This window comes from Pinus tabuliformis, chromosome 5_1 (genome assembly GCF_031772625.1).
Source record: "Pinus tabuliformis cultivar Carrire ecotype Pingquan chromosome 5_1, CPIR1, whole genome shotgun sequence".
Taxonomy (NCBI): domain Eukaryota; kingdom Viridiplantae; phylum Streptophyta; class Pinopsida; order Pinales; family Pinaceae; genus Pinus; species Pinus tabuliformis.
This window is the reverse complement of record NC_142305.1, coordinates 296,869,561-296,930,508: the sequence shown is the minus strand read 5'-3', so window position 1 is coordinate 296,930,508 and position 60,948 is coordinate 296,869,561. Positions and strand designations below refer to the sequence as shown.

The 60,948-nt window shown below is 37.1% G+C and overlaps 1 pseudogene; it reads right to left on the bottom strand.

Annotated features, from left to right (window-relative positions):
• Positions 1 to 20,046: 20,046 nt before the first annotated feature.
• Positions 20,047 to 29,559, bottom strand: LOC149164521 (protein TOPLESS-RELATED PROTEIN 2-like; annotated as a pseudogene).
• Between the last annotated feature and the right edge of the window lie 31,389 nt (positions 29,560 to 60,948).

The following is a 60,948-nucleotide window of genomic DNA, read 5'->3' as shown; positions in this document are numbered from 1 at the left end:
TGATACGATCCCTGTCCGTCTGACGCCACCGCTCCACCACCTCGGTACCTGACCCTTATTCCTTCTTGGAATGATCATTTCGCTCAAAGCCTTAGTATACTTACTCCTGAAATTAATTCGGACGACATTGTTCTTCATACCCCCGGTGCTATCATTAATGAACCTGTCCTTTCCCCTCCAATTCATTATGAGGATGCAGCTAATCAGTCCTGTCAAGCGTGATCGCCTCATCATTATCTTGTCTTAAGATGGATGATAACTCAGTCCACCGTGGATCCTCCTGGAATACTAACCAACTACCATCCATCGCCCTATTCGGCTCTCCACATGCCCAATTGGCTAAGAAATCAGCAGCCCTATTACCTCGCCTCAAAACATGAGTGAATGTAATATAGTCAACCGTCCGCATCAGACCTTCTATGTCCTGTATGATCGCTGCTGTCCTCCAGCTTTTCGCCACATGGTCCCAGCTTTTGCCACCTCTCAATTTCTTTAACATTTCGATCACAAGTTGGGAATCACCTTCAATATCAAGGTTTCGATATCCATTTCTTGCTGCAATTCGCAATCCATGATAGACCCCCCATAACTCTGCTTCATTATTGGACATTTCTCCTCCCCATTCTGCATATGCCCACCTTGAAATCCCTCTACAATCACGGAAAATACCTCCCCATCCTGCTTGCCCAGGATTGCCCTTTGATGCGCCATCGAAGGACAACTTAATTCGGCTGTCTCCTGGGAAGCGAAAATGATTTGGGCTCTGCATGCGATACCTATTACTCCTGTCAGTGTTGGGATATAACATTGTATAGTCAATATTCAATTTGGATAGTATTCGCTGCTCGTCCAAGTTTAATTTCCAATCATCTTCACTCCAGGGTTCAGATAAGATCGTCTCTTTGATCGATCGACAGACTTCATCCCAAATTATTGATTCATGGCAGCATCTTTCTCTGAAAATTCTACGATTTATTATCCGAAGATAATTTTAGAAAGCAATATGGGTTTACATATATATCAATTATTATAGTTTTATACCATTGAAATGTTGAATGATTTATTTTTTATTACATATCAATTATATTATAGTTTTATATTACCTATTAGGTATATGTATTAAGTATATTTATAATCGGAAGATAATTTTATTAAGTATATTTATAATCGGAAGATAATTTTAGAATTAGAAAGCAATATGGGTTTACATATATATGTGCCATTGAATGAATTTTTTTTATATTACATATCGATCATATTATAGTTTTATGCCATTGAAATGTTGAATGATTTATTTTTATATTACATATCAATTATATTATAGATTTTATATTACCTATTAGGTATATCCATTAAGTATATTTATTATTGGAAGATAATTTTAGAAAACAATATGCATATCAATTATATTATAGTTTTTATATTACCTATTAGGTATATCTATTAAGTATATTTATTATTGGAAGATAATTTTAGAAAACAATATGCATGTAGTTATTAATTTAGTTGTTTAACTTATTTGTTGCCCTTATTTATTATTATAAGATTATTTTAGAAAGCAATATGGATGTAGTTATTAATTTAGTTGTCTACATTATTTGTTGCTCTTTAATGGTATAGAGAATCTTTGGAATGTAAAGCAATATGTATGTAGTTATACATTATTTGTTGCTCTTTAATGGTATAGAGAATCTTTGGAATGTAAAGCAATATGTATGTAGTTATTAATTTAGTTGTTTACCTTATTTGTTGCCCTTTCAATGGTATAGAAAATTTTTGGAATGTATAAATTATTGTAGTAAATTGTTTTTAAAAATATGATATTTTTTTAGATCTCAATTACTAATATATGTGTTAAATCATAGAAATCTTAATTTTAATAAACTTTTTTAATAGATCATATATATATATTTTGGGTATTGAGGTTGTAGATGTTGGAAAAGTTTAATGAGTGTTTTTGCATTGTGATCTTACAACTTTGCAATTTGATTTAACCGTTTTTTCTAATGTAAAATATAACATCAAAAATACATTCACATGGTAGAAGTTCCAAATCAATTTGGACAACAATTTCCAATGCTTATCATACCATATAAACTAATTACTTCATCAAGTAAAAATTTCTTAAGTTGCACTCACAAACCCCTAGGAACATAGTTCCAAACAAATTTGGGCAACATTTTCCAATGCTTGTCATACCATATAAACTAATTACTTCATCAAGCAAAACTTTCTTAAGTTGCACTAGATTCTCAAAGTAGAAGGATGCCCTCAAAGTTACTTTAAGTTCATTGCAGAGCTTCCAATTATGCCAACGCCTAGACAACACCCTTAAAATAGGGGAAACCCACTTCAAAATCCACTGAGAATTATGAATTCTAAACCAACTCCGCTTGCAGGTCGTGAATGAGGCTGAGCTCCCACCATTGGATTTATTCCCATCGCACCATGGGAGCTGCACTCGAGCTTTCAGTTTGACACAATTGCTTCTAGTACCCCGAGGCAAAGAAATCATCATGAAGCGATTCGAGGAGATGCAACTATAACTATCTAGGAGATCGAGACTGCAAGCAAGTCTATTCTACACAAAGGTATTAAGGAAGGCATACTTGCAAGGAGCATGTGGCCAGTTCTTGCCACGTCTATTTGACAAATAACAATCTTGCCTTGTCTATATGACAAATAACAATCATGAAGAGGTTGGGGGAATGAGAGCAATCCGTCAAATTGATATAGTTGGGATGAGAGGGGAGGGATGAGTGTGGGATGGGGCATGAAGGCTCAAGGGGGAGGGACATAGGAAAGGGGGGCACTAGGGAGAAAACTTGAATTCCCTCTTATACCATTGACCTTTGTTTTCCCTTCAGCTAGAAGGAAAGCCTTATTGGCTTGATGATCTACCTCAAAGGTAAGATTTCTGAGGATGTGGAAGAAGGAAGTGTTAGAGAAAGAGAGAAGGGTTTTTTTAATTCGATGACATAAAAGACTTAAGGTCTTACCTTTTGGAGGAGTGCCAGTTTTCAAGTAACGAATAACTATGAAAGAATCACCCAAAATGATAATGCCTTTGATGCCTCGATCTACGGCTGGAGATAACCCCCCCAAAAATCCATACATTTATGCCTGGTTGCTAGATTTTTTGCCAAGGCCCCATGAAAATTTATCCGCAATGTTTTTTTCGGGATTTAGTAATATCCTCTCCTTTTTCTGAATATGAAAAATTTATCCACAATGTTTTTTTGGGATTTAGTAATATCCACCCCCTTTTCCGATTTTTTTATTATATGAAGATATTTTAATTTTTGATTGTGTTTATGGTCACATATTTAAATTCAAAGGAGTAGAGTATGTACACCTCTATAAAGGATATCAAAAACGTTAGGAAAAAAGGGGTTACTTGTCTAGAAAAGAAAAATAGATTTCATAAACCAAATTGATGTATAATTTTGAATTGAAATTAAATAATTATTAATATTTATTATAAGTATTATTGTATTTATATTAACACATACAATAATGTTAATATTGTTTATATAGCACAACTTAAATTAACTTCAAATATATCATAACATAATAAATTAAAAACTTAAAATAATTTAAAATATAACTCAAAATAATTATTACCTTTTATTTTTTAAAACTTTATGTAAGGTATTTTTTCTAAAAATTTTCTATATTCTTACAAATTCCATTTTCATTAAAAAAATCGTTTACTCTTTATTTTAAATTTTACTACATTTTTATATATAATTTATATATATTAAATAGATAATTTTTAATTTTAATTTTTTTAATATTAATATTAAAATTATTTTTACAATTTAAATATAAAAATTTATATAAATGACTAATCTCAATTATATTATTAAATTATAAAAATAAAATATATTTCATAAATAATTTTTTTTTTTAATATAAATTTGGAATACATATTTTCGAAGAAATGATTAATATTTATAATTTGAAAATAAAATTTATTTCCAAATCGTGTTAATAATATAATTATGATGATGATGATAATGATGATGATGGTTAACGTCCACTGAGACCAAACTTTGGTTTATGGGACTTAAAGAAACAAATTATTTAGTTTGATTTAAGATTTTATTCCTATGCTCAAAAAGCTTGGAGAGAAGCCTCTCGAGCTCACTATATTTTTGACAAAGTAAAAGGCTAGAAAGATCAGTATTACAACAAAGATTTTGAAACAATTATTTTTGGCTTTTAATAATTTTTTTATTCATATATATATATTGAAAATAAAATTTATTTTATAAGTTAAAAATATTTATAATTTTTAAATTATATTAAAAATTTAATTATATATAAAAATATTTAACTAATTAATTTTCATTTTTAATAATTTCTTATTCTTATATATATATTCATAATGAAAATATGCAAATTATATATTCTTCTTCTAAATGTGTTATAAATTAAAATAATGATAATAATGTAAATGTCCATAAATTATCAACAGATAAGTTCGATATATAAGTCGTCAAAAATAAGTTATCAATATATAAGCTGTGATGTATAGATTATGAGAGATACGTTATCAATATATGAGTTATTGTGTATAAATTATCAGAGATGAGCTCTTGGAATATAAGTCATTAGATGATAAGCAATGGACATATGCCTTATCTGAGTAAATTATCGACAAAACTTATCTGCCAATCACTTATTCACCATAAGTTATCCATGATAACTTCATACTACATTTTTAAAAGTAGATTTACGTCTTATAGCCTATCGCCAGGCCGACACTTGCAGTAAAAAAACCAAACCAGGCACAGAATTCATATATGCGTACGCCGGCGTATGTTCATGTTATTCTTGCTAGGACCTGGCCGTACGACGTCGCGTCGGGCACGGTAGAACTGGTTCACGTATTTCCAACACGTCGCCCAAACACAGCCAAACGATCTCTTGCAGATGGCGAAAAGTGGTGCGTTCTCAGCTGTCCGATTCGGTGCACGCGTAGCCAACTCGTGGCATATCCATAGCCCTCCGATTTGGCACACGAATGGCCGGCAAGTGTCGCCTCCACAACAATGAGATCTGATGCATGGATGGCCGCCAAGTGATCCGTCCAAAACCGTCAGATCTGGAGCACGGATGTCTGCCACATGTCGCATCTACAACCGTCAGATTTGGTGCACGATGGCTGCCACGTGTCATTACTCAGCCGCCTGATAAGGTGCGCGGATGGCCGCCACGTGCCGCGATCTCAGCCTGCAGATCTGGTGCACCTCCCCAACCGTCAGATCCATTGCACGGACGGGCGCCACGACCGTCAGATCCAGTTCTCGGATGGATGCCACGTGGCGTCACCACGAGCATCAGATCTTGTGTACACCTCTTCAACCGTCACATCTAGTGCACGGATGGACGCCAAGTGGCGCCTCGTCAATTGTTAGATCCATTGCACGGATGGCCGCCAAGTGGCATTTCTCTAACCGTCAGATTTAGTGCACGGATGGCCGCCAAGTGGCATTTCGCTTATCTGGCCACCGGATGGGCGCCACTTGTCGCGCCTACAACGGCCCAGATCTAGCCACCGGATGGGCGCGACGTGTCGTACTTTGAATGGTCCAGATCTGGCCATCGGATGGACGCCACGTGTCACACCTTCAACGGCCCAGATCTGGCCATCAGATGGTCGCCAAGTGTCACGCCTTCAGCGGCCCAGATCTGGCCATCGGATGGGCGCCACGTGTCATACCTTCAACGGTCAAGATCTGGCCGTCCGATGGGGGCCACGTGTCACGCGTTGAACGGCCGAGATCTGGCCATCGGATGGCCGCCACGTTTAACACCTTCAACGGCCCAGATCTAGCCATCGGATGGGCGCCACGTGTCACAATTTCAACGGCCCAGATCTGGCCATCCGATGGGCGCCACGTGTCACGCCTTCAACGGCCCAGATCTGGCCATCGGATGGGCGCCACGTGTCACGCCTTCAACGGCCCAGATCTGGCCATCGGATGGGCGCCACTTGTCGCGCTTACAACGGTCCAGATTTGGGCAGCAGATGGGCGCCACTTGTCGTGCTTACAACGGCTCAGATCTAGCCATCGGATGTGCGCCACCTGTCGCGCCTACAACCGTCAGAACCAGTGATTGGATGGGCGCCAAGTGACATCTCCCCAACCGTTAGATCCAGCGCGCGGATGGGCGCCAAGTGGCAAATTTATAACCGTTAGATCCAGTGAACGGATGTCCGCCAAGCGGCACCTCCCGTAACCGTTAGATTTAGTGCTCGGATGAGCGCCAAGTGGCAGCTCTTCAACCGTCAGATCTAGTGCACGGATGGACGCCAAGTGGCGTGTCACCAATTGTCAGATCCAGTGCACTAGATCTGACGGTTGAAGAGCTGCCACTTGGCGTCCATCCGTGCACTGGATCCGTCAGATGTAGTGCACGGATGGTCGCCAAGTGGCATTTCTCTAACCGTCAGATCCAGTGCACGGATGACCGCCAAGCGGGTCCTTCTTAACCGTCAGATCTATTTCAAAAATGGCTGGTACGTGGCGTCTCAACAACCGTCAGATATTTTTGATAGATGGCCGCCACGTGCCACCTCCACAACCGTCAGATCTAATTCATAGTTGAGCGCCACGTGGCGTTACCACACCAGTCAGATTTAGTTAACGGATGTCCACCACATGGCGGCTCCACAACCGTCGGATTTTGTTAAAGGATGGCCGGCACATGGCGCCTTCGCAACCATCAGATTTTGTTGATGGATGGCCGCCAAATGGCGCCTCCACAGCCGCCAGATTTTGTTAACTGATGGCCGTCCGTTCTGGTGATGCGATGATTCCATACATGGTGCAGTTCCAAAGCCGCTTCGGTGCTGCAGTTGGCAGGATCGAGATGAGGTTATAGTAGAAAGGCAGATCACTCTGTATTAGTTTGTTGCTTCCACATCCACGGATCGAATCCCATTCCATCCGTGCCTACCCTCTGAATATACTTTCAAAGTTGATCGATGCTTCAACTCTTGAGCGTGACTGAAGTAATTAAATATCAGTGCGGGGAAGCGGAACTGTTCTTTGCGGAACATATACACATCAACTATATACCACCTGCTGCTGCTGCAGCAAGCAAAACTCCTGTCGCCATTGCTTGTGCAGCCCGTGATTTGAACTCCCGACCATATGGTAGTGACTTTTAGAGTATTCTATTTATTAGCTTTGATACATCGCGTTATAGGTTAAGTAAAATTTTCAATTTTTAATTTAATGTAATGATTTTAATTTTGGTACATGGTTATACATTAGGGAAACTTTTATCCTTTTTAATTAAACGTAACAATTAAATTTATATAATCATTATAATTAATACTTTTTATTCGGAAAAGATAATAAAAATATTCCGAATATCTTTAATTTTAATTAAATGAATTAACTTTGTTAATGTTTTCTTTCTGGAATTCAAATTAAAAAATAACAAATATATAATGCTAATTAATTAATAATTTGAATTTACAATTAAATTAAATTTAACTATTTTACAAAAATAACTAATTAATAATGCAAATATATCAGTGGTGGAAAATATATTTTAAACATATTTAAAGCCAAAAGTATGATTATGAAATGTTTTTAACGCATTTTATTGTATTTATAACCTATTCAAAACTCTTTGATATAAATGAGAAGTGAAATTAATTCACAACAATTTTATTAATTCATATTCATTAATATTTAATTTTAATATAATATTTTTATTTTTATTTTTTACGAACTTTAAAATAGTTGTAATCTATTGAAAAATTAATGAGATAAAATGTATATAATCTTTATCTATTAAAAAATACTATTGAATATAAATAAGAGGGAAATGAATACATGTAAATCATACTTGGTAGTATTTAATTTTATTACATATTTTAAAATTTAATTATATATGATTTCTTAAATATTTACGAAATAAATTATATTGGAAAATTTAGGTCCACGGTTTCGAACCTTATGAGGACAACCCACTTAGAATTTTAAATTTATGTTTTTCCCGTATTTTAACTAAATTATTAAAAGCTTATATATTTTAACATTGTTGTTTAATGAAAGTTACATTAAAATATGTTAGCATGTTGAATATTTTTATAGTTAAATGATTTCATGATTAATAGTTTATCTTTCAAATTTTAATTTTAGTGAGTTATTTTTAAGAGAGGTAAGATAAATGTATATAAAAATAATAATTTTAGTTATTTAAATTTAAATGAGTGTATTATTTAAATTGATTTTTTATTGGGTATTTGAGTTTAGTATGGTAGAGATGTTGTAATGTCTCGTAAATATTTTGATTTAGTCAAAATAAAATAAAAATAATTTTAAACTAAAATAATAAAAATAAAAATTCTACGTTGTTGTTATTATTATTACCAACGCTAACATTTATTTTAACTGTAGATCTACTAAGTGCCCAACATGAATCAAATCTTTGGGGTGAAAATCTTAAATTCAAATGGAACTAACTTAATTTATATATATATATATATATATATATATATATATATATATATATATATATATATATATATACTTTAATTAATAATAATAATAATTTTTTTATTTAATTTAATTTAAATTTTTAATTTTGTGTAAACATAACATAATAATAATAATAATAATAATAGGAAAGTGGATTTCTCGGACTCTCGCGTGGCAAAAAAAATTCACTTCTGGTAACAAGGATCTTCCACTGTGGCAAAAAATTTCGCTTCTGATAACAAGGATCTTCCACTGTGCAGGGGCGAGGAGGCTGAACCCTAGCCGCCTCTGCCCCAGGTTTTGCCTCTGCATTTGCCCCCGATTTCGCCTCTGCATCATGGTCGGGACCGAGATCCAATGGTTTTCATTGCTACAGAGAGTGCAAGTTGGCAGTGCGTTGGCCTCTCTTTTGCTGAGATTTGGAGCGTTGAGGGAACATGGGTGTGGAGGACCTGGCCAAAACTGTTATTGTTTCGTGCCACTACAACTTGGTTGGGTGTGCTGGGGCTTCTGAAGGTTGGTGTGGAAGATAGATAGTAGCTTGTTATTTTTCTGGTTAGCCTGATACAAGAGGAGAGTTTGAGGGGGCAGGAGAGGAGTGGCTACCCATGCAGCTTTTTCCCCATTTCGTGCCTCTATTATCTGGGCTGCTAGGATTTGAGCTTACCTGTCACGGATTTTTTCTCAGGAGTTTTTCGCCTATGGTGGTTCAGTGCCGAGTCCAAGCTGTTCGTGGTCCAGTTGGTTCTGCCATCTCTCTCTTGGGGTTGCACCACTACTATTTAATTGATGTGTTTTGTAATGGGTATGGGGTTTCTCTGTTACCTCTACAAGACTGCTCCGGAGCTCAGTGTTTTGCCCCTTTGGGGCCTGTTTCTGCAGGATTGCTAGGGTTTTCATATCCGTTTTTTTTGTCGTTTGCCTTGAAGACTGTACTTCAGGATTTTTCACAAATACTCCATGTGGAGTATTGATCTGTAAGTGGCTCTACCTACTATTCTACACATGCTTTTGCATCTACAACATGTAATTTTATGAAATCAATGAAAATTACGCTTTTTCTCCCAAAAAAAAATAAAAAATAAAATAAAAATAAATAATAATAATTTGTGATCCATAATGTATATATAGTTATATTTTTAATATAGTTTAAAAATTATAATAATTTTTTAGTTAGGAAATAAATTTTATTTCCAAATTATAGATATTAATTATTTTGATAGTCTTTTGGATTAATCACATCACAAGTTGTCGGTCAATATTTCGAACCATCTAATGTGGTTCATCCTCAGGACAAAGGTGAAAAAATGAGTCATTGAATCAAAATGTTTAAATAACAAAGATGCACCTGGTTTTGAGACTTAGCCATTATGAAATAGCTATTAGGAATAACTGTGAAAAATTAGTTGAATATATATATTATCCTTTTGCTTGGGGACTTTAATGCTCAGAATGCTACTAACCAAGCTATTATGTTAAGTAACAAATCTAACCCTGACCCCTTGTGGCTTGATGAGGATGATCACGAGAAAATCTAAAGACATAATCGAGAACCTATTCGGCACCGAGCTCCTCAAACTTTGTAGTTCCCAAGACCTAATCATTTGCGATAGCATTAATAAATGGCCTCTTTGCGGTCAGATGACCCGTTCACATGGGTTGGGTAGCAACATCGTGGATTACAAACTTTGAGCTTCTTAATGGGTACACGCCTGACTCTGACCACAAACCTTTATCTTTATCCCTCAATCTTGCTATGCATACCACCCACATGCAAGAGAACAGTGAAAGAAAACGTCACATTCACTTTGATAGAAGTAAGGTCGACCTTTTCTTAAGGGATTTGGAAAGGAATTTAGGCTCTTTGACTTATAATAACAACATTGATCAAATCTATTATCAATTTACTACTACCCTTTCCACAACCATTAGAAAAATATCTAATAAGACTTCGTATAAGAAAAATAATAGAACTTCCAACCCTTGGTCTGACAAAGACTATAAAATTTACAGGAAACAATCAGAGACACCCCTAATGAAAGCATTAAGCTCCAGAATATAAGCATATACAAAAATCTCATTAAGAGAAAGAAGAGGTCATATATTAATAAGAGACAAGAGCATCTTCTCCAACTTTTTAAAGTTGCGCCCATAAAGTTTTGGTGGAATGTGCTTGTTCATAAAACTAAAGATAATCATTCTATCCCCCTAGAAAATTGGGATAACTATCTTAAGAAGTTGTATGACTCTCTGGACACCACTGACACCATCTTAAAATCTCCTATTAAGGATGATATTTTTTCTCTGGAAGACGTTGAGCCCGGGATTAATAAGCTCGCTAATGGGAAAGCCAAAGATATTGAAGGTTACCAAGCTACGATCTTTAAAATGGGAAAATCTATCCTCATTCCTCATCTCCACAAGCTCCTCAATTTGGCTGTAAAGCATGGCAGTCCTAAGGTCTGGATGCAAAGCCTTAGTGTGCCTATCTTCAAAAATGGGGACAAAATCATTCCCTCTAACTATAGGACCATTATGATTAGCCACATCCTAGCCAAGCTTTATGGGCTCATTCTGGAAAAATATCTTAGCCTTTGGCTTGAGAACCAAGGTAAAAGAGCTAAAGGGAAATCTATTTTTAGGAGACATCACTCGACCATCGACCACCTTGTCACCCTTAGGATCATCACAAAGGAATATCACAATAGTAAAAGCAATCTTTTTTGTTGTTTTGTGGACTTTAGAAAAGATTTTGACATTGTTCCCTGTGATAAGATTTTGGAGAGGCTTGAAGAGATCATGGTTCCTCCTAAAATGGCTCATCAGAGCATAGTATTGCTCCAGCGGTTGTGTGTGGAACCTCTTCATAGAGTGCAGTTGTAGTATTGCTCCATGCGGTTTTGGAACCTTATCAACAGAGTAGTAGGTCCCAATGGATTGTTGTGATATGCCTCTACAAGACTGTCATTGCCAAGCTTAAGACCAACGAATGGTGGTCTGTATTATCGGGATTAAGCAAGGTTGTCCCCTTTCCCCTACCCTTTTTGGTATTTACATCGATAAACTAGATGAGTGTCAGGAATTGCACGCTGTAAAGACACCGAGCTCGCTGGTATTATCATTACTCTTCTCCTTTATGCCGATGATATCGTTCTTCTTGCAAGGAGCCACGATGACCTAGAAAAATAGCTTAAGACTCTTCATGCCAACTACTCCCAGTTGAGTATGATAGTTAATACTAACAAGACTAAAGCCATGATCATTAATCCAAAAAGATCACCCATGATAGTTTCGTCTACGATAACCATTGTCTTGATCAGGTTTCTTCTTATAAATATTTGGGTATTGACTTTCCTCATCAGCTCAACTGGAATTATAGCATTGAGAAAATAATTATTGGAGGTTGGAAAGCTGATTATGAGCTTGAAAACAATTGTAAGCCAGCTGATCTTTACATTTGGAGTAAAAAAAGTTTTTCTTTGGGACTCTTTTCACCCCTGTTATCTTATATGGATGTGAAGTTTGGGGTGAAATAATAACCTATAGCCTCAAGATCAAGAGAAATAATCCTTATCATATCCTCTTGATCGAAGCTGGCATGTCCCCCATTTAAAGTGTGGCCATGTTTAGATATCCGATGTATAAGAAGAAGCTTAACAATATCGAATCCAAGAGGCTCCAAAAAATTGATTCTAACTTTAGTCAAAACCCCCACCTACGCCTTAAGCGCGGGTGGCATCAGGATGCTCAATCTTGGCTCAACCTTTGGGGGATTAAGGAGGAGATCATAATGGGAAGCAAGGACAATATCAAAGATACTATTACGTCCCGTTTTAAGGATAAGATGTGGGATGCTAAGGAGATGGAGGGTAAAAGGAAGCTAAGGTACTATAAGGAGGTGATCAACCCCATAACCAAAATTATCTCTCTATGTTGACTAGCACTAAGACGAAAATGAACATCGCTAGGATTAGAACTAACTCTCATGAGCTTCAGAGTGAGACTGGGCATCGATCTACTTCCAAGACTCCCTGGGATGATAGAATTTGTTAGATTTGTGATACTAACAAGGTGGAAGATGAAAATAAATTCCTTTTAGATTGCCCGACTCTTGCCCACATCCGCTCTCAATTCCCTATCATCAGTCACACCTCCAATATTCTTGACTTATTAATCCAACCCAACTATATTGATCTTAGAACGCTTGCTCTTTGATCATAGAAACAAGATTTTGAAGAATGACAATTAGACACTATTTTCTTGAGGTCCGATAGACCACATTCGTCGTAGTGGACGTTAATCATCATCATCATCATCATCTTGTTATGTTTTATTTTATTTTATTTATATTTTTAATTATAATAATATATAAAAAAATAAAACACAACAAAATGATAATATATATATTCAACTAATCTTTAACAGCTACAATGATAATATATATATTCAACTAATTTTTAACAGCTATTCCTAATAGCTATTTCGTAATGGCTAACTCTGGAACTAGATGCATCTTTGCTATTTAAACATTCTGATTGAATCATTTTTTCAACTTCGTCCTGAGGATGAACCACATTAGATGGTTCCAGAGGTTGACCAACAACTTATAATGTGATTAATTCGAAAGACTTTATTAAACTTAGTATGGATCACAAAAGTCTAAAATCAAGATATTATTTATTATTTGATATATATATATAATTTTATTTTTTATTTTTATAATAATAATTGTTAATACTATCAATTACTTCCCACCATAATTTAAGCAAGTTTTCGCATAAAAAATGGATAGGAATAAGATGTAAAAATATAGTTACAAGAGTGACTTCCCACCATTATTTATGTTTTCTTCAACAATTATGTAGGAGGAAAATTGTAAATGTGTATACTTACTAGTGGTTACTACCCACCAAAATTTATGCAAGTTATTCTATTTGACCAAGCAATTTACATCCACTACTCCCAAAGCAAGACTGTAGGATGATTTGTCTATCAAGAATTATTAATGTAAATGATAAATATTTATACAATTTTTCATAATTTCTCACTTGAGTTGGAGGGACTAAGTTGCCCTGCAAAACAAATTACAATATAACAAATTAGATTTTATTGTTTTTATTACTTTTAACTTTTTATTATTAATTGAGCCACCATTTAAATGTTCATACTACAACATCTTCACCATACTCATACTGGACTCTATATTAATTTTAGTTTACTTTAGAGTATTTTTTGTCTCGTCATTCCGAACATTCCTTTACCTATTGGAGCTAGTCATTCATGAAATGTTATGAAACGTCATGATTGTGTTGCTTTATGAGTGGTAGTGGTAGTGGTAGTGGGCCACTTGATCAAAAAATGAATATAATAAATTGACAATTGCTAGCATTGTAATCTTCTTCACTTGCATTGAGATCTCAAACAACTACTACATTAGGTTAATCTATTGGTTATTTGGATCAATCTTAGTGGCTATTTGGATCAATCTTAGTGGCTAGTGCAAATCATTTTCAGTGTTGACTTGTTGATTTATCTAGCCTTCAACAACTTGTACTCGCAACACCTTTATCAATCATTTATCTAGGTGCAAGAATCAATAGTTACCCTTCTTATGTTGTATCCTCTTCAATTTATTAGTTGGATTGCTTGTCAATTTGCTTAGGTTGGCCAACCTTTTCATGTCAATATAGACAACCATTAATTTGTCATTTTCCTTATGTTGTATCCTCTTCAATTTATTAGTTGGATTGCTTTTCAATTTGCTTAGGTTGGCCAACCTTTTCATGTCAATATAGACAATCATTAATTTGTCATTTTCCTTTTGAATTAATATGTGACTTGTTCTAAATGGGTTTGGCTTCTTTCTCCAATTATTCTTGGCTTTAATAGTCATTACCTTACTATCGACATCTTTCAATGTCCATACCCTTTTTATGTTTGATCTTCTTAGCAATAATAATTACACTTTTGTTGTATCCTCTTCAATTTATTGGTTGGATTGCTTATCAATTTGCTTAGGTTGGCCAACCTTTTCATGTCAATATAGACAACCAGTGATTTGCCTTTTTCTTTTGAATTAATATGTGACTTGTTCTAAATGTGTTTGGCTTCTCTCTTTTTATTCTTGGCTTTAATAGACATTACCTTACTTTCAACATATTTCAATGTCCATACTTAAACAAGTTTAACTCTCATTGGAGAGACATTTGGAGTACATAATAGTCATCACCTCACTATCAAATATCTTTCAATGTCCATTCTTCAAACAAGTTGACGTCTCATTGGAAAAACATTTAGAGTACACCTAGGTATTCCCACAGGGCATACTTTTCGCATTCAAAAAAAATTTGTGATTTTTCGTCAAGATCACTAAAATTCATGGCAAGTAATTAGCATTGAGACTCAGATAGTTCTCCCTTACACACACCTCAATTTCTCTATATAGATGTTCAATGTCTTACCCCTTACACACACTTCAATTGCTCTATATAAATGTTCAATGTCACATTTAAATATAATGTAGAAAAACAAACATTCTATAAAAACCATTCGTTACACAATGACAAATTGTCTCTGCATAACACAAACAAACACGGATGATTCTATCTTTTTATTATGTGTTGTTCTATCCATTATGTGAACTCACTTAAATTTGAAATCTCTTCCTTGCATTGAAGCAATTATCATTAAATCAACTTTTCCAAATTCTATATGCATCTATCTTGTATATCTTCACAAAAATCTAAAACTTGCATGGAAATTTTGTTTTTATGAAAAAGGATGTCCTTCTGAGTGTTATGAATAATATTATAATAAATGAAAATCATATGAGTTGAAAGAGGGTTACGAATAATATTCTAATGAAATGAAAATCATATGAGTTGAAAGCATAATCTTATCAATAAGTAATCAATGTTTCATCAATTAAGATCATGTGTCTAAACCTCTTAAGAGCATCCAAAAGGGTCCCTGAGGGCAACTCAGCGCTCAACATTCTAAAACCGGCATCGATATTTTGTTTTAATGAAAAATGAAACCCGTCCCTCTTGGAGTTATGAATAATATCCAAGTGAAACGAAAATCAATGTCAATTAAATATGAGTTGAAAGCATAACCCTATCATTAAGTAATCAACATTTTATCAATTAAGATCACTTGTCTAAACCTCTAAGAGTATCCACTAAAGAGTGACTAAGGACAATCACACAACTCAACTCTCAGTATTCCAAAAACTTATGCACACTCAATGTTCTAAAAACTTATGAGTGCCAGTGAAATATGAAAATCAATGTCAATTAAATATGAGTTGAAAGCATAACCCTATCATTAAGTAATCAACATTTTATCAATTAAGATCATTTTTCTAAACCTCTAAGAGCATCCACTAAAGGGTGACCAAGGACAATGACACGACTCAACTCTCAGTATTCTAAAAACTTGTGAATATTTTGTTTTCATTAAAAAAAAGCCTCAGCCTCTCCGTTTGAGGGCTATGAATAATATCCCAATTAAATGAAAATCAATGTCAGTTAAATATGAGATGAAAGCATTGATTTATGATCATGCAGTTGAAAGTATTGATTCATGATCACGCAATTCAATTTTTCTTTTCCATATATTTAGAAGAATTTCATGAGCTTCAAATGGTCATTTTAATTTTCATTTTCCATATATTTAGAAGAATTTCATGAGCAATAAGAAATCTTGTTAAACTCTATCAATAAGTAATTGAGTGTTTCCTCAATTAAGAGTGTGTGTCTAAACCTCTAAGAGCATCCATTAAAAGGTGAACAATGTGCCTAAACCTCTAAGAGCATCCACTAAAGGGTGATAGAGGACAATGACATTATTTTGGCATTATTTCCATTTGGAGTGTGTCGAGAAGTAAAGTTGTGTATGCTATAAAGCAGGGCTTAACAAGTGGAGAAGAGAAGAAGAAATAAAGGTTAGTAAATCAAGCTTATTCCAACAATGAACAATGGTACAACGGGGCTTAACAAGTGGAGAAGAGAAGAAGAAACAATGGGTAGTAAATCAAGCTTATTCCAACAATGACCTTATCCGATTGCTTCCCAACTAAACAACACTTATAATCTGCCAATTTACAATAACCTATATTCTCTGCCAATTTACAATAACCTATATTCTCTCCATGTTATTAGGGTAGTAAATCAATGTTATTAGGGTAGTAAATCAAGCTTATTCCAACAATGACCTTATCCGATTGCTTCCCAACTAAACAACACTTATAATCCGCCAACTTATAATAACCTATATTCTCTCCATGTTATTAAAGCAGCTAGCATTCGTAGATAGTTACAAGCGCTAGAAACATGCAAAGCTAGCATTCGTATATAGTTACAAGCGCTATAAACATGCAAAGTCTTGTAAATAGCATAAATACCTCTCGCAATTACCAGTGGCATAAATGAAGCCTCCTATCAAGCTTATATCCAAAATGTAAATAGCATAAATACCTCTTCTCGCAATTACCAATGGCATAAATGAAGCCTCCTATCAAGCTTATATCCAAAATGTGTTATATCACAACTTTAGAAGGAAGGAACTCTCCATCACTGCAGCAATGAAAAGCTTGATATCCAAAATCTGTTATATTGCAACTTCCGAAGGAAGGAACTCTCCATAAAAAACAATGACAAACAATGCAGCAATGAAAAGCTCGATATCCAAAATGTGTTATATTACAACTTCCGAAGGAAGGAACTCTCCATCAAAAACAATGACAAAGGCTGCAGAAATGAAAAAATAGGCGCAGTATCCCATCAACTGTGTTATATTACAACTTCCGAAAGAAGGAACTCTCCATCAAAAACAATGACAAAGGCTGCAGCAATGAAAAAATAGGCACAGTATCCCATCAACTGAAAGACATCTTTATCAAGATGTTTAAAGAATAGTCATCAAACAAGAACAACAAGTCCATTAATAACAAAACACAAAGGCTGCAGCGGCGATGAAAACATATGAGCAACATCCTATCAACTGCTTTCAAAGATATCTTTATCAGATATCTGTATCAATATGTTTAAACAATAGTTATTAAACAAGAACATCAAGGCTATCAAAAACAAAACACATGTATCCCATCAACTGCTTTCAGTATATCAATGTTTAAACAATAGTCATCAAACAAGAAAGTTTGACAAGAATGTTGGTTGAGTCAATTGCAGAAACTCATGCATAATTAATGTTTTCTCAATTGGATGAATTAATGTTGGTTGAGTTAATAAAATATAATATGAAAAATACTCATAAACCAGGTTTGTATGAGTGCATATGAAAAATACTCGTGGTACAAAGAAAGGTTTCAAAAATAGAAACCGAGAAATTCTCGGAAAGAATATTCATGAATTATGCTCCAATGACAATGAGAGACTTTCAATTTTTACACAACCTAGAAAAAATAGTGACCAGGATTGCACCTAGATACTCATTTAGGTATGATTTCCAGTTGCTTAACCTCATCTATAGGGTTGAACAATATCTGATGAAAATTACAATCTTGATAGAATGCCTCAAAAACTGGAACACAAGTGAGACATTTCACTGACAATACGCTACCATTACTAATGGTATTCATGTAAATAAAATACAAAGAGTCAGTAGACACTTGTTCTTATGTTTTCATTGAACTACCTTGAGGGTGGTTTCGAACCTTTGTTAATTCATGTTGGATTTGATCTGACAATTCCATTATTTGGGGTAGCTCCAACACACCACTTCCCTTCTTACTCTGAAGCTTCAATAACATGAACTCCTCCATCTGTCATTCCAAGAACGAATTGATTCGGTTCGGATGGATGTGATGCAACGACTAGAGGATAGGCATTACTGCTTCATCTTTATAGAATGCCTCAAAAACTGAAACACAAGTGAAACATTTCACTAACAATACACTACCGTTATTCATGGTATTCTTGTAAATAAAATACAAAGAGTCGGTAGACACTTGTTCTTATGTTTCCATTGAACTACCTTGAGGGTGGTTCCAAACCTTTGTTAATTAATGTTGGATTTGATCCAACAATTCCATTATTTGGGATAGCTCCAAAACACCACTTCCCTTCTGACTCTGAAGCTTCAATAACATGAACTCTTCCATCTGTCATTCCAAGAACGAATTGATTCGGTCCGGATGGATGTGTTGCAACAACTAGAGGATAGGCATTACTGCTTCATCTTTATAGAATGCCTCAAAAACTGGAACACAAGTGAGACATTTCACTGACAATACGCTACCATTATTCATGGTATTCTTGTAAATAAAATACAAAGAGTCGGTAGACACTTGTTCTTATGTTTCCATTGAACTACCTTGAGGGTGGTTCCGAACCTTTGTTAATTAATGTTGGATTTGATCCGACAATTCCATTATTTGGGGTAGCTCCAACACACCACTTCCCTTCTGAGCTTCAATAACATGAATTCCTCCATTTGTCATTCCAAGAATGAATTGATTCGGTCCGTATGGATGTGATGCAACGACGAGAGGATAGGCATTACTGCTTCATCTTTATAGAATGCCTCAAAAACTGGAACACAAGTGAGACATTTCATTGACAATACGCTACCATTATTCAGGGTATTCTTGTAAATAAAATACAAAGAGTCAGTAGAAACTTGTTCTTATGTTTCCATTGAACTACCTTGAGGGTGGTTCCGAACCTTTGTTAATTATGTTGGATTTGATCCGACAATTCCATTATTTTGGGTAGGTCCAACACACCACTTCCATTCTTACTCTGAAGCTTCAATAACATGAACTCCTCCATCTGTCATTCCAAGAACGAATTGATTCGGTCCGGATGGATGTGATGCAACGACTAGAGGATAGGCATTATTGCTTCATAAATAAGCCAAACAATAATTAAATCATAAATTGCCTTGAACAATAAATTAAATCATAATATGCACTTGTCAAAAGCCAAATCTGAAAAATAGATGTATCAACCATGACAGAATGGAAGAGCACATTGACATGGTCATTCCCGATGGTAAATATGCAGAAGGTGCAATGTGACAGTGAGGCCTCAAACATTCTGCACCAAACACTCCAACTGCACCATCGCGGCCTCAAACATTCTGCACCAAACACTCCAACTGCACCATCGCATAAACTAGGACGCTGTCACATGAATAATATATGGCACTTGAAATAGGAGCAGATAAGGAATCATGAGGATACCACTGCAATGCAAGCATGTAACAAGGATATCCAATCAGATACAGAAGGTAAGTGACATTATACAACCGTCTATGTTTGAATTCAAGACTGCTTACAAGTACTTAATAGTGCAAGCGCTCCAACTTGGAAGCATTATATATAGTAAGCTGGCTCTCATGCACGACCGAAAAGTGAATTTAATCATTATGATACTGTGCTGTTGTATCAGTCCAACAAGTGAATTTAAACATTATGAAACTGTACTGTTGTATCCCCGACTGGTGGTGATGATCTTCCTGGCTTGTCCCACCCATCTATGCACCAGAGACATAACTGCCAAAAGACGTGGTTGTGAGTACATGAACATTTCTAGTTGGTAAATTTATGTAAACTTTAAAGCGAACATCATGGAGTCAGACTTATATAATAACAAAAGAAACGATATACTTGGAGCGTATAACTGGGCATCAACTCCAGAAGACACCAATACACTCAATACATGTGAAAAATCCAGGCCTTTGGTTTTCTTTTGGTGGCCCTTGAGCTTTGTTCTTACCTTTAAAAATTCCAATAAGTTCAAGTTCAGAGCATGCCACTTGTCATTTTTGGTAAAAGGGAACAATGAAGAAAAATGAAAAGAATTTTAAATTTAAAGATTTATTCACAGGCAACACCTCATCAACTAGAACATTGTATGTTTGAATTGATAAATCCTCTATGCTAATTGCAATGATGTTATTGTCCTGAGGGTGGAAAGCCAGAAAAGTGGCTCAGGAGAAGGTGTCATGAAAGTTGTCATGACCTGCAATGAATCACTAATTAGCATGTCATGAAACCAATGATTTAGATAAACTTAGCCTATAGTGAGGAACATTACACAAGAACCTTCTAGAATGATCCTGAACTGAACACCATTACCCACATAATATGTGAAAGCTGAAGGTCAGACATTAAAGCAGACCAATGTACCAAAACTGAAATTATATATATATATATATATATATATAATTGGAAACATTAAAGCAGACCAATGTACCAAAACTGAAATTATATATCTATATATATATATATATATATATATATATATATAATTGGAAACATTAAAATGAAACTGGTCTTTAGGTAAAAGTCTCTGTTACCTTAAATGTCATCATATTGAATAAGGAGACCTTGCCACCGGAAGCAGACATCACATAGGAATCATTCTTAGACAAAGATATACAAGCAACGGCTTCTTCTGGAATTGTATCACCAATGTCATTATTCATAACAATCCCGCTAGCTGGCTGCCACATCTGTGGTGGAATACTCATTGTAGACTGTGGAACAAAAAATTAACTCTTAGTTACGAGTAAATCATTACTGCATAAAATACAGCAGCAAATTATGTATCCAAAAGTATAAGAAACAAATAAATAAATAAAACAAGCTAAAACAAAAAGGAAGTAAACAACAACTACTAAAAAACCCCACCTTTCTATATGGATTCCAGTCACTCCGTGGCCATTTTCATAGCTTACGGAGAGCATTGGATGCCAGTGCTAAAACAACAACACCGGAATTGGTGTATATCAGTCTTACTACCTGCAAGAAATAGCACATTACTTGTTTGAATCAATATCGACCGAAATACTTGTCAGGCAACCTGAGAGACCTACACTGACCCGAATCAGTGATTCAGTCAATTTCCCATTCTTGTTCGTCTGTAACCTCATCTAGAAGCCTTGTAACCTCATCTAGAAGCCTTGGTTTAACATCTGGGATCTGATTCAGTCAATTTCCCATTCTTGTTCATCTGTAACCTCATCTAGAAGCCTATTCTGCACACATGTCTTGAATGTCAGATACCCGTTCTTGTTTGTTTGTAACCTCATCTAGAAGCCTTGGTTTAACATCTGGGGTCCGACTGCTGTATATACTATTCTGCACACGTCATGAGTGTCAGATAATTGTTAGAATCCATTGATCATATCATCCTATTCCTATAAAAGATATGCCAAGGTATGCCAAAATAATGGCTAATAGAGCATTTGAAAGGGGAAAAGAACAAATATGCTATATGGAAACTTGAAAGCAACAATATCGGGACTCTGGAGTGAAAGTTTAGAAAATGATAAGACAAAATAAACTGAATATGGCTGGACAAATATGCTAGATTCTAAAGAAATAAGTCTAGGGGAAAGTTCTTACAAAATTAGTCATTGATATTGCAGGTGGAATTCTCCCTGAACGTTCTACAGCGCTGGGAAGGGAACCAGGAGCAGTGACTGCAGGAGGCATAACATTCACAATTGAAGTCTCCATAGTAAAAATGATCTAGTTAGAGTCAAAACTTTACCATTAATTAGCAGTGCATGTACATAGCAAATGTGCATGGAAGAAGCAATTTACCTTTGTTTCCATTTTCTCTGGTGGCACCCTCGTTCCCTCAAAGGATCTACTCTACAGCATGCCAATTAAGCGAAATCCCTCATCATTGGCTAAGATCCTTATGCCATTGTCATTCGTTGTGACTGCCAACAGGGAACCATCTTTACTGAAACGAAGGGAACCATCTTACTGAAACGAAGGCCGGGACTAGCCTGCAGCTTTTTGGAAATAACACAAGGATTATACAGTGAGATGTGATCAAGAAAACTTAAAATAATGCGTCAAAACCTTTTTGGGTCAAAATCACTATCTCTCAAACTCTAAAAATAAACCATCCTCATCAACTTCTTACCAAACTACCCTCAACATCAATAGTTGTCAGGATACTGGTGTTATCCATGTCCCAAAACATTATTTGAAATTCATCACCAGCAGCCAAGGACCTATTCCTAGTTGTATCAAATTGCACAACACCTGAGAAACCCTTCCTAAAACCATAATATGTCCACTTGATTGTTCCCTCACTTTCATTCCACTCAACCAGGTATGAATCACCATTTTTAACTTGTTCCACAGGAGAAGATCCTAACAAAAATACAAATGATTATATACTTCAGAAAGGGCATAGTCTTGACAAAGCAAATATAGAAAATTGGAGAAAGTAAAACTCAGATCCACATGAAGACATTTTAAAAAACTAAACACCATTCCAAGTTGACATTTTACCTTGTTGCTTCAGCACTATAAGCCATTGTAGTGCACCATAGGCGCGGAGCATTATAGTCCACCCTAGATCCTGCAAGATCATACAACCAGGCTTTGATCTTTCCATCAATAGTTGTAGAAAAAATAAACTGTATATGAACAAAGAATCATAATCTATCTATCCTTAGTGCAATAAACTATATCTCATATGGCCAAAAATTCACAAGCCAAACATCAAACAAAAATAGGATATGCAATATGTAATGTAACTTCAAAACAACTAGAATTTGATATTACTCAACTGCAATGCACATAAATTGTTCAGGTCTTAAGAAACAAAGTACCTGAATATTTTCTTACTCGTGAGGACAAACAGAATATACAGGTCCTTCATGACATTCAAATGTGTACTGTTGTTGACCAATTATTGCATCCCACACCTACAAGCACAAACATTTTTTTTTCATATACAGATAAGTAAACGACAACTAGAATGAGTCTGGACACATATGATAAAGCAGATTACCTTGATGGTCTTATCAGCCCCACAAGTAATTATGCATATCTGGGAGGAAGGGTGTGAAAAAGCAATACCATTCACACCACCAACATGTGCATCAATCTGTATAAATTATATCAATGTTAATAAATTATACTATCAATACAAACTTACTTTTATAGACCTAGAAGAATGTACAAGTTTGCCTTTAAGCATGTACGCAAACCTCTAGATGTTGTCTCAAATCGCCTGCCACAGGTAAGAATATATGTGAACTATATGCTTGGAAAATGCAACTCCTATAACACATATGCAGGCACGTCAATATCTGAATAGAGGGAGTAGCACACCATTGTGTTGGTACGCAACCAACCAAAAGGAGATCAGAGGAATTTGTAGATGACATTATTGCAAATCACTGGCATTGATGTATAAAGAAGGAAATGATATCAAAACATCTTATTAATAAACACAGAGTATAGATTAAGTTACCATGGACTGCAGATTACCTTGATGGTCTTATCATCCCCACATGTAATTATGCATATCTGGGAGGAAGGGTGTGAAAAAGCAATATCATTCACACCACCAGCATGTGCATCAATCTGTATAAATTATATCAATGTTAATAAATTATACTATCAATACAAACTTACTTTTTATAGACCAACAAGAATGTACAGGTTGGCCTTTAAGCATGTAAGCAAACCTCTAGATGTTGTCTCAAATCGCCTGCCACAGGTAAGAATATATGTGAACTATATGCTAACCAGGCATGTCAGTATCTGAATAGAGGCATTTGTAGATAACATTATTGCAAATCACTCGCATTATTGTATAAAGAAGGAAATGATATCAAAACATCTTATTAATAAATACAAAGTATAGATTAAGTTACCATGGACTACCCCATCTAGGCTCCAAATACAACGATTCACTGATAAAGCGGGATCTTTCACAAGAGCAGCCTAAGAAAACATAACAAAACATGTAGAAGAGTTTACCTAAGGCGAGTGCTAATGATCAACTCCAATAAAGAACTCTAAATTCTTTTCAAAATCAATTCATACATGTACATTTTTCCAATTTAAATTACAGAACATCTATTGCATGGGAATCAGACCGAACGAAATTTCCCAAACCTTAAAGTTCCTATAAGCTAATCTTTCTTGAGATGCCACTTCCCAAATTGCAGTGTCACCAACATTGTGTTCCTCTAAATTCTTTTCAAAATCAATTCATACATGTACATTTTTCCAATTTAAATTACAGAACATCTATTGCATGGGAATCAAACCGAACGAAATTTCCCAAACCTTAAAGTTCCTATAAGCTAATCTTTCTTGAGATGCCACTTCCCAAATTGCAGTGTCACCAACATTGTGTTACAATCCAACTGATCGATAAAGCCAGCAATCCAAATTTGAACCACTAGCCAGCGTGAACATATTTATAAAGATAAAAGGTACATCTTCCAAATTAAGATAAGGAATTTATTTAAATGAAGAATTCTATTGAATGGAATTTGAAATCACCTAGCAGAATTGTTTGCTGCAGAGGATGGAAATCCATACTCATAACATTTGAACCCTGATTGAGAGTATTTGCTTTGTTCGAAAATGAAGAGGGCGATATGTAACAATGCCAACTAATGAATAACAATGTGATACCTGACAATATTAAACATTCCCATCTACTCAAAGATGCAAGGCCTTGTTAATTTTCTTTGATCATATAATATTTATTCAAGTGGCCCAAGGTTATAATGTTGAGCTCAATAAATTAGCAAATTACTTTGTATTAATAGGAGATGGAAAAGTATCAATTACTAATTATGATTGGTGTTCAATGCTAGATGATTGAACTTAATTGCTTTCCCTAAGATTATTGAAATTAAATGCTTGCTTAGGGCATCTGACCACTCATAATAAGACACGGGCAATAAATTGACTAGTTTGGATGATCATGGCCGATTGAACTGAAATTGCTTGCCCTAAGATGATTGAAATTAAATGCTTGCTTAGGGCATCTGACCATTCATAACAAGACACGGGCAATAAATTGACTAGTTTGGATGATCATGGCCACTGTGAAGGATGAGGCCTTCACCCAAGATGTTTTCCATGTATCACACCTAGGCTCTAACTATTATGACTCGTAGAAGATATTAATACTAACAATACTCATGCTCCTGAACATACAATCACTCTATGAGAAATTTAGATACGTGGGATTTAATAGAACATTTATACTTTAAGAAGATAAGATTAATATTCAGATCTTTATATAAGTTGTAGCATTAACATTATATCTTATTTGGAAGAGTTGGTATCCTGGTATCAATATTGAGTTTTAGCTATTAAGAGGAATAGAATACGAAATCAAGGAAATATCTTCGAGTATCTTTAACTTTGATAAGGGATGGCCCTATATCAACATGTATTTTCTAATCTTACCTTAGCTCTTTTCTCTTTCCTTTTATCTTGCTAGTCTCTATTAGAAAATTCTAAATGAATAAAGGGCCACTTCCCACCAACAATGTTGTGGAAGATTTATGGGTCTACTAGTTTTCCATGTATCACACTCAACGAAATATCTTCAAGCATCTTTAAACTTTGATAAGGGATGACCCTATATCAACATGTATTTGCTAATCTTACCCTTTAGCTCTTTTCTCTTTCCTTTTTTCTTGCTAATTTATCTTGCTAGGCTGTATTAGAAATTTTCCTTTGATTCTACATGAATAAAGGGCCACTTCCCACCAGCAATTTTGTGGAAGATTTATGGATCTCCTTGGATGCTAATATAGAGTACTAAAAGAGAATTTAATAAGTTGAAAGACACCATTAAAAAAACTCGACATTGAATATGATCGACTTCGCTAAAACTCAATAATTGAAGAGAATGAAGCAGCTCTTAGCATCCACCACCAATTGCTGACAGATTAAATCAAGCATTAAATATACGGACAAGAGGATGGAAAGGGTGAAGCAAAATGTTGAAACAGAATTGGATCCTCCCAAGACTGCAATTGCAAAACCAATACCGGTCATTTGGCAAGTACAAGCTCGCCATTGTTTTGAGACAAACCAATATTCAACCTTTAATTTAAACTCGAGTAAGGTAAAAAAGCAAAGCTGACAAGAAGTTTTTCAGCATTTTGGTCTCATTTTTGCATGAAGCTATAATATGGAAGCTCTCAACGAGGAGTTTCCAAAAAGAGTTCATTTCTGTTTGAAGTCCTTAACATCACTTATGTCCAATATGTATATTAGATTTGATCTGTTGTAACAAAAATTGAGAGGGTAAAATTTATCCACAGATGGAGTTTACCCTTCTCATGGTCACGCGTAAGATAAGCCTCTCATTAGTTCTGGTGGTGGACTATTATCCTCTCGTTAGTTCTGGTGGACTATTATCCAATTGTAGGCAGTTGAACGCCAAGGGATACAATAGGCACCATAGAGAGATTCTCACAATCTGATCCATGTGGAGGTAAGCATAGGAGAAGGAAAGGCCCTAAACATTCACATTTTTTGTTTGAAAAAGTTAGGATTGCTTCTATCCACATCAAAGCTCTGGATGGACTCGGTCTTGAGGTTAATTAAGAAATCCAATCAGGAAGATGTTCCAGCCAAGGAGATCAAAGAATTGTTGCTGCAGACAATCAAGATGGATTGTAGTAAATATAACTTACTACACACCAACAAATGCCTTTTATTATTTCAGTCAGAATTTAAACTAGAACACAACAAATTCCCATTGTGGGAACCCTCTATCTAGAGACCTTTTGATATAGAAGATCAAACAAACTTTCTCTGAGAACTTGTGAAGGTTAGCTGAGACAGCCTTGAAGCTATCCACATAGCAAATTGTTTGTAGTATTTCAGTATAGTCATGTCATAGTAATTTGAATTAATAATCTTCTATGTACTCTTGTAAAGGCCGACATTTTGGCAGTTTGTTTAAGAGATTCATAGTGAGGAGACAATTTTTTATTGCAATGCCTCTCTATACAAATAAATCCTTACCAAACCCAACTTTATGACTACCATTGATGCTTATGTTTAGTGGGTGGTTCTCGATACCTTCTAGGTGATCTTAGGGCTTCCTTCAGTTGTTCATCACACATCAAACGGAAAGGCTTACTAGTCTCGAGCAAGTTGCTCATCACACATCAAACGGAAAGGCTTACTAGTCTCGAGCAAGAACTTTTGGGAGAGACATCTATTGCTTCAACAACTTCTTATTTAGATAGTGGATTTGTGTACATAAGGTCGAGCTATGGAGATTTATAACTTATTAAATTGCACCAGGAGCTAGATGTCTCAAGTACACACGTAGAAGTTTTGGAAAGATATGTAAATATCGTTCGAATAACAGGATTTTGTATTTTAGAAGAAAGTCAAGCATAAGGTCAAATTTTTACCTGTTATGGAGGCATTTAAGGAGGGTTTTCTCTCATAGTCCGCAATGATGAGCAAGCATCAACAGAGCTTTAGGGAAAAAAGGAGATTTGGTCATATTTGATAGTACCCGCTAGATTTTCTATTATTATAGTCACAATATTACTCGAATTCTTTTGACCATTACAAGGGGTAATATTGTCTATTTGAAAATTGGAGAAAAATTTGGCCATTGAGTTTGATATAAATCCTATTGGTGATGATCCTCTGTAGATTGGATGGGCATATATTTAACTTTATATTTAATATGAGCATAGGGAAATTATTTGATGAGAAAAAGATTCCATTGGGTATGAAAGCTATCAGTCTTCGCACTTCTCGGTCTGGGAATTCAATGCATATGAAAGATCGAAGCCCAGCTATGATGAAATGCAAGGAAGGATCCCTGTAGCTACAATTGTATCTCTGCAAAAGAACATGTAGTTGATGTATTGATGAAGTATGAGACTAGCTAAGGATTGTGGTTGTCTCCCTAGTTGAGAGGGAGTAAGGATTTCCTCCCTGATTGAGAGGGAGTGATGAGCACCGTATTCTCCATGTGTCATGCACTAGGCCATGAAGAAAAAATGAAGAAGAAGTGATCGTGAGTGAAACATAAGATCATATCACTCTACACTAACAAAAGTCAATCCTTGATCCCATATCAAGTTGTTGGACACCATGCATCCTAGTCATAGGGAGTATGGCAGTACATGATGCGTCCATCAGTAGTGCTATGGTCCCTAACCATCTTTTCCCAACTCATTGGCCAGATGAGAGGTACTTCCCATGAGTCCCGGACTCTATGGGTAGGATGTGTGTCGGGGCATCAACAGAAGAAGGTGAACCACTCATCCTGCTCATATACCATAGGAGAAGGTGAACCACTCATCCTATGCATATGTCAATCGTAGGGGAAGGTGAACCACTCACCCTACATGCATGTGTCCGGGTAGGGGTAGGTGAACCACTTACCCTACACACATGTCAACCATAATGGGGTATCACAGGGGAAGGTGAACCACTCACCCTGTATCCAGCACACCACTAGGGTAAGGTGAACCACTCACCCTATGGTCACTCGTAGCTCCAAGAAATACCCCACGCCCCCAGGAGCTCCCAGAGCTTTATGTCCAACTCATACGGGACACTCACAGGAGGGTCGTTCCATGAATCCAAGTCTCTCTCAGAAGGTTAAGATTTTGACTTTCCCCAAAGGCTTTATGAGAATGTCTGCAACCTGCTCATCTGTCCTGATGTGATAGAACCTAACTGCTCCCCTTTGTACCATATCTCAGATAAAGTGGTATTGTTAGCTCTGTTACAGGTTGTTGATATTCAAGGAGCCAGAGTAAGCTCAGTCCTCGGTTTTGCTCAAAAGAGGCCTATACTAGTTATACTCGCCCTTCCCTTCACCTCACTCATCCTCGTTTCACCTCCATTTCCCAGATCTCTTGTTAAATCACATATAGGAACTTTTGCTCTTAACCCCGAGCGTGGAGTTTAAACCATCATATAACTATGTTCACGTGACTCTGCGCCTTCACAAGATTTTTCCCCGTCACATCCAAAAAAACCTGTGCGATCAAATCCACACTGTCCGATCACCTCCACCACAATCAGACGGCGATCGCTTCCACCTACCGCTCAAACCCATTTTCCCGCCTGATAAATTCCGCGCATCTTCAACACCCGATGACCATTGGATCTGTCTGTCCCGACATCCGAAAGCCTGCATCCACTCCGCCTCCGTATCACCCGATACTCTCCACCAAGCGATCCCCGCCGTCTATCTGTTTGATCCAACGACTGATGTCTTCCCCTCCGCCCTACTCGTACATCCGCCATGCACTCCCCTTGCCCTGATCTTTCCGTGTGCCCGAAGGACGAAGATGACCGTCTACCTGTACCTGGTGCATTTCCTCTCCAACCACCGCATTCAACAGACTGTATACCTGAGAAGAAGAAGGACAAGGCTCGAGCAAAAATTTACATTTAACAAGCATGGCATTTTAGCTTATATGACACTCCAGCCACTTCAGAGGACAACAGAGCACCCGAGGAGATCAAATCCATCTGCTACAGCAAGCAATTGCACTCAAAAGTTCTGCCAGACAGTTAAAGCGGTTGGTGGTCAATTATGACCCCTCCATACTTAGAATGGCCGAGTGCCTTTGTATTGAAACTCTATATATACCCAGAAACAAGATGTAATCAGGGTTGATGGTTGTTGTTTTGATGTAAGGTTCAACTTCTGGAGACTGTAACTGCTTTGATACTTGCAGCGTCTCGTCTTCATTTTCAACTAATACAAGCTTCTTTTGCTGTTAATTGCTCACTTTCCATTTCTATTCTGTTCTAGGCTATGCTTGATATGCATTTTTCCTGAACTCTTGATGTTTAGCATTAGAGGAGCTGTCATCCTACCTCTGTGTTTAAATCTTGCATGTATCAGTGAATGTGTTAATCAGGTTTCTTTTCACCTAATGCCAGAGAGTTGTCATCCTGTCTGTGCCTTGGGGAATTAGATTTGCAGACCTCTGTACTAGTTGCAGCCGACCATCACATGGTCTTGTGCATCTGCTGGTGTGGTCAGTATTCTCCATACTCACCCAATCTCTGAACTGTGAGTAATTGGTGGTCTAAAGCCTTGTAGCCTAGGGGTGTTCATGCATGTCTAGAGTTAAGCATAGTAGAAGTGGTTATCTGGCTTGAACAAGCATCATTCCTTCCATTCATCCATTTCAAACATTAAGTTGAGTTTGTAATGTTCCCGAGCATCTCCGAGCTACAACCTAGGAGAGTTTCTTGGGGTGATAACGGGTATGTGATATCAATGTGCTTGGAGCGGTCGTGGAACATGGGATTCTCTGATAGACGAATCCCACTTTGGTTGTCACAGAAGATCACGGTGGTATCCAGCACGTGCTCAAATAACTCACTGAAGAGCTTCCTCAACCAAACTGCTTCACAAAAGGCCATACTTTCAGCAATGTACTCAGCCTCGACGGTGCTTAGTGCAACCAATTTTTGCTTCCTACTCATCCAAGATATAGAAGCAGCACCCAGACGTGCTCTTACGATCCACCACACTGCCAGCCCAGTCAACATCTGTATATCCATGTAGCCTCAAATTCCCAGCAGTGTATCTCAGTCCATAGTGGATTGGGCCCCGGAGATATCTAAAGAGATTTTTGGTAGCAATCTAATGAATGTGATGAGGCTCAATGTGTTCACAGCGAAGCATATGTCAGGACAGGAGTTGACCAAAAACATCAAGGCCGCACAAGTTGGCGATATTCAGTAGGGTTTGTCAATCCGAGCCCAGTAGCACTTCCACATAGCTTCTTAAAGTTGAGTTCCATCGGAGTAGTCACAGACTTGCATTCCACCATCCCACATCTCTCAAGTAGCTTCAAAATATATTTTCCTTGAGAAAGGAAAATCTTACTTGGCTTTTGCCAGACCCTCCAACCCTTGGAAATAATGCATCAGTCCTAGGCCCTTCATCTCGAACTCAGAAGCCAACTCCCTCTTGCATTGATGAACGATAGGGTCATCACATGTCAGAAAGAGATCATCCACATAAAGGACCAAAATGAGAATGAGAGGTCTGCCCTTTTCAACCTTGAAGTATAGATTCGGGTCAACATCGCTTCTTGTAAATCCTAGCTTTATAAGATAGTTATCGATCCTCTCATACCAAGCCCTAGGGACTTACATCAACCCATAGAGGGATTTCTTTAACCTGCATACATGTGTCTCACGATATTGAACCTCGAACCCCTCGGGTTGTTCCGCATATACTTCCTCATTAAGCGAACCATGCAAGAAGGTAGTTTTGACATCCATTTGGTGTAGGTTCCATCCTTGCAAGGCAACAAGCACTATGATCGAACGGGCGGAAACAGGTGCAAATATCTCATCGTAGTCTACTCCTTCCTTATGAGAGAAGCCTCGAGTTACAAATCTAGCCTTGAATTTCTCAGCACTCCCATCAGCTCCAGTTTGATCTTGTAGAGCCATTTCAAAGTGACCACTGACTTGTCCTTGGGTCTAAGAACCACATCCCAGACATCATTCTTCATGATTGACTCAAATTCCTCGTTCATCACATCCTTCCAAACCTGTTGCTTCACGGCTTCTTCGAATGTACAAGGCTCATATTGTAAAATGGTACTCATGGCAGCTAAGTACCCTTGGTACCTATTTGGTTTCTTGCTTTCACGAAATGTCCCCCTCGGTGCAATATGTTTCTCAACATCTTCAAGAGTATCTTTGAGCAACAAAGGTCTTTTTCTTGAAGTAGAGGGCTCACTAGGAAGTGGATCAATGGGACCCATTGGACCTTAAACGTCAAGCATCGGTTCATTGGACGGAGGCTCATCCTACTTTTCTAGATCAGCATCATCATTGTTCTTTCTAGGAATAGGAAGATCTTGGATCTTTCTAAGAGTAGAATCTTCATCGAATAATTCCACTTCCCTTTGACTAGGCACATAAATTCTATATGCCTTTGAAGTTTCAATGTAGCCCACAAACGTTTCTTTCTTCACAGATACATCTTGTTTGTTTCTTTTCTCTTTCGGCACATGAAAATATATGGGACAACCAAAAATTCTAAAATGAGAAACATCATGTTTCTTACCGATGAAAACTTCTTCGGGTGTCTTGAAGTCCAAAGCTTGATGTGGGCATCGGTTTTGGACATACACAGCGGTGTTGGTAGCTTCTCCCCATAAGAACTTTGAAAGACCTTGATCATGTAGCATGGCACGAGTGGCTTCTATGATAGTACGATTCTTCTTTTCGGCAACACCATTTTGTTCAGGAGTATATGCGGTAGTGGTCTCCCTCTTAATTCCAACTTCTCTACAATAGTCTTTGAATTCATTTGACTCATATTCGGTACCATTATCGGTCCTCAATATTTTGATCTTCTTCCCTGTTTGATTCTCAACCAAGGCTTTGAAAGAGCGGAACCACTTGAATACTTCATCCTTCTTTAAGAAATAGATCCATGTTTTGCGAGAGAAGTCATCCACAAAAATAGCATAATAGAAATATCCACCCAAAGATGTCACAGGCAACATACATGATAGATCAAAATGGACCAATTGAAGAATATCAGTGGTTTGAGTCTCACTTGAGGGGAATGGTCCCCTTGTATGTTTTCCAACTTCACATCCCTGACAAACAACTTCATGATTTAAGTTGAATTCAGGCATCCTTGTGACCATCATCCTTACATCAGGTAAATCTTTGAAATGAAGATGAGCAAATCTATGGTGCCATAATTCGGATTGAAGAGAAGTATCACAAGTCATTGCTCCCAATGGACTTCCTCCAACCCGATAGAGACCTTCAACCCTGAATCCAAGAGTGAATGCACCTCTTGGGTTCCTTTGCCAAACACGAACCTTCTCATCAATGAATGTCACCTTAAAACCTTTGTCTTCCATCGCAGAAATAGAAACTGCGTTCTTTTCAGATCAGGTACATTTAGCACTTCTTGTAAGTGGAGGGTTTGACCTTGATTTAAATGAAGAGTAACAATCCCAATCCCTTTCACAGGATAAGTAGCATTATCCCCAAGTATAATCTCCATATTTGTCTTATTTTCAACCAAGTTTGAGAGAGCTCTTTGTACCAAGTAAAGTGCCTTGAGGCACCACTATCAATCAACCAATGGTCCAATGTATCCAGAGGAGAGGCAGTGTAGAGGGAAAAAATAAGATAAAATTATTTTTGCTTTACAACATTAACTTCTTCATACCTGGTGTTTCTCGATTTCTTGGGACGATGACCATTTGCATTTCGAGCAGAGGGAGCATTCCTCTTTCCTTTGTTGTTGAACCTGTTGTTCCTTTGATTGCCATTGCCCTTGAAGTTGTTGTTATTGTTGTCATCTCTCTTGGAGTATCTTTCTTACGAGGACACTCTCTAGCGAAGTGGCCAAACCTGTTGCAATTGAAGCACCTTCCTTTCCTTCCTTCTTTGAATCTCGGCTTGAACCCTTGTCCTTGATTCCTTGGACCAGCATTGTTCCTTCTCTTAGAATGAGCGGAGAAGGCGATAGGGTTGTTTCCATTTGAGGGCTTGTCTCTTTCCATCATCCTTATTTCTTCTTGAATGCATCTGGCCAATAGTTCATCAAATCCCGAAATCTTGTCATTGTTGAAGATGGTAGTGTTGAACACATCCCAATCTCTTGTAAGGCCCCCAAATGCAATAAGAGAGAGCTCTCTATCACCAACGACTTCACCAATAGATAGGAGATCATTCTTGATCTCGGTAATCCTCATGTAGGATTGGATGGGTTCTCCTCTATCCATCTTAATATCTTTCAGCTTGTTCTTGAGAAAGAGAATTTGATTTGGCATTGTTTACTTTGAACATCCCAACCAACTTTTCATGCATCTCCTTACATGTTTCCAAATCAGAAATATAGGCAACCAAAGGCTTATGAATGGAATAAACAATAATCTTCTTAGCTTTAACCTCACCTTTCTTGTACTTGGTTTGTGCAGCAGCAGATGCATTTGAAGGAGGCTCTACTATTCTTCCTTTTACATAATCCATGGCATCATTTTCTTCTAATGTCATATCCAAAGTCATCTTCCATGCATGATAGTTAGATTTGTCCTTAAGATTGTCCTCAGATTTGAAGAAAGATGTATTCATCATTGGGACTAGTTCCAAGTCCTCATCCAATAGTGTCCCTTAGTGATTGCTCTGCTTCACTCTTGCTTGGGCTTTGTCTTCACCTGAGTTCTGATACCATGTTAATTTTAGATAACAATGGTATGTTCTATGCTTTAGCACAATTTACTTCAATGTTTCTTATCAACCCAATGACAATTTCCAATTATCTTCACAAGCAATCACATTAACTTATACACATTGATAGTAAATGCAAATAGAACATAAAAACATATGCATAAGACAAGCCAAGACAAGAGAACACAAGATGTGGCAAATGCCAAGGATAAACACCAATGTGGGGAAACCATTTGATCAAATCTTCTATTATTCTTCAATAGTTCAGCAGAGAGAGAGTACAAATATCAGAAATACATGCCCAAAACAAATCTGCCAAACCAACAGTCAAATCAGCAGTCAATGCAACCCTAATCAGAAAGCCAGTGGTGGTCAAAGTTGCCCCAAAATGTCTCCAATCAGCTCAATCAACAGCAAAAGAATGCGGCCTGCCAAGGGAGTCAAAGTCAACCCAAAACCAACTCGGTCAACCTAGTCCCAATCACCTTGAAATCCATGCCAAATAATGCAGCCTGTAGAAATCAAATTTTTGCCCCCAAACAAAAGTCATTGCTAGTCAAATACTCCAAGTCAATGTTGGTCAACGCATGCCCTAGTCCTGAAATTTTCAGCCCCCAAAACTAGTCCATAAATTTGCCTTCCTTCCACACGTGCGAAGAAGAGAGCCTCCAAGTTGTACGAACCAATCAAGAGAGGAGAGAGTAAATGATGTGATGAGATGAGTAATGTCCAAATCAAAGAAGGGTCACTCTTATTTATACAATTCATTGAGGGTGAGGAGACACATCCATTGGGCTTCATGAGCCTACATTTCACTGAGGCCGACCTTGACAATTTGTCCATGAGAAAGAATAAATTCAGAAGTCCATTTCTACGTGTCACAATGGGATGATCTTTATATAAAAATTATACCTCTCGAAAAGAGGAATCCAATGCAATAATCATCTCCATCATATGAGTTGTCCTAAGGTGGAATTTGGCCCTAGTTGCCAATTTTAACACAAAATGATAAATCATTGTGCAAAGAACAAATATGTCAATGCATTAAATGACAAAAGTATCTTATAGGAGGAGCCTCCAAGTTGTACGAACCAATCAAGAGAGGAGAGAGTAAATGATGTGATGAGATGAGTAACGTCCAAATCAATGAAGGGTCACTCTAATTTATACAATTCATTGAGGGTGAGGAGACACATCCATTGGGCTTCATGAGCCTACATTGCACTAAGGCCGACCTTGACAATTTGTCCATGAGAAAGAATAAATTCAGAAGTCCATTTCTACGTGTCACAGTGGGATGATCTTTATATAAAAATTATACCTCTCGAAAAGAGGAATCCAATGCAATAATCATCTCCATCATATGAGTTGTCCTAAGGTGGAATTTGGCCCTAGTTGCCAATTTTAACACAAAATGATAAATCATTGTGCAAAGAACAAATATGTCAATGTATTAAACGACAAAAGTATCTTATAGGAGAAAAGCATGCCTTACCCATCCTTTATGCCACGTTTATAGAATGTTTAGTGCATCTTCACCATTATGAAGATCAATATAATTGATTATGAGAGCATAGATAAAACATATAATAAATTGAATAGCAAACAAATGGAGCCACAAATTAGCAAAAGATATTTTTAATTGAAGTGAAGTGCATTATATATAGGTATGTTGAATCACCTTCATTTATGAACAATAATCTGCATTTTCCATGCTTGCTTCCTTCATTTCCGTTTCCACATCCAACAAACAAAACGAAGACCAAAGTACAAAAAATGTGAACAAAAAAAGCAAAACAAAGGAAAACAAATACAACTCACCCAAAAAACGAAATCAAGACCAAACTACAAAAAACAATTAAAAAAAAAAAAAAACAAAACAAAATGAGTACAACAAAAATCATGGCCATGCTCAAACTCAACAAAACATGTAAACAAGAACAAAAAAAAATTGTGAACATCCCCCCTGCACAACAGCTCTCCTATAGTGTGGTCTCCTCCGTTGAAAGGAAAAAATGTGGGCTGGAAAAGGTTAAAACACACACACAGTTAGTAATGGTAAGCATATTTCAAAACCAATAATTATTCATAATAAGAAACACACCTCCCCAAGTATTTGTTTTATAACGATGGACAATCTTTTGTATTCCACTTTCTTGTGCTCATAAAAAAAAGGCATCTACAACAGACAGAAAATAAGATATTACAATCATTGTATAAATTAAATTGGAGAGTTAAATGAAGTAATTAATCATAAAAAGAAACACATTTCTTTGAGATTGTTATATAAAAGGAGAGAGTCCATTTTGTATTTCACGTATTCATGATCCTTGGAAAAAGCCACTGCAATAAATACACAAAAAATTATTATATTTCTAAAATATATTAAACTAGAGAGTTTCAATTCATGAACTTGTCACGCAACTTAGTCCAAGTCTACTTATATTCCATGCTATACCTCAAGAAAATATAGATTTTCTAAACTAGATGTACTTCTACTAGGGATAATACAAACAATGTTTTCGTAAGAGGTAATCCTTTTAAGAAAATGAAAACATGACTCACTCATCCTCTATGTTGCATTTGCATTGCCTAAGGTATCTTCTCCACTTGACCATCCCAAACACTACAACTGTAGTCACTCACTGCACAAATAAATATTATATACAAGATCATGAATAAACCAAGAGAGAAATTAAATAATATACACTATATTTGTAGTCACTCAAGGCACAAAGAAATATTATATATGAGATCATGAATAAACAATGAGAGAAATTGAATAACAATTATACAAAGCAATGAATTAACCATACACATACTTGCTCACCATCGATTATGTTATAGCAACAACAAGCATGAACAATAAGCTCTAAAAATGTGAACCCCGGTGTAACTTCTCCCTTTATTTTGTATCAAAGTTCTCGGAAAATCTCAAATCTCACACCCATTACCAAGATCACACTACCCTGAAGCCATGACAAAAGGATAAATCGTTGCATAAACAACAAATATTTTAGTGTCTTAAACCACAATATTATTATGTAGGAAAAAATTATGGCTCACCAAATGTCCCCGCTGCTTTTGTAGAACGTCTAGGGTATCTTCACCACCCGACCTTAATGGACTACACAAAGCATATCAATATATATGAGTATGAGACCACATATAAAACATATGATAAATTGCAAAACAAGTAAAAGGTGTCACAAATGAGCAAAAGATAATTGTGAGTAAAGTGCATTGTATATAGTTAAGATGTGTATAGTTAAGGTGATTCACCTTTATTTATGAATGATAACCTCCATCTTGTCACTTTTATTTTCCCTCCCTGCTCCCTTCCTTTCTTTTTGAACATCCAACAAACAAAACCAAATACCAAACTACAAGAAATGAGAAAAAAAAATTACAAAACAAAGGAAAATGAGTACACAACATGGTCATGTTCAAACTCAACGATAACCAAACATGTAGGAAACAACAAATAAAAAAATCATGAACTTCCTCTTTGCACATTATCTCTATTGCGGTGTCCTCTCCTCCTCTCCTCAACTGAAAGGGAAATAAAGTAGGGTGAATAAGGTTAACATATAAACACGGTAATTGGTAAACAAATTTCAAAACCAATAGTTATTCATAATAGGAAACATACCTCCTCTAGAGTTTGTTATATAATGATAGAAACTCCATTCTATATTCCACTTACGCATACTCAACAGAACAAGCCATCTACAATAGATACATAATCAAGATATTAGAATCATTATACATGTTAAACAGGACGGTTGAATGTAATAATCAATCATAATATGAAACATTCTATCAACCATCTGCAATAGATACACAATAAAATATTAAAATTCTAATAAAAGTTAAACTGGAGAGTTGAAGGCATGAACTTTTCATCCAACTTAATTCTAGCCCATTTATATTCCACACTATATCTAAAAATATATAAATCTTCTAAACAAGATGCAATCCTACTAGGAATAAGGAAATCAATGTTAACATAAGAAATGATTCTTTTTGTGAGAGGGATCTAAACATATTTAAACATATTGAACACCCAAAATCCAAGGTGCCACAAGGCTAAAAGGAGAAAAAGTCGAGCAAATGAATAATATTTGTTGGAAAACAACATGACTCACCCATTCTCTGCATTGCATCTACAATGCCAAGGGCATCTTCTCCACTCAACCCTCTCAAACAGCACAATTGTAGTCACACACTGCACAAAGTAATATTATATATGATATCACAAATAAACCACAAGAGCTTAAATAACATACATATAGAGCAATGGATTAACCATAAACATACCTACCCTCCCTTGGCTAATATTATAATTGTGACAATCATGAACAATAAGCTCTAAGAATGTAAATCCTAGTATAACTTTTCCATTTGTTTCATATCAAAGTTCTGGAAAAAGTCTTGAACATCACACCCATGAACAAGAACATAATATCTTGAAACCATGACAAAATGATAAATCATTGTGCAAACAACAAAATATTTCAGCGACTAAGGACAAAAGTATTTTGTAGAAAAAAAGTATGTCTCACCCATCCTTTGTGCCATGTTCGTAGAATGTTTAGTGCATCTTCACCACTTTAACTTTGTAGATTATACAATTGTAGTTTTTCAATACATAAAGAAAATATATATAGTTGATTATGAGAGCATCGGTAAAACATATAATAAGTTGATTAGCAAACAAACGAAGCCACAAATTAGCAAAAGATTCTTTTAACCGAAGTGCATTGCATATAGGTATGTTGAATCACCTTCATTTATGATTCATAAACAATAATTCACATTTTCCTTGTCTGCTTCATTTTCATTTCCACACCCAACAAACAAAACCAAGACCAAAGTTATGGAAAAAGTCTCGAATATCGCATCCATGAACAAGATCATACTATCTTGAAACCACGACAAAATGATAAATCATTGCGCAAACAACAAAAAATTTCAGCATATTAAAGGACAAAATTATTTTGTAGGAATAAAGTACATCTCACAATCTCACACCCATGAACAAGATCATACTATCTCGAAACCATGACAAAATGATAAATCATTGTGCAAACAACAAAATATTTCAGCGTATTAAAGGACAAAAGTATTTTGTAGGAATAAAGTATATCTCACCCATCATTTGTGCCACATTTGTAGAATGTTTAGTGCATCTTCACCACTTCACTTTTGTAGACTATACAGTTGTAGTTCTTCACTACATAAAAAAGATATATATAGTTGATTATGACAACATCGATAAAACATATAATAAATTGAATAGCAAACAAATGAACCCAGAAATTAGCAAAAGATTCTTTTAACTGAAGTGCATTGCATATAGGTATGTTGACTCACCTTAATTTATGAACAATAATCTCCATTTTCCTTGTCTGCTTCATTTTCGTTTCCCCACCCAACAAACAAAACCAAGACCAAAGTAAAAAAAAAAATGTTAAAAAAAAAGAGGAAAACAAGTACAACACCCAAAAATACAAAACCTAAACCAAACTACAAAAAACAAGAAAAAAAATCAAAACAAAGGAAAACAAGTACAACACAAAGCATGGCCATGCTCGAACTCAACAAAACAAGCAAATAAGAAAAAAGGAAAAATTGCAAACACCCCCTCTGCACATCATCTCTCCTACAATGTGCTCGCCACCGCTGAAAGGAAAAAAAGTGGGTTGAAAAATGTTAAAATTCACACAGTTAGTAATGTAATCATGTTTAAAAACCAATAATTATACATAATAGGAAATGCACATTCCCTACAGTTTATTTTATAGTGATGGACAGTCCCTTTTATATTCCATTTAATAGTGCTCATCACAACAAGCCATCTAAAACAAATAAAAAATAAGATATTACAATCATTATACACTATACAAGTTAAAATGGAGAGTTGAATGCAATAATTAATCATAATAACAAATACACATTTCTTTGACATTGTTATATAAAAGGGGAGATCCCATTTTGTATTGCACGAATTCATGCCCGCTAGAACAAGCCATCTGCAATAGATACACAAAAGAATATTAGATTTCTAAAATACTTTAAACTAGAGAGAACTTGAATTCATGAACTTGTCATGCAACTTAGTCGGAGTCAAGTTATCTTTGATGCTATACCTCAAGAAAATATAGATTTTCTAAACTAGATGTACTTCTACTAGGAATAATACAATTTTTTAATAAGAGGTAATCTTTTTGAGAAAATGAAAACAACATGACTCACCCATCCCTTATGTTGCATCCACATTGCCTAAGGTATCTTCTCCACTAAACCATCCCAAACACTACAACTGTAGTCACTCACTACACAAATCAATATTATGTATGAGATCACAAATAAACCTTGAGGGAAATTAAATATTATGCACTATATATGTAGTCACTCACGACACAAAGTAATATTATATATGATATCATAAATAAACCACGAGACAAACCGAATAAAAATTATATAGAGCGATGAATTAATCATAAATATACTTGCTTGCCCTTGGTTAACATTATAGCACCAACAAGCATAAACAATAAGCTATAAAAATTTGAATCCAAATATAACTTTTCCCTTTATTTCGTATCAAAGTTCTCGGAAAATCTCAAACCTCACACCCATTAACAAGATCATACTACCCTGAAGCCATCACAAAAGGATAAATCGTTGCATAAACAACAAATATTTCAGTGGATTAAAGCACAATATAATCATAAAAGAAAAGATTATGGCTCACCAATTGTTCGTGTTGCTTTTGTCAAATGTCTAGGGTATCTTCACCACTTGACCTTCATGGACTATACAGTTGTAGTCACTTGCTACACAAAGGAGATCAATATAGTTTAGTATGAGACCACATATAAAACATATGATAACTTGAAAGGCAAGTAAATGGTGTCACAAATGAGGAAAAGATCATAGTGAGTGAAGTGCATTGCATATATTTAAGGTGATTCACCTTCATTTATAAATGATAACCTCCATCTCGCCACATTAATTCACTTCATTCTATATTCCACTTACTCGTACTCAACAGAACAAACCATCTACAATAGATACATAATAAAGATATTAGAATCATTATACATGTTAAACTGGAGGGTTGAATGTAATAATCAATCATAATATGAAACATTCTTGTTTTCAAGTTCTGTTATATAAAGGGGGATATAATCCATTATGTACTTCACATATTTGTGCCCACTGGAATCAACCATCTGCAATATATGCACAATAAAATATTAAAATTCTATTAAACTTTAGAGTTGAAGGCATGAACTTGTCATCCAACTTAATTCCAGCCCATTTATATTCCATACTATATCTAAAAATATATAAATCTTATAAACAAGATGTAATCCTACTAGGATTAAGGGAATCAGTGTTATCATAAGAGATGATTCTTTTTGTGAGAGGAATCTAAACATTTTGAACGCCCAAAATCCAAGGGGCCACAAGGCTAAGAGGAGAAAATGTCGAGCAAATGAATAATAATAACACTATTTTGTTGGAAAACAACATGACTCACCCATCCGCTGCATTGCATCTACAATGCCAAGGGCATCTTCTCCACTCAACCCTCCCAAACAGTGCAATTGTAGTCACACACTGCACAAAGTAATATTATATATGATATCACGAATAAACCACAAGAGCTTAAATAACATACATATAGAGCGATCAATTAACCATAAATATACCTGCCCTCCCTTGGCTAATATTATAGTTGTGACAATCATGAACAATAAGCCTTGAACATGTAAATCCTAGTATAACGTTTCCATTTGTTTCATATCAAAGTTGTGGAAAAAATCTTGAACCTCACACCCATGAACAAGATCATACTACCTCGAAACCATGACAAAATGATAAATCATTGTGCAAACAACAAAATATTTCAGCTATTAAGGACAAAAGTATTTTGTGGGAAAAAACTATGTCTCACCCATCCTTTCTGCCACGTTCGTAGAATGTTTAGTGCATCTTCACTACTTTACCTTTGTAGATTATACCATTGTAGTTCTTCACTACATAAAAAAATATATATAGTTGATTATGAGAGCACCAGTAAAACATATAATAAATTGAATAGAAAACAAATGAAGCCACAAATTAGCAAAAGATTCTTTTAACTGAAGTGCATTGCATATAGGTATGTTGACTCACCTTCATTTATGATTCATGAACAATAATCTACATTTTCCTTGTCTGCTTCATTTTTGTTTCCACACCCAACAAACAAAAGCAAGACCAAAGTTCTGGAAAAGTCTCGAATCTCACACTCATGAACAAGATCATACTATCTCGAAACCATGATAAAATGATAAATCATTGTGCAAACAACAAAATATTTCAGCATATTAAAGGAGAAAAGTATTTTGTAGGAATAAGCTACGTCTCACCCATCCTTTGTACCACATTTGGAGAATGTTTAGTGCATCTTCACCACTTCACTTTTGCCGAGATAAAATGATAAATCATTGTGCAAACAACAAAATATTTCAGCATATTAAAGGAGAAAAGTATTTTGTAGGAATAAAGTACGTCTCACCCATCCTTTGTGCCACATTTGGAGAATGTTTAGTGCATCTTCACCACTTCACTTTTGTAGACTATACAATTGTAGTTCTTCACTACATAAAGAAGATATATATAGTTGATTATGACAGCATCAATAAAACATATAATAAATTGAATAGCAAACAAATGAACCCACAAATTAGCAAAAGGTTCTTTTAACTGAAGTGCATTGCATATAGGTATGTTGACTCACCTTCATTTATGAACAATAATCTCCATTTTCCTTGTCTGCTTCATTTTCGTTTCCACACCCAACAAACAAAACCAAGACCAAAGTACAAAAAATGTGGAAAAAAAGGAAAACGAGTACAACACAACCAAAAAAAACAAAACCTAAACAAAACTACAAAAAACAAGAAAAAAAAATCAAAACAAAGGAAAACAAGTAAAACACAAAGCATGGCCATGCTCAAACTCAACAAAACATGCAAACAAGAACAAAGGAAAAATTGCAAACATCCCCTCTGCACATCATCTCCCCTACAATGTGCTCTTCGCCGCTGAAAGGAAAAAAAAGTGGGCTGAAAAAGGTTAAAATGCACACAGTTAGTAATGTAAGCATGTTTAAAAACCAATAATTATACATAATAGGAAATGCACCTCCCCTAGAGTTTGTTTTATAACGATGGACACTCTCTTTTGTATTCCATTTACTAGTGCTCATCACAAGAAGCCATCTAAAACAGATAGAAAATATTACAATCATTATATAAGTTAAACTGGAGAGTTGAATGCAATAATTAATCATAATAACAAATACACATTTCTTTGACATTGTTATATAAAAGGGGAGATCCCATTTTTTATTGCACAAATTCACGCCCGCTACAACAAGCCCTCTGCAATAGATACACACAAAAAATATTAGATTTTTAAAATACGTTAAAATCGAGAGAGTTTGAATTCATGAACTTGTCATGCAACTTAGTTTGAGTCCAGTGATCTTCGATGCTATACCTCAAGAAAATATAGATTTTCTAAACTAGATTTACTTCTACTAGGAATAATACAATGTTTTAAGAAAGAGGTAATATTTTTGATAAAATGAAAACAACATGACTCACCCATCCCTTATGTTGCATCCACATTGCCTAAGGTATCTTCTCCACTAAACCATCCCAAACACTACAATTGTAGTCACTCACTACACAATCAATATTATATATGATACAGTGACCGAAAAGGAACTCCCGGTTGTTGTGCATTCATTAAACAAATTCAGACATTATATTACAGGCTATCAAACATTTATGCATATTGACCATGTTGCAATCAAGTATTTAATGAACACACTAGATGTGAATGCTCGAATTATAATATGGTTACTTTATTACAGCAATTTGATCTAACCATTGTTGATAAGCCTGTTAAGGAAAATGTTGTTGCAGACTTTTTGTCTAGAGTAAATCTACCTACAGGTGAAGAAGGAATGGTGGATGACCAGTTACTGAATGAGCACTTATTTTCTATTTCAGTTCTCTCTTCATGGTTTGCTGATATAGAAAACTATTCGGTATCGACACAGTTCTCACCAATCTTGTCTTCCAAAGAAAAGAGCAAGATAGTCAGGAAAAGCGCCCCCTTCACTTGGATTGGGGGAAATATTTTCAAACTTGGCCCAGATCAAATCTTGAGAAGGTGTGTCAGGGAGGAGGAAGTCTTTAACATCCTTCTGACCCGTCATGATGGGCCTTGTGGAGGTCACTTTGCAGTAAAGAGGAAAACATTCAAAGTGTTACAAGCAGGCTATTATTGGTCCGCTCTTCATCAGGATGTGAAAAAATACACGAGTCAGTGTGATTGGTGCCAGAGGATGGGAAGGCCTACTCCAAGAGATGAAATGCCTTTACAGCCTCACGTGACTTTCGATCCATTTGACAAGTGGGGCATGGACTTCATTGGGCCTATTGAACCTCCTTCAAAGAAAAAACAATACATTATTGTGTGCACTGATTATTTGACTAAGTGGGCTGAAACCAAGGAAATTAAGGAAACAACAGAAGAGAAGGTGGCTGAGTTCCTAAGGGAGAATGTATTCTACAAATTTGGATACCCTAGAGAGTTGATCACAAACCAAGGCAGCCAGTTTACCTCCAACATGATTGAAGACTTGCTCAGCCAACACAAGATCAAGCATAGAACCTCCACTTCCTATCATCCAGAAGCTAATGGGCAAGTGGAGGTGACCAACAGATCACTGGAGGGCATCTTGAATAAAGTGGTGAGCAGAAGTAGGAAGGATTGGGCAGAAAGGCTAGTTGAGGCCACCTAGGCCTATAATACCACATGGAAGACCGCCACTGGATTCACACCCTATGAGAAAAAGGCCTTGCTGTCCATTGAATTTGAATATAACACATTAAGGATGGCAGCCCAACTAGATCTGGATCTTAGTAGTGCACAAAAAGAGAGATTGTCCCAGTTGAATGGTTTTGATGAATTCATAATGCATACCTTCCTACATATAGAGGTATTTCAACTTCAGAGAAAGATCTGGCATGATAAAAATATCAAGGAGAAGCAATTTCAGGAAGGTGAATGGGCGTTGTTATATGATTCTAGTTATAAAGACTTCAAGGCCAAGTTAAGGACAAGATGGGTGGAACCTTATGTTGTGGAAAGATGCAATGATAATAGTTCAGTGCAAATCAGAACCATAGATGAAAAAACCATTCCTTTGCTTGTTAATAGACAATGATTGAAAATTTACAAGATATCTTTATCAAAACAAGAGTTCATTGAAGATATCAATAAAACAATGATGATAATGGAGCAAGTTCCAGCTCCTCCCTCATCAAATCACTGAGAAAAAGAATAAGGACTTAGGTGAAAACCTACATGAGGCGCCTAAGTCCCATCATTGGGTTGAAAACCTCTTGAGGCAGCTTAGTGGTGTAAAAAAAAAAAAAAAAAAACAAAACAAAAAGAATAAAAAGAGTAAGAAAGATCCATGGGTGAAAAAATTTCTTGAGTCACCCAAGGCAAACAGCTAGGGTGAAAACCTCTCAGAGGTAGCCTAGTTGTTTTTCAATATATATATATATATATATATATATAATCTTGAAATTTCCATTTGTAGGTGGGCAAGAAGGGTAGTCAAGGAGAAAATGAGGATCCCAAGGAGACCCCTGCCACTCACATATTTATTTTTTCACCCATTACCATGCATCCCTCCATTTCTATCATTTTTTTCACTCCATTGGTTCAGTTTATAAAAAGACCGTGTTTTCTACAGGATCCCTTGAAAATAGTGACCCAAAAATCTTATAGGAAGCAATCCGAAGGCAAATTATGGACATGTTAGGCCCCTAAAATTAACCCTCTTCATGATCTATCACCACACCTTGTCCACCATCATCATCCCTGCACTCATCATTAAAAAGAAAAAATCAGTTTCAAGACTTTTTTTCCGGTCTTCGAGAAAAGGAAACGGAGAGGAATAAAGAGCATCACTTGAATATTCCTTGCTCTCCACACTCCCACTCCTTTCCATCCATGTCACCAACCTCACAACCCCAACAAGAAAAATGATTAAAGAGTTCTGAGGGAGAAGTAGTTACAGGACATCCTATAGGAAATCCTATAGCAGCCTATCCCATAGAAGACCAATCACACCAACAACAAGTCTTCAGCATGATGATCCGGGAGCTCCAAAGCAGTCGCATCATATCTTCAACCACAGGTACCTGCAAAAACAAATAAGCCATTAGCAGACAACAAGAGGAAGAAGAAGAATAACATGCAGCAAATACACACAACAACACCTCTGGTCTTCGATAACTGTAGCATAGCATTTGAACCACAGGTAAGTATCTCGCTCACTCTCTCATATGCATCATGCAATAAAAAAAATGTAAGGGTTACAAGATAGTTGGTTTATAATTGAGAATGTGGCTAGTTAACTTGGCCACCTTCGTTCAGTCAACACATGCACAGTCGGGTGTCCTCTCACATGTGGTTGCAGTTAACTCAAAGATAGAGAAGGAGTAGAATAAAAAGTGGTTAAAACTACGGATCCATAAGTTGGGATATGATTACAAGGAGTGGGAAATGATGAGGTAGTAGTGGGGACCAATGGTCCAAAAATGGAAACGTACCTTTGCTGCCAGCACACCACCTCACCCCGAATCACCATAAGAGGAAATAAAACATCATTCCCATGCATTCATGCATTTCACTTCCTCAAAAATCCCTCACTCAAGTCACTCTCATACCCAGGAAACCCACCAGAAGCAAAATCCCTTGTTTCACTGCATAGGAATTCCTACAGGACTGCACAGGAATTCCTACAAGATACACAGAGACTATCTATAGGATTGGTAGAGAAGAGTTCAAAAGGGATATCATAGGAGTTGGCCACTGCAAATAATCTAAAGAGGTATGCTCTATAATTACATCCCTCTTCGCAAGTAAATGAACCAAGAATCCTCTAAGTTTGAGTGAATTTAGCAACTCAGTAAAGAGAATTAGATACACAACCATCTCTATTTTGGTTCTGCAATTGAAAAAATTGTTTCAACCCTCTCATTTTCTCCTCAAACTTCACCAACAAGGTGACAGGAGGGTTTAATAGGAGAGAACCCACCAACACTGTGAGAATCCAACAACACCCCAAAGTGCTTGAAATCTTCAGAAGACATAATTGGATGGGGTTTTTCTAAAACTTCAAAGGGTATGATGATGAGGTGGCTCAAGAATTTTCTCTCTCCCTCACTCCACTCACCAGAATCCATGCCATTTTTGTAATAAGGGGAATCACTATATATCTCACCCATGAGCTCAGAAGAAGAGTCACCACACTCCCCCTAGGAATACCATGGAGGAAAGAAGACAAAGGAGATAGCCAGGTTGCCAAAAGAAAATTCTTTTTAGAAGGTGAGGAACCCACTAAGGACAAAAATGGAGTAAGGAGGGAAAGTTTGCCATATCCATGGAATGAGGTAGGCTGCCAACTATTCCAATACATCTCATGTGAGGGTAGGCATAGTGTTGTCTATGGCTGTCATTTTAGGATCCTTGAAGAATTAAGATTCAGAGCAGAAACACCCCCTCACCAAAGGCTCAACATACGACACTTCCTGCTTCAATCACTCATAGACTCAAGCATCAAAGTGAAGGAGGGCGTTATAGACATTTTTGGTCACTACAACCCCAAGCATGAAATGTCCATAAACCAAGGGCTCCTAAGTCCCTAAAAGTGTTGTTCTAACCGCTAAAGGAACAAGGTCAACTGATTACAGCTTCTCCCAGAAGTTCTCCATGAAAAACTACTCAGAACTGGTCAAAACAGGATCATTTCAGCTGCTCCATAGGCAAAGTGTGTTGCATCTCACCTAAATACACTGTGTGGGTGCATTGCATTTCAAAAAGCCCTTCTATGGGGTGCAATGGGCGAGAAGTGACAAATGGCAGTGTCATTCTGCGAGGTGAAGAGGCATGGAATCTTCCAGAAACTTCTCCTGTGACACTTGCCTCTCTGAATTCGACCAAGGATGAGTAAGAGATCATCAATCTCCAAGTGGAAGCAAGAATTATCAGAGGGAAGACACTAATCAAATCACAAGCTGACTCATCTCCCTTACAGATATCTATATATGGATCCCTCATCCCAGAGATCCGGAGGCTGGAATTTTGCATATTGTAAGGAATTACTGTTGGTTTCTTGAGACAATATCAGATTGTTGGGTGATCTAAGCTTTGTATGAGGTGAAGAGGGGCTTCCTTGCTGAGAGGATGATGCTGGGTCAGAACAACTGGTTGTAACTCCCTTGGCTCTTTCTTGTTTATCAATAAAAGCTATTCAAGTTTTCCTCCATACTCTTGTGTCATTTATGTTTTATGCATTTATATGGTCAATTTACATCTGATCCTAGATTGTTTATGATTATAGATCCATGTTCTTGTATAGTGCTATGCTACTGTGATCTTACAGGCACTCTGTGAAGCTGGACGTGCAAGGGAACAAGTAGCGAAAGACTATCAAGAGAGAGAGGAATCGAACTAGGAGATTAGCGCAAGACAGAGGTTGGTCTTCTTTGTTCTTCTCTCATCTATATTTCATAAAGGAAAAATGAAAGTAGCTTTACTTTGTTTGTTTCTAAGGTAGCTATCACACCTTAGTGGGATAAGCAGTTCTGTGTAGACACTTTTCCCTGTAACAAAATGGCGACTCTGCTGGGGACGAATTAGTTTGTTTGTTTATCTTCCTTGTTGTCTATTTTATAAACTTACAGACGGAGCCTGAAGTCGAGCCAGGTAGCTTTCGAACTACATTTGCTATGCAAATGCAAAGTAGATAAATGCCGCTTCAGTCAATCTCCGGGATTTGTTTATAAATTAAACAAATGATTTACAAACTCTCTGATTTCCCCTTGTGGTAGCTCTTAGATCCTCCTTAGATCTACCCCTGATTGTTGCATTACTGATTACCATTTGCTCGGCCAAAACCCATGAACTGAACTGCAAACTGTGACCCGGAACCCAAGCAAAGTCTCGTCTCTGGCCCAACACAGGTACTGTTCTGTGAATCTGAAATTCAGCGCACTTCCCGAGTGTAGTAGGTGCGTTGCATTTCAAATTCCCTATGTTACAGGTGCGCTGATCAGACTAGGCATTGTTCAGTTTTGGTTTCTGTGATTCATTCTTTCCAGTTCTATTCATGAATTTTGCTGCCTGTGATCAGTATATCTCTGTTTGAAACCCCTTTTCCTTGCTGTTATTCTGCCTCCTTTGTACAAAAGAACTGTAAATGTTTTTGTGTATTTGTTGAGTCATTTTCAGTTCTCCTTTGCAAAAAGTAACGTAATCGTACTGTCGTCCTTTGATTTGAAAGTGTCGCAAGTGTCGTTTTCAGTCATAGGAAAGAGTTTGGTTGCTGTAGATAGTCGATTATCCTGTTACTATTGTATTTGGTCTGAATTTGTAATTTTTCTAGTGTCGAAAGCAAGTATTCATTTCCAAATCGTAAAGTGTTGTGATTGTCTCCATTTTTGATTTCGAAAAGAAACTTGTTGGTAATTGTCGCTTGAAAAGTAATTCAGATTTGTGCATTAGCTTTATTTTTCCATTCACATACTAAGAAAGCCAAAAACAAATACATGCATGTGCATTTGCATTTAGACTGTTTGATTGGTTTGATTTAGGACAATGCATTTAGAGTGTGCTCTTTGCTCTTTGTGAAAGAATACTGTCTCTCTTTCCTTAGTAGCTAGGATTTTCATTGCACAAGAAGATAAAAGACTGTTTATCATCTTAGATTGCATTTTAGGAATTATACATCTACATCTCGCGGTGAAATTGAAAGGCAAATTTCATAAACAAGATCAACTATAAAATAAATTCAATGAATCTAACAACGCTTTGGAACCTAACGCACAACATTTAGAAGTCTAGGCTAGAGTCGTATTTCGACATCGTAAAGCCTGGTAACTGTTGTTCTCACTGATGGTTGGGTGATTCCTCCACTTTGAGACAATAAGTGCCAGTACGGACTTGTGCTCCCACGTACCGTCGAGCATATTTTGGGAGACCACAATAGGCTTAATCCTTTATCCATAGGAAGCTGTGTCTGCCACCCTATCAATCGCAATGCACTGAACACAACATTCGGGAAGATTGACTGCTGTACCGTAAAAAGTATTCTACAGTATTGCAATTGGTTTGGTAATCCCTCTACCTAGATTTCCAGAGCAGTCCCTTTCGTTCCTTTTCAGACTCCTTAACGGAAAAGGTCCATCTGAGCACTTGTCACTTCTGGCTCATTAAAAATCGAAGGCGACTAGAGTCATCTTTTGTTTTTTCTCGACTCTTAAAAATTGAAAAAACAAGTTGTGTCAAAGTGTCTAAAATTTATTTTAAACGGAATGATCATCACCCTTTCCTACTTTGATCTTAGGTTGAGAAGATGGAACCCACCAACCAAGGAATTCCCCTTGGAGGAAATCCTAGTCCCTTCTCCTCTTGGGGAGATGTTGGTGCACCCCATATGGCCACATTGTCGCTTCCAGGATTGACAATCGGCTTGCCCGTATGGCTCTTCTCAACCTCTGTCATTGAAAACACCGCAATTCCTGAACAATCGAGTCAGCAACTAGACGAATCCAGAGTTACCCATCAACCTTCTACTTCCTTCAATTCTTCCTCTCCTCCTTCTTCGCTTGATGGGGTTGGTAAAGCCAAAAATCAAGTACCTGAGAAGAAGAAGGAAAAGAAGAAGAAAGAGAAGAAGAAGGAGCCAAAAGCGAAAGGGGACAACCAAGCATCATCTAGCGAAAATCCACACACTGCACCGACCAGGCCTAAATCGCCATGTGTCATTTGCAGAGGAGACCACTATCATAGAGATTGTCCATGCATCCCTTGGATCTTAAGGGACTGGTCTCCTCGTTTTCACAACCCGGTGTCATCAACCTTTGATGATCATGTTGAAAACACATCGTCGACTAGTGAAAGTGATGCCCCGGGAAAAAAAGGAAAATATAGATTTCCTTGTAAACTGTGCGAAGGTGATCATGCCGTCCACCGTTTTCCCTTCTTAGACGAGGTTAAAAGAGTTTTGGACGATCGTCTGGTTTCACCGTTACGACTTCCTCCTGGATCTAAAAAACTCTTGCCGAGTCCGTCACTAGTTGAAAATCCGGCTGACCTGCCCAGATGGTCGGCTGAAGCATCTATCATTTAAGACAAACCATCTAAACCCATACCAGATGAAAGTCAAAAGGTCGAGGCGGCAGTTGACCTGGTCTTGCCTTCAGAGGTTCCATCTTCAGATGATACAGTCACAGAAAAGAATAAGGATGACACTGTCCAAATTCTTTTCGTAAGCACAGACTCCGATGAACATAGGGGAAATTTACCCATTCCTTTACCGCAGGAAGGAAGTTCGTTAGAGTCGTACCCGGCCGTCTATTCGGTCCCACCTCCAAGCAACCTAGTTGTTTCCTTCGACTGGAATCAACTAGGCAGACCCCGTTTATCGGCTAGTGTACCATTATGAATTATTGCTCAAATATATAGAATGGTTATGGCCAGTACCATCATAGATGAATGGGCTTCTGTGAGTATCCTTTCCTTGACTGCTTGGAAAGCGCTTGGTTCGCCATCGCTTTTGCCTGAGATGAGAAATATAACAGGCTTTGACAAAGGAACCAGTTGACCGTTAGGGATCCTTCCCAATGTGCCCATAACATTGAGAGGGAAAACCGTTCACATGAACATAATGGTAGTCCAAGGACCCCTGGATTATAATCTACTCCTTGGACGAGACTATATTTATTGCATGGGAGCCATTGTCTCATCACTCTTTAGAGTAATGTGTTTTCCACACGAAGGAAGAGTGGTCAAGCTCATAGAACAGCTTTCATTTCCCGGATCACACAGAGAAAATAGTCATATGCCATCCCTGAATGGTCTTTGCACACAAAGAATGTCTCATCAATCTCCAGTCCATCCACCTGATGAGTGCGAGTGATTCGGGGGACATGACTGAAACCTAGGGGCATGCACCCTGGCCTGCTTCGGCAGGGAAACTTCGGGTATAGGGTAGGTTTCCGCGAGAGATATATGACTGGTCTGTACTCCCATCTGTGATTGGAAGAGGGAGTTATTCTGGAATAAGATTCCCTCGTCAAAGTTATGTGAGTGGAGGCATCTGCACACCTTTGTATATTTCGGTAGACATCGCCGAAGAAATGTTTTTTTTGCGCTGTGAATAGAACAATCTTTGGTAACCTGAAAGAGGTAGACCTTTCCTGATAAAACAAATGTTTTGTTGGTGATTTGAAGGGTGACCTTGAAACTCTGTTTTATACCTGGGGGCATGCAAACCTTTTGGCATGCAAGAGAAGAGCGATCATTTATTTGTTTTTTGGATTGGTCGTTTCTTAACTTGCATAAAGAAAGGATGTGGGGCAAAACTCTAAAAATTGCCGTTTTTAAATGGGACATTCTTATTATACGACTGGATTAATCGAGCAGTTTTAGCGCATAGTTCAAGCTTGTTAAAAAATAAACATAAGCCATGAGCAAATGTTTTCCCCCCGCGTTTAAGCTCATTAAAAAATGAACTATTTCCCGGTAAATAACCATCATGAATGTAGTACTTCAGCCTTTAAAAGCCTTGGTCGTGTTCTCATCATCACCTCCACTCTGTATTGGCCGATCATTCACCTCCATTTGATTGTTTACCCCTTTTGAGGAACAGCTGCGAAGAGTGATCTCACTAGCCATCCTTGTAACAATGCCATGATTGGAAAATTCCAAACCTTACCTGGAATCAACTGCTACCCAATTTTATCACTCGTTCCTCAAAAGACGAGTCTCCTTTAAGCTCTTTACAACTGACTTGTAAAATATGAAAAGATTGCCGAGCCATTGGCCTCTCCAACTCGTTAAAGGGACCGGAAGTGCTATCCCTCCTCTAAATTTTAATCTTTTTGGACCTGAGGGATTATTACACAAAGATCGAGCGCTTTTTTTGTTCGGCTCGTTAAAAGTATCGAAAATTCATCCCTTCTATATTGTTTTATACTTTTTTGGACTTAAGGGATTAGATGACGAAAAAGGAATTTTGGAGTTTCCTTTACGTTCCTTTTCAGACTCTCTAAAATTGAAAAGGATAGAGTTATATTTGTCGTTAAACTCGTTAAAACTTAATAGCGACAAACTTGTCCATAACAGAAAAGAACGAGTTTCACTATCGCTAGGATCGTTAAAACATAGCGATGGGTTTGCCCGAAGGGCAAATTATAGAACAAGCATATGTTATCCTCCTCAAGCTTGACAAAAATAAAGAGGTACTGGTCAGCAATGAATGGGGAAAATTGGGAAGAAAACTTGAAGAAACTTTATTGGTAGCAAGTCGCTCTTGAACATGACACTTTCACTCCGCATCAAAGTCGGGTTGGGTTGTTTCATTCACCGGTCACATCATCATGGTCCCATCACACCATCCACATTTGGGGTTAATGCTACCAGTCCATCACGTCAGTGTCACCGATATGTTCAAGAGAAGTCATTCAGAGAATTCACCTGTGTCTCACCCACTACAATACATTTACACTCCATTCTTTCATGACCGCCACCCTGAACCTTATGTCATCAGATTGTTTTCACCTCCATTAAAATCATTTGCTCCGTTCCACGTCATTGATGTGGGATTCATTAAGGCCCTCCTATGATGGATCGCTTCTTGTCGACATCAGCTCATTATCCAAGAAGTCTATCTAGGAACACCCCGTTCAGTACTTTGAAGCTTGCATGCCTCAATGGCAAGTTTCTCACTTCCGGCGACAGGTTTACATCAATGACCTTCGACCGAGAGATTTTGCGTGGTGTTTGACGCCAAGTCCTTTATTCACACCACGTGAATTGTACTGCAGTACCTTGAGGGTCATTATCATTATCGGTGATTCCTCTCGCGCCTGTTAACAGCTTACATCATTGGCTGGTAATCAGGCGATGTCTTTCCATGTTCGACTCCAGAACATCTCTCACATGGATAGACTTGTACTTCGAGTGAAGATCGAACGAGATTGAAGACCCCGGATCTAGTTTCATCCATCCGGGCTGTGATATATATTCAAGGAAATAAATACATCAAATGTACATCATTGCTGCATAGATAATCATCCAATCAAAGGGATGATGGCTCTACCAGAATCATCAGCCTACACTCAGACGATTGTCTGTCCTATTTACATGAAAATGAATTTATAAAGCTGAGCATGGGAATGCCCGCCTCAGCTAGATCATGAAAATATTATGAAGATAATGTATTGTATTGTATCTTATTACAGGTCTCCTCCCAGCTTGAAAGAACTTCGGATCCTCATAATAAACCATTTCACCCGACATCAAAAGATTAATGACCTCATGCTTTAGGGGGCAACTGTTATAGACATTTTTTGGCACTACAACCCCAAGCATGAAATGTCCATAAAACAAGGGCTCCTAAGTCCCTAAAAGTGTTGTTATAACCCCTAAAGGAACAAGGTCAACTGATTACAGCTTCTCCCAGAAGTTCTCCATGAAAAACTGCTCAGAACTGGTCAAAAAAGGATCATTTCAGCTACTCCATAGGTAAAGTGCATTGCATCTCACCTAAATACACTGTGTGGGTGTGTTTCATTTCAAAAATCCCTTCTATGGGGTGCGATGGGCGAGAAGTGACAAATGGAAGTGTCATTCCGCGAGGTGAAGAGGCATGGAATCTTCCAGAAACTTCTCCTGTGACACTTGCCTCTCTGAATTCGACCAAGGATGAGTAAGAGATCATCAATCTCCAAGTGGAAGCAAGAACTATCAGAGGGAAGACACTAATCAAATCACAAGCTGACTCATCTCCCTTACAGATATCTATATATGGATCCCTCATCCCAGAGATCCGGAGGCTGGAATTTTGCATATTGTAAGGAATTGCTGTTGGTTTCTTGAGACAACATCAGATTGTTGGGTGATCTAAGCTTTGTATGAGGTGAAGAGGGGCTTCCTTACTGAGAGGATGATGCTGGGTCAGAACAACTGGTTGTAACTCCCTTGGCTCTTTCTTGTTTATCAATAAAAGCTATTCAAGTTTTCCTCCATACTCTTGTGTCATTTATGTTTTATGCATTTGTATGGTCAATTTACATCTGATCCTAGATTGTTTATGATTATAGATCCATATTCTTGTATAGTGCTATGCTACCGTGATCTTACAGGCACTCTGTGAAGCTGGACGTGCAAGAGAACAAGTAGCGAAAGACTATCAAGAGAGAGAGGAATCGAACTAGGAGATTAGCGCAAGACAGAGGTTGGTCTTCTTTGTTCTTCTCTCATCTATATTTCATAAAGGAAAAATGAAAGTAGCTTTACTTTATTTGTTTCTAAGGTAGCTATCACACCTTAGTGGGATAAGCAGTTTTGTGTAGACACTTTTCCCTATAACAGAGGGAAATTCCCATTAGTTATCTCACCATGGGTTGATTAGGATTCTCATAGAAGATTCCCTCCAAAACCTCAGAACTCCGATAACATGGTCATTTTTCAGAGACATGCCAGCAGAGGATGACATCAAAGCTCTCACTTATGATGTTAGTCCTACTATCACTAAAGAGGAAGTAAAACTGGAAGAGGAAGATACAAAAGAAGAAAAGGATGAGATGGATGAAGAAGGAGCTGATGTAGAGGAACATGATGAAGATGAAGAAGAAGAGGGAGAAGAGAAGGAGGATGATGAAGAAACATAGGAGGAAATTAAGGAGGAAACTAATAGAGATGTTGAAGATCTAAAAGAAGAAGAAGATAGGAAGGACATAGAGGAAGAAGGAAATGGAAAAGAGGTGAAAAGAAAAAAGGAGGAGTCACCTAGGGTGTCTCCAGAAGCCACTGAGAGAGAGGCAACAACTGCCATCACTGCTCTTAGCACCCCAATCAAGCAAAAAGGAAACGAACATAGGAAAACCCCATTATATTTCAGGACAAGAAAGAGCACAAGAATAAGATAGGGGAAGCCCCAAACATCAACCAAAATTCCTATTGTGATTGAATACTCCTACACAAATAGACAAAATGCCTTCCCCTAAGTCCCCTATCACCTATGTGAGGAGGCCTACTACTAGATCCACTTCATCCAAGGGAAAGAAAATCCTACAGGATACACAACAAAATCGAAAGGAAGCAAAAATAGTATTACAGGATACTCTCCTGACTCTACAGGAGGCACAAAAATTGGAAAGAAAGGTAGGGGAGAAGCAAGAAACTAAAGAAGAGGACCCAGAGACAAAAGAACCCAGCTCCCAACCTAGCCTGGACTCCTATTACCGGTTTATTGAAGGAGGCAGGGTGATACCTCAAAAGTTTGCCATCCCACTGTTCTTCGAGCTTGATAAGGAGATGGCCAAAACTCACCAATGGATGAAGATCTCCAAATCAAAGGGGGTGGAAGACATTGGGCACATGGAAGAGAAAATCAAGGAGATGGGAAGAGAGCTAAGTGGCTTGAGGGACAAAGAAGCTATAATGAGAAATCAACTAGAGACAGAAAATGTATGATTGAGGGGACAACTACAGGAAAGAGAGAATCAATTGGCATGTATGGCCAGTCTCTCTTTGGAAGCAATCCAGTGTAGGATGCCAGCTGAATCCTATGCTCTCTACCTCAAAGAACAATGGCTGTAGTTTCATATTAAGAACCTAGCACAGAGAGGAACCATGCCATTTCAGTACTATAGGCAGTTTATTGATGTTTGTGATCAAATTACACTAGAGGATAGGGCCAAAATGGCTGAGTTTTATTTTCACAACATGACCCTCACAAACATTAATGTATGGGACTCTAATGCCAAGCTAGGAGATCTACAATTAATGGCTTTGGCATGGATGAACCATGAGGAGTCAAGAGCTGCAGATATGAAAAGGATATTGGCAAGAGAGAAATCTGAACCTCTTCTGATAAAAGCTAAACAATCAAATCCCATGGCCCTCATCAGTACCCATAATTTGATTGCAAATGATCTTCAACTGGCACCTAGATATCTTGCTACCCAAGAGCAAGCAATTTCACATTTTGAGGACATGTTCAGGTTGCTAGGAGATGATATTATACATGCTTGCCTGAGGAGATGGAACACCCTTCCATACAGCTTAAAGATAAGAGAATATCACTCTCCTCAAAGGTTAAGAGAGGCACTCAACAGGACACCTATGTATAAGAAATCTATGCAAAGGTTGAAGGTCAATTGGATAGGCCTAAAAATTAGTCCACCACTACTCTTAGGGATGCTAGAAGGGAGAAAAGAAGAAGAAGAAAAGAGGCAGGGGGAAGAGGTAGAAAAGAAAGCAAGCTTATATGAACTAAAAGAGGAGACCACTGTAGAGGCCTAGGATGTTAGAGAGGCCACTAGAGCCATGGAGGATATGGATATTGATTAAGCTGCTTAGAGGATGAGCAAAACTTTTAGTAGGGGGTGATGATGAGCCTCATCATTGGGTAATTATATGGGCCTTAATTCACCTCCTAGCTTAGTCAAGTCAACTCTTCTCATAACTTATTACATGTTTTTGATTATATTTTGTTTATGAGGTGAGTTAGAGTTGGATATTATGCTTTGTGGTCTAATATGCATTGAATGCAGGATTAAAGGAGAAAATCAAGGAATTTTGGCAAAGACCAAGGTCAAAACTTGAATGGGACAAGGGAGAGGGATTATAGGAGGTAAATCCTCCTCATTTACTACTCCTCCATTTGAATATTCCTCCATTCATCACATCAGCTCGTAGTGCAAACAACCAAATCACGAGGACTAGAAGGCAGTCGAGCAAGTGAGAGACAAAGCACCAGTTTATCTTGAGTTTGAGAGCCGAGCCTCCCTAATTTCAAGTAAGTCATTGGGGACTTCAGATGTATAAGTAAAGGGGCCTAGGACCTCAGTAGGATTCAGTTTTTTTATTGTAAAACTCTACTCTATTTTCGAGCTGCAAAACTTGTGACAATTATTTTGATGTAATTTGTTGTTTTGGTAATAAGAATGAGTTTTGTTTTGAGCCAACACTGAGTTAACTCAAAGGGCTGAAGCTCTTGGGTTAGGGCCCAACCCTAGCAGCCAAGGCTCTTCTTGGTTGTATATGTATGTTTAGTTTATATTCATAGCTTAATTGTTAATTTGCTTATTAGATGCATTTCCATTACAAGTAGTGTAGATTAGATTGGTTGTGTGATAGTTTGCTTCCATTTGTGCCTTATTTCAAGTAGTAAGTTAGCAAGGAGAAAAAGGATCACCACAAGGTTGTTAGTAGGTGTCTCGGCCTCACTTCCTCCCTCTAGGACCATGACTTGAGGAAGGGACCCTTAAGAAGCCCCAAAAACACAGATTTCTAGTTCTTTTATGAGCTTTGAAGTTTGCTGTCTTTAATTTAGTATTTGGTTAATGTTGCAAGGTAGATTTCATTGTAATATTTTTCATCTCCATTTCTACAATAGATCTCACTCATGCTTTCATTCCTTTCAGCAACTTTCTTCATGCATAGTATAGGTAGTTGACTCATTAATTCTTCTTTTCTAGTTTATGAAAGTGTATCTTGTTGCATAGCTTTTTGGAAGACACACATGTTTTATGTAGAGTAGGTGCTTCAGGAGGATACTAAGACTTCATAGCCAGCAACCACCTCATCCACCTTAGCCATCCCTTGTTTTCACCATCACCCTCACTAGTTTTTCATCATTTTTCATTGAAATTCTCCCAAAAACATTGAGTGAATCTAGCCATCTATCATCTTGGATATGGACTCCTGAATGATCCTAGACCTTCTAACACTCAATTCCACCCATCACACACCTTTCCTAAGCTTCCCATCACCTCCAACACCTCACATTTAGCTCTCAGTTGTATCCTGTAGGTTTCCTGTAATTCCTATAGGTTTCTAGTACATCATGTAGGTTTTCCTGAAACGGCCTGTTTTAAGGCCGAATTGATGGAAAACCTCTAGGAAGTCACAAAAGCCTCCTAGAGACCCTCCACACCATCCAACCACTTCATAAACCTTCTAGACATCCTCAAACAACCTTAATCCACTTGTCACATCCATAAGAACAATTAGTTTGCATACTTGATTTTGCATAAAAAGACAAAAAAAGTGAAAATAGATTTAGTTTAGTTTCTTTACTTGCACATTAGTATTGTTCGATTCTTCTTACTTCTACAACTTAGATAGTAGCATTTTTTTTATGTTGATTTAGCATTTCTACTTAGCATAGCTTCTTAAATGGTTAGTTAGGGTATGGTGTGGTTTAACAATACATGTTAACCTTCTCCATTACTGCAGTAGAGTAACTCTCTTAGAGTAGATTTACCTTTCTTCCATCAAAGAATCAAGCATCTTCTGACTCCATAGAAGTCTGGATTTGAACCCCAGTGGTCTCTCGCCAGCTAAACAATGACAACAGGCAGAACCATCACTTTTACATATGCATAAAACACTGCCACCTCCAAGTTTGTTTGAACCTTGGGTTGATAAGTAAAGTTGGTAGCCCAGGAGTTGCAACATCCTTGTTGCAATAATAGTGCTCCTCAATATCCCTGATGGCGCTGTGCTTTTCCAATTTTAAGTGACCAACTTAAAACTTCGATTTTGAACCAATGGGGACCTATTTCTGAAATATGGAGGAGTTGTTTCTTCCTAACATACCAAAGAAAAAAAACCCTCTCTCATTTTTCCAAAAATCCTTATGGTTAGAGAGATATCGCTTCGTATTTGAGCCCTATTGTTGCAAAAAACTCATAATTTTTGGTGACTTTTAGCCTGTTTTAAAACTTAGAAACAATGATATGCGCAGTGCCTAGGTGCTGCGCTTTTTTCTCAGAGCTCATTTTGCCAAAAAATCACCACCATTGGATAGATAATGCCCTAATCATATCAATTATCCACTTTTGCAAACTTGTCAGCACACAAATTGAGAGAAAATGTAAAAAAAGGGGTCAAAAAGTCGCTTTCTGCCACTGTTTTGAACTAGGCGTTGCGCATATCAGAGTAGTCCTGAGAAAATAAAATTTTCTCCATGCTGGAGTGTCCAAATCACTTTCTTGAAGAGTACAATGACAACTTGAAATCCATAGCTTTCTAATGAGCTATCAATCTCTGAATTTGGAGCACGGGAAGACCTCCAAAATCCTCCTGCAAGCTAGGTGCTACACATATTTTTGAAGGCCCTATGCATATTTTTGAAGGCGTTGCACATATCCCTGATGGCATTGCGCATATCTCTGTGATAACTTTTCCTCAACATATTTCAACTTAATGATGTAAATCACTATTTCGATGTCTTGATGATGTAATTATGGATAAATTAGTTTAATAAGTTGTTTTTATGTTAACTTA